At 38.7% G+C, this 72,089-nt stretch overlaps 1 protein-coding gene across 1 annotated transcript; it reads left to right on the forward strand.

The window, feature by feature from the left end:
• Nucleotides 1–8,059: 8,059 nt before the first annotated feature.
• Nucleotides 8,060–27,289, forward strand: zhx2b (zinc fingers and homeoboxes 2b; the record flags this gene model as incomplete). The annotated part of the gene is made up of 3 exons (XM_079259297.1): nt 8,060–11,022; nt 14,437–14,620; nt 27,066–27,289. The coding sequence occupies 2 exons, from the start codon at nt 8,060–8,062 to the stop codon at nt 14,615–14,617; spliced, it is 3,144 nt and encodes a 1,047-aa protein (XP_079115423.1). The 3' UTR covers nt 14,618–14,620; nt 27,066–27,289.
• Between the last annotated feature and the right edge of the window lie 44,800 nt (nt 27,290–72,089).

Here is a 72,089-nt window from a genome sequence, read left to right on the forward strand (position 1 = left end):
TTAACCCCTCCTATTAGCACACTTGGCTCCTTCCAGTCTGACTTTCAGACTCCTAATTTGTCATTTCATTTCCCAAGATATCTCCTCATTACCTTCTTTTTCATCTCTTGAGTTGTTTCATGGCTTCTTCGACACCCTTCCGTGCCCTTTCTTGTTTTGTTTCTAATCTGAAGTCAGATAGATAGATGAATACCGTTTGTGGTTAGACCGATGGGTTTCTTTGCCCTTGGTGGAGGAGAAAATCAGATCTTTTTTGTCTGTAAAACCGTCAGTGAACCCTGATTCACCCCGCCAATCTACTTGAGTTACTTCGGTGTCACTTTCAGTGGAGAGTTTTAGTTCCACATTCCGGTTTAAATTTGGTTGGTTTGCGCTTTAGGAGAAACAAATCTGGCTTTTTTTTTTTTTTTTTTTTAAAGGATTTATTTAACTAATGCTAAACCCGTAGTATCTGCCAGTGAGATATTTTTTTTTACAAAGGTCTTTCAGCTTTTTATCAAATTTTTTCTCAAAAGGAAAATTTGCCGCTTCCCTCAAAAATGACAAATCATTGTTTACGCTGCTGCAGTTTTATTATTTCCTTTTATAATTACTGCGCTCCAAACACACCCTGCACACAAATACTGTACAAGTAATTACAAGGCTGCATGGAGGCGAGCGGAGCCCAACAAAATGGGACGCAGCCAAGCGGCATATGACTCCCCCTCGTCAGAAGTTGGCCAGGAGTCCTCAAGGCCGATCCAGTGATGCAGCAAAACATGACACTGTTGTGTTTTTTTTTCTTTTTTTCCCCTTTCTCTCCTTTTTTTTGTGGAGCTGGCAGCCGCAGCGCTCTTTCTCAGGAAGCGAGGTCGCCATCGCTGCTTGAATTAAACGCTTCAGCCTGCAGCTCCGTCTGCTTCTACACTTTTGCGGCCCCCACCCCCCCAGTCCCATCCAATCTTTTAGTTTTCACTTTTCTGATTTTGTCTTTTCTTCCAGTCTCCTCCTCTGACCTTCTCTCTCCTTTAATCTCCCATTTCTTGTCCCTCCTCCCACACTCTTGCGTCCTCTTTCCTTGAAATCTTTACAGTTGGTCCTCTGTACTTTTTTTTTGCTACTTCTTTGGCTCCTACACACAAACATATCTTCCTCCACCTCTTCCTATACATATGCTCTCTGCTCTCCTCTCTTCATCCTCCTACGTTCTTTTGGTTTTCCTGTTGTTTTATCTCTTTTCCCATCTGCCTCCCTGTCTACTCCCACTTTACCTCAACCAACAGCTGGGTTTCTGGCAAAGTATTTAAAGCACACAGAGATGCACAGAAGGACAATGTATGACTAGAGATGGAAATACAGTATTTGCAAGAGTTTTACAGATTAGGACGAGGCGATGATTTAGCTTCAGTCCTTGAAGTCCATCTTTGCACCTTTTCCTTTAACTTTTTTTAAAATCTTTAGCTTGATTTTTCTGACTGATTTTGAGGCTTTAGGTCTTTCCTAACTCATTTGCTAGCTGTTGGAGCTGTTATATCAGGTTGTGCAGAGGTAAACTCATTTATCTTCCTTTTTTGTAATTGAACCCGATCTGAAAGTATTTTTTCTGAAAAAATTACCAAATTAATTTCCAATGAAGCTGCCGTTTCGACCTCAGTCTGCTCCCATCCCATTGGCATTTGTCGCTTGCAAACGGCGTGATTTTGATTGACATTTGTAGGACCACTCCTACTGGATAAATCAAGAACCTAAAACAAGGATGATTGGCCTAAAATGCAGAGAGCTGCAGCCCAGGGAGGACCATCAATGAAAGAGCAGCCTCAGGTCATGTATTTTTTCAAAGATTTTAAGGCCTTATTACACTCATTTTGCCAGCACCCCTCACCTATGAAACATATATATTTATACAGGTTATTAACCAAAAACAACCAATTTTCAATAATTACATGTATGAATAATTGGTTTTAATATATTTTATTCATTCATTCATTCATTTTCTGAACCGCTAATCCAATTCAGGGTCGCGGGGAAGCTGGAGCCCATCACAGCTGGCTTTGGGCAACAGACAGGGTACACCCCGGACAGCTCGCCAGTCCATCGCAGTCCATTGCATAATATGATTATTCATTCATTAGTTTCCTTATTCGAGTTCCAGGAAGTAGGAGACAATCTCAGCAATTAGCAACATACGCCCTGAACAGGTCAGCAGTCCGCTGCAGGGTCAGCACCATTCATGCTCACATTCAGTCCTAGAGAGAATTAAGAGTGATAAATCACCCTAACATACATGTGTTTGGACGTTGGGACATACATGGGAATACATGCAAAGTCCACTCCCAAATGTCGCCGTTTACCCCCCAAGGTACCCCCGCCCAAAGTCAAAGCAGTGATCTTCTTGCTATGAGGCTGCTAAGCACCTGGCTTCTGTCCAGCTTTCATTATCTAAATACTTTCTGCTTTGGTAAGATATCTTGTTGACTGCAGTGTGATCAAAAGTTAAACATGAAAGTTTGAATTTTGATCTCCACTGTCTGTGGAAAGAATGACCTTTTTCATTTTAATTCCATATGTCTATCTATTGACTTTAAAGACATGCATGGAACAAGTTATTTCATATTTTTTAGATGGATCAGGACTACAAGTTGATTGTGTACAAAGTGAATTTACATATTTTACACCAACTTGTATACACTTAGTACTAAATAAAAGATGCAGTAATAAGTTATCCTTCAACACATTGCCGGCGCATCTTGTGCCCGGTTTTTGCAAGCGCTCGACAGCTGCCGGCACATGAATGCGCCAAAATACAGTAACACAGTTCACTATTCGTGAACTGGCAGGGCCACATTTAGAAGACAACGAAGTGTCTGAAGGGGAACTGTTTGAGCTATTCTTCAATGAAGACATCATGGCTCTGTTCATCTGCGAAATTAATCGGTATGCGGACCAAGTAAAAGACGCAAGGGCGACAGAGCAGGACAATCGAGTTGTGTTGTTCACTTTGAATTTCAAGGTAGAAAGCACCCCTGATCTTCACCAGTAAAAAGTTCCAACGAAAAACTGCAAATAAATGTTTGCCTGTCTGTGAGTGTGTTTTTTTCAAGAAATATATAAAAAAAGACAATGAAAAAGACACTATGAACATATTTTTTCATTCTTTATTACAACAAACAAGAACGATATGTGCTTTTGAAACAGGTAGGCATGATTTTTTTTTCCTGTTGGTGAAAAAGAATGCAGTTTTATTAGGAAGAAATGTAATTTTTTATGCAGTGTGATAAAGGTTAAAGTTTAATATCTAATTTCCTGCTCCCTTTAGCATCAGTGCTAAACTGCTCTAAGTCTTGATTGTGAGTAAATGAAGCCCTGCGAGCAACTTCAGGCAAGCAACTCGAGTTGGTGTGTGCTGTGTCCCATGTGATCTGCCTCAAACATTTCATGCTACATATCAACTATATCCATGCACTCTGGGTGGTCTATCCACCCTGCACATTTCCTCCCTTTCTCTTTGCCCTGTGCTTGCTACCATTACTTTTGCTTCTCATATCGTAGTGCTGCAGGATTTTGGACAATATTTACTTAAAAGCTGTAAAAATAAAAATTAAATAAAAACCTGATTCCCATTATTATCCTAAATCAACATACCCTGGTGTTTTCAGTTTTCTTATTTAAAAAAAAGAAAGAAACTTCTGACGTCTCAAACAGCTTTCCATCAGTCAGTCAAAGATCTAATTGTTCACCTCTAGTCAGAACCACTTGTATTTTTTATGATTGTCTTATGAGGAAATCTTATTAGTTGAAGTAGGAAGTAAGCAGCAATGTAAATGCATGAGATTTATAATAAGATGGGATTAGTTCAGTCTCATTGCACAATGCGGCAATTCAGACTAAGCTCTGGACACTTTGCAGCTATAAAATATCCCTCCGGAGCAGACGATGAGAAGCTGATCAAGACTGCAAAAGCATGAAACATGTCCAACATTAAGTGACACGTGGGATAAATAACAGCTTGCCCGCTCCTAATTAAGCATTGAAATACCCAGTTTTCTTTTTTTTTTTTTTCCTGGCAAATGGGTGTTCACACCCCCCCCCCACCCCCTCGCCAACCCCTGCTGATTAGGGCACCTTATCAAAGCCTGAACTTTACTGACAGAAAACACACCAAAAACTTGGTTTCATCTGCTATAAATGCCTCCTGTCTTCTGTCTCTTACTCGTTCTATATATCCGAGTCTCTTTCCCTTTTTATGTTTTATCCACTTCCTTATTCTCACCCGTTTTCTGTTCCTTTCTTTCCCAGTGTTCTGTCTCATACTGTTTGCCAGGCCATGGCCTAGTTAAAACCTCATCTGCTTTGCGCCTGTTCTCTTTTATTAACTCCGGAACTTTTTAGACTCTTCCGTCTTTCTTTCCACATACCCCTCTGCTCCCTCGCCATGATCTCTCATGCTGTTTTTTCATCGCTTTCTTGTCTCTTCCTCTGTCTTTCCATGTTTTCCAGGTTTTGCTATTTGTCCATCTATATTTACTCCATACCCCCCAGCATCCCTCCCATTTTTATTCATACCTATTGCTCCCTTCTCTCCGTTCCCTCCCAATCTGTTTTTACCTCCCTCACTCTGTTCCATTGTGTGGATGATAGCTGTCAGGAGATCTCATCACCGAGTCTCTCTTATTACATGATTACAGGGTAATTATCCTGTGAAGTTGTCTTTGCTCGGATCTATGAAAGACACCTAATGTCTTTTTAATGGGGTTTGGAGTTTGGAGACTTTTGTCTTTTGTACTTTCTGTGGACTCTTAAAATTTATTACATTTACATGTGATTTCCCTGGAACAGAGTGTCCTGATTAAGTGGGGCCGTCATTCTTTGTATTTTATTTATTTTTAAAGAATAGCTTCTTCCCCTCGGTTGTCACTTGGACTGGCTTCATTTTTAACTCCTGGTTTCCTGGCTTTGTCATATGCCATTATCTGATTACGCTGAACCTAATGAAGCTTCTACAACATATAAACGAACACAGACACTAAACTATGCTTCAGACCATGGAGGAAAGGGAGAGTCGTGTTGCTAATCAGCGCTGAAACCTCCCATATTTAAGGAGCTGTTACAAATGAATTAGCTCTGCCTCAGATGGTGCAGTCATGTTTAATGGACGGCAACTTTAGCAACCGCATATTTTTCTGACTTTCTCTCCAAGACATTTGTCTGAAATGCTTCCCATTTAGCTTCGCAGGCACTTCACTGCAGCTAGTTTTGAATGTTGCTTCTCGGCTTTTAATGGTACTAAAAAAAAAAGAGCATATAACTTCACTTCAATTGCTTCTTCTGGTTAGTTTGGATTGATTTTAAAATCCTTTTCTTTGTTTTTCAATCTCTTTGTGGCCTCGTCCACAAAGTCTGCTACAGCTTTTACACCCCCTACTATTTTCTTAAGTTGGCTGATGCATTGTTAGTTGTCCCTAGGACCAAGAGGGAGCTTGGAGGGGGGCATGCCCCAAAACTCTGGAATGATTTACCATTGTATATTAGGCAGGCACAAGCGGCAACCTCAAGTGGTTAAATGTGAAGCCTACGCAAAAGTGCCAAAATCTGCAGTTCTCCCCTCATCCACTAGGGACTCCAAAACAGAAAAAGTCCCCCATATACTCCCATGTTTAAAAAGCCATCTTCACAGTGGAAATAAACATTTTCATACCCTGGTACAAAAACATTTTATGTTTAATAGGTCAGGTTTAACTTCATGATCAATGTGGGGAAAGTGAATTTTTTAAAACTCCTCCGTTTAGAAGTAATTTCATCTAGAAAATTTGGCTTAATTGGCGGCATGTCCTTTTGACTGAGAGGTACTCGATATGTAGTACAACTCGAGGGTAACACAACCGCGGTTTTTAGCCAGTTAACAGTTGTATTTAGCATTAGCTCATGTTAGCCTGTCCTGTTAGCTCTGGGTTAGCTCTTAGCCACAGGCAGATCAGAGTTTGATAGATGTCGATCATCCACTCCCATACTCACGCCCCCCCTCTCAACTTTACCTTTCTGCCATTTTTATATTTTTTTGAGAGTGACGGTATGCGTGACGCCGCCAAGATGGCGATGGTAGTAACCTCCCAATGAGTTTCAGTTCAGCTCTTCAGAAACCTGTAGGTGACATCACGGAGGCTAAATCCATCTTTTATAAACAATCCACTTCACTTCCTGTTTTTCTCTTTTCTTAAAACGTATTATAACCCTTTGATTTTTAATTCAGTCTGAGATCTGGCTTCTGTTGCGACTGAATGTTTTTACTGTTTTATTTTGGAGTTATGAGTTATGGTTACATGTTTTAACAGTGTTGTGTGCAGCACTTGAGTTAACAGTGCTGTTTTTAAAGTGCTGTGCAAATAAATTTGGATTGGATTTGATTATTTGTTTATGCATCTTTCTGCCTTAAGTTTTGTTGACAAGAAGTGGAACAAAGCTCAGTCAGGTTGACATCGGATGAGTGGCTGCAAAATATTTGCTTTTGCTGTGTGACTTGGGTCATTTTCTATCTGTCTTGTGTCTGTAAAATTTGCTGCTACAGTCTGAATCTGTTGAACTGACAACAAAATACACAAAGCACAGCTGAGACATGTTAATGATAAGCTTTTATTCATTTCATCTATTACATCTGAACCCTTTAAAAAAAAAAAAAAAAAAGACCTGTTCATATATTTTATCATCCATTTTGGATCAAAATACTCTCGAATCTGTATTTTTGAGCCACAATAATAGAATCACCAGATTCTCTCTATTTTAATAGCCAGCTTAAAAAAAAATTATACACACCTTATTGAATCTGTGCAGGTTAACACCATGGACTGACAGACAATACATGCTGGCAAATAGGTTCAGGTTTAATAAACTGGGGCCCAAAGTCGTTGTCTTTTAAGCATTAAAGTTGCCTGCTACTAACCAAAATTCCAGAAACTATTCCATTTTATCTTTATTTGTTGTTGTTTACTGCCATAAAAACTGATACTGGTTTTTGTCTAAAATAGGAAGCATCAATCAGGTCATGTTTCAATTTCATTTTTCAATTTTGGTTGAGTTATCAGGTCATGACCAGACAGTCTCACTGTGTAAAAGGTTCCTTATCGTATTAAACCTTCGCAGCTTCTCCAGGTGTTTAAGTTTGGGTGGAAATAGCTTATTTGCTTTCTGAGACATAATTAAACTGCTATGCAGCTCTGATGAAGCAGATTAACTGTTTTATGTTTTTTTTTAGAGAAATCTGGTTTGGTTATGTTCTTTTTATGTTTATTGTCACAAGACTTTAATTTTTATCATGGGGCTCCTTCAACATGGAAATAACTTCACAGTAGCTTCAAATAAAAGAAGACTATTGGAAGTCATTTTAAATATTTGCAGATCTTTTTTATTTTCACTGAATTTTGATATTTTTAAGTTTGATTTTATTCACTCTTTAATTTAATATAAACCTGCCAAGTGTTTGATAAATGTCTGTGTATGTTGTATGTTACAACTCTGCTGAGATTTTTGATCTCATTTACGCTTATTTTTGCTCAAACAGAACCAATTAAAAATACAGTGATAATGTTAGAAACTATGTTTTGCCTTAGCTTACACTTTTTGGAACTGTATTTGTGATGTCTTTTGATATCTTCGAAACAGTTTGTCTAGAAGTATAGCTCTTTTTGAATTGGCAACAGCCTCAATGTTAGCTGGAATAACAAGTAATCTTTTCTATGTTTCTCTGCAGCTTGAGCGCCGCTGCTGTCTGTGATGCCCTCCCATGACGCCCTGGTCGGTAGCTGACAGTGCCAGTGAGCGGGAGACGCCACTGCCCAGCCGGTCCTGGGCCTGCGCCGTCAGCCGGTTCTCGCCCTCCCTCTTACACGCTGGAGACTCCACCTCCATTCACCTACCAGTATCCACAGCCATCTGCTACAATCCACCCCAGTAAGGTTTGCTTGAAAACCGACACGCTGACGTCCTCGGCCACCAGCAGCAGCAGCAACAGCCAAAAACCACAATATTGTCTACTCACACAGCAACACCAGCACCACCATTATCACCACCGCCACCAGCAGCAACCATCATGTCCAGTCGTAGGAAGTCCTCCAACCCTCGCATGGTCCAGGTTGTCACCGACCTGCCTGAAGAGCAAGATGACCCAGAGGAGGTGATGGACATAGAAACACTGGGTGGCAACATTGTGACAGAAAAAGAAGAATCAAGTTCATCTGAACCCATAGAAAAGACTTTGCAGGAGATTTCAGTAAATGCAGACCCAGAGACTTTCCTAACACAAGTGGAAAAACAAAACTCTGAGCCATTAGAACAAGAAGAGCAGACCAGTAAAGGGGATCAAGCCCAGACTATTGCAGATGTTGTAGCAGGAGAGTTGAAAGAAAAGGAAGGAATCAAATCTGACCAGGTCTCCCAGAAAAAGCAGTCGAGAGGCTACGAGTGCAAATACTGCCCGTTTTTGACGCAGAACCTGAATGACTTTAAGGAACATGTGGATTCCAGCCACCCTAATGTCATTCTGAATCCGCAGTATCTCTGTGCTGTGTGTAACTTCAACACCAAGAAGTTTGACTCTCTCACAGAGCACAATGATAGCCAGCACCCAGGTGAGACAAACTTCAAGTTTAAGAGAATAAAAATGAACAATCAGACTATCTTAGAGCAGACAATCGAAGGCAAAGACAATTCAGCTCAATGCGAAATGACAAATGAACAAAGAGAATGTGACAGCAGTTCTGTGTTTTCACCTTGCATATCTACCACAGTAAAAACTCCAGGTCATGTACAGACACTCTGTGGAGGGACTGAACCGAAAAACCAGCTGAACGGCTTGATCCAGAAGGATCAAATCACAGCAGTAAACATCAATGGAACAGTCATTTTCCCTGACCCTACCATCCTGCAAGGGCTCTCCCACGTCACCCCAATGCTCCAACGGCCACCCAACTTTAACTCTGTACCAAAAATAGCCATTCCCTTGAACACCACCAAATATAACCCATCTTTAGATGACAACCTGACACTAATCACTTCATTTAATAAGTTTCCTTACCCAACACATGCTGAGCTTTCGTGGCTTACAGCTGCTTCGAAGCACCCTGAGGAACAAATCAAAGTCTGGTTCACCACCCAGCGACTGAAGCAAGGCATCACCTGGTCCCCAGAGGAGGTGGAGGAAGCCAGGAAGAAAATGTTCAACGGTTCTATTCCTCCTGCCCATCACACCTTCACCATCTTGCCTACAACCCCCATCTCTCAGTCATCTGCCAAAGCCTCAAAGCAGCCCATTGTCCACACAACAGTCGAGCATCCAGGTCGCGTGCAGATGAGTGCATCCAATGGGTTACATGTTGTCACCTCAAACTCTCCTGCTGGAGTCTCTTCTGGATCCAGTCACTCCCTGAAACGATCCATGTCAACACACCTAACGTCAGTGTTCAGTCCAGAATCAAAACGACCCATCATGGCTGTTGCGCCCCATTCTGGAGACCCTAAAGACAAGGTCTTAATGGCTCCTCCTCCACCACCTCCCCCTCAAAAAGACCGCCTTCCAATGCCTCCACCTCCTGTTCCTTTGGAGATGAAGAGAACTGTAGCAGCTCCTCTGGTCAGTGCAGAGATGAAGAGGCCATCAGTTGCTGTGCCTTTAATGCCACCACCACTACCACCATCGTCATCATCACCATCTTTGTCATCTAAAGGGAAAAATATCTCTACGATAGGAAATCATAAAACAAAACCGTTGGTGTCTCTGCCCTCCATGGTGTTTCCTGAGTCCTTAACAAGGCCAATGATAGCTCCTCCACCTATCTTTGCACCGCCATTTAAAAACTCTTTACTTATTCCTCGTACTACTCACATCTTTTCCAAAGAAAAGCAAGCTAATACCCACACTTTGCCAACTGCTGATTCAAATCTGCCAAACTCCCCTCCACTCGTTAACTCCCAAATACGGAGGCCAACTATTATTCAGTCCATTCGCACTCCAGCTAAGGCTCCATCGCAGATTCAGGGCTTCCCCAAGGAACAGCAAGGAATGGAGCTGAAAATCAGTTACCCTAAAGGAGACAAGGTCGTCAGTCCTCTTACAGAGGCTAATGGTAAATGGTCTCAGGATCATACTTCGTCTACCCACAATAATGGTATTATAGATCTTGATGGTGGGGAAGCACCAGCAGCACGAAAACCAGATTTACACCACAAGTCTTCTGTGCTGACTCAGTTCCCCTTGCTAGAAAGAATGAAAGGAAAAACAGCAAAACAACTAAAGATCTTAGAGGAGAATTTTGTGCGAAACAGCTTCCCCACACATAGCGATGTGGACAATCTGATTGCCACTACTGGCCTGTCTCATCAGGAAATCAGCAGCTGGTTTGTGGAGCGCCGTGCACTGCGTGACAACCTGGAACAAGCCCTACTCAACTCCATGGGCACAAAGAGGACGGGCATCGGTGGTATTGCTGGCATTACTGAGAAATCATTACAACAGCAGCAACAGCAGCTTCAGAGTATACAACTGAATGGGATTCACAAAACAACCACCAGTATGGGCAATCTAAAAAGCCCACCTCCACCTTTGCACAGCCTCTCCCTTATTGCCCCAAACCTTGTTGCACCCTCCATCCCCAACCTGAATTCCTGCTCAGTGCCTCCAGACAGCCGATGCATGGCACTCCTCAAGGACGATTTTGCTCAAACACGGTGGCCTTCCCCTGAGGAGTTCAGCCAACCAGAGGGTCGGACGGGAATGGCGCGCTCTGAACTTGCCCGCTGGTTCACAGACACAAGGCTGCAGAGCGGCAGCATGGAGCTGACGGAACTTTTTCATAACAACAGAATGAATGGAGGGCAGGGGCACCCTGTGTGCTCGCCTGAAAGTACTCCATCCAGCATCATCCAGCGCTGCCAGGAAGGAGCTGTAAAAAACAACAGTAAAGTGCTGGATGTTGAACTTGGCTGGCTGATGGACCAGCGTTCGAACAGTCTCAACAGTCAACAGCATGCTGAGCTTCAAGAACGGTTTGCTGGCAGGTATTTGAGTCAAAGTTTTTTACTTTTTTCATGTTTTTTGTTCAACTTTTTATTGATAGGCCTCTGTCACATTTGATGATTTTTACATTTGTCCTTGTGTGGGGGTTTTTTCTTCATTACACATAGTCTGTTACACCTGGATTCCTCATAGTTATCTCTTTTCATAGAATTACATAGAGTAGCAACACCCAGGTGAGAAACATTGCGATAAACTGCCCATATATATATATATATATATATATATATATATATATATATATATATATATACACATACATATATACATACATATATGTATATATGTATGTGTATATATATATATATATATATATATATATATATATATATATATATATATATATATATATATATATATATATATGTGTGTGTATATACATATATGTATATATGTATGTATATGTTCACTGTGCTTTATAACACAAAAATGTCCAGTTCTTTTTGAAACAATCCATTGTCACCCTCCTAAAATAATTGCCAAATTATTTTTAAACTTTTTCTAAAAACACAAAAGAAATACACCCAAATATTAAAACCTTTATTTTTTTATTTAGAAAAACTTAAAATCCTTTAGGCCCTATTTTAAGAAGGTGAGGACATCTCTTCATAAAACCTGTAAAAGTAAGGAGGAGCCTGGAAAAGCCTTTTTTTTTTTTTTACGGGTCATAAAAAAGATCCCTCTAATTATTACCAACATCTAACTGGGTGCAAAGTGAAAGCATTTAAACAAGTCCCTTGTCAAATGACTTTGCAGCAGATGTAGGCTTTAATCAGCCCCAGCTCAGCATCAATGGGAACATAACTCCTGTGTGTATAAACTAATTGTAGCTGATAATGCTTTTGCCAGGGAAACCTAATTTCGTAAGAGAAAAGTCAAACCCCATAAAGTAATCTGATTATTTCAGAGTTGTGTCCATTGCAATTACAGCGTGTAGAATATATGTTTTCTTCTATGAATTTTAAATTTTGTGAACTAGGATGTTGCCACCTGATAATAAATTTGCTGAGCAGAAGTTTAAAAACCTGCCTTTAACACACTGTGTTTAGCATAAAAAATAATTTACCTGGCGTCAGTCTCTGCCATGACCAAAGTTTCTGTAGTTACTAACGTATTAGACGTTCAGACAAAGTATGGCAGAGAGAGATAGCAGGACTCGTATAGCCTTTTTTAAACTGATGTATTTGTACTTACATTTAAATTACATGAATTATTTAATATAGACAGCAGAGAATCAGCTAATTACCCCCATTAAATTGATATGCGGTGTCAGTATTGCTGCATTACAAGCATCAATATGAACCCTGTTTTTTTTTTTACTATTTAAATGAAAGTTTATATAAATAATATTCACAGTATAGATTGCCAAGGGTAAATGACATTTTAATTCTGCTGCCCATACTGAGAAACTTTACCGGCCCACATCCTTTAGTTTCAGTTTCACTTCTTCCTCATGTTTTGTGCAGTCAGTGTTTATTTAAGTGCTCTCCTGGTGGTTCAGCAAAATTTTCTACCCACTGACACTTTTTCTGGTGACCCAAAATACATTTCCCTTTCTCCTCCTTATGGGTTCAAACTGCTATGTTGTTGCTACCACACTGACATTGTTTTCAAGACGTTAACCTAAGAATATACAGGACTTTATTTAGTCTCCCTTTCAGTCAAGCGGCTTGGGACATGTTTGGCCAGATAATACAGCCATTAGCTTGAAAAGCAATATCCACACAACAATTTGGGGAAGCGTTTTATTCTTCCCACGAGTCAGCTCCGAGTTCAGACTCCGTACAAAACACCACGGCATGAATCTGCACTGACAGCACAATGAAATCAGTCTGGCTGCTGCTGATTTTACAAACTCAACAACAAAAATAGAAAAAAAACAAAAACAAAACTCAACTCTGCTTATTGCAGAATACTCTTAAAGAAAACTAAACAGATTAGAACGAGAGATTAATGAACTGTTTAAAATTTATAATGAAAAATGCTCCAGTTCTTTTCCAAAGTGACAGGCACTTGCTATAAAAGTAGGAAAGCAAGCAAAAATATGAAAAAATGTATTTATTTATTTATAAAATAATAAAATATACCCAAAAGTTTTACTGGATCTAATGTCAGTCCCACTCTGAAACCTCTGAAAACTCCCTAAATTTCTGACTGAATGTCAGCCAGAACGGTCAGATTCATGTTTATCAGAGCACAAGCGGTCACAGTCTTGTTGAGGAGAGGGATTTTTTTCTTCTGCACAAGCGTCATTCAGGTCAGTAGCATTCTATTTCAAATCTCAGGTGTACCACCTCACCTGTTTACCCAGCATCCTGTTTAACTAGCTGACATTACATCTTCATGAATGAAGGGACCTATACTGCTGCACACAAAAAGACCAAACTGTCCTTTATATGAAAATCCTGGTCAGTCCATACCACATGACCTGGAAAGTTTCTGCACAAGTCCATTGTCATATCTGATGCCTCTAGGCCAGGAAACAAAAGATGGTTAATTTCCTTTATGGTCCTGCTGCTGCAGCTGAGTACACAAGTCAGTGTAGAGTTAAAAAGAAATGAAGAAGATGGAATTTTAAAAGAAACAGCGGTCACTGCTGAACTGCTGTAAACAAAGTGCTTTTTTTTCCCCTAAAATGATGACTCAATCCCAGAGTTGTGTTGTGACCGATGCACATCCTTTATATCAGGTAATACAAAACTAAACATCAAATCATAAAACAAAGAAATGAGCAATCAATGACATTTTTTTCTAAAAACTTTTTACATTAGGACATTTATTTGCTAAATAGTAATATTATTTAATAATTTAAACCCATCTGAAAACTGACTGCAGTTTGCAAGTAGCTTAGGAAGAAGATCTGCTGAATGTATGAATGAATGTATGTATGAATTAATTTCATAATCGGACTAAAACATAATTGGGAGTCTTTCATCTGTTTGAACATATTTCGTAGATTTAAAAACAAAAACATTTACCTGAGCATCAGGATATGACTAAACACGGTAAGCAGCGTTTGTTGATTTACCTGTCAGTGGTTTTTATTAATATTATTATGGATGATCACTGTGAACACTGCTGTAATAGTGACGACTGTTGATGTATGGACTTAAAATTCCCCAGATACCACATATGTATATTTAAACTTCACCACCATTTACATTCTTCTTTAAAAGAGTTTATTTTTACAAGCTTCCTCATCTGTTTCCAAGCAGAAGAGGATGTCCAGATAAAGCAGGGAACCATTAATCAATGTCTCCTCCTCATCGCCACTGATGGCGCGTAAACACATAAACATTCATCATGCGGGGCTCATCGGAGGTGTCCTGCAGTGATTCAGTAGCTTGATGTGAGTCAGTGATGTGACGGTAACTGTGCTGTTAAAACTGCTCAAACAGACTGAGGCAGCAGAGCGTGGCGGAGCTGAAGAACGGGGGACAGAACGGGCGAGTCATGGGAGGAGCACAGGAGGTGTTCGGGAGCTGGCTGGAGGACGGACATCTGAGGAGAGGACGAGACCTGCTTCTGGACAGAGAGAGGAAGATGGCGGAGGACACATCCGGAAGGCTGACTGGATAAATGGTGAGAGTTTGCCGGATGTCCTCCTGCATCTGATTTGTGTTGAGGTGACAAAACTCACATCTACTCACCTGGTTCTGTCTTTCTGGGGTTCTGGGAGAAATGTGAAAAGTGATCAGTTGCCTGTGTTGGAAACAAGCTGTGAACTAAGCAAATAACACGTTTCTGAGCACACTGAAGAAAAAAAATAATAATAGGTCTCAGTTTAACTCCAGTTGCCACCGGAGTTCTTGCTGCCTTACCGATGACTGGTCTAAATTTAATCACTTTAGCACCAAATGAAATGTCCTCTCTACAAACTGCTCCCTGACATCCATTCACAAAAATGTTTCTCTCTTCGGATATTTCCTTCCCTGAACTCTCGCAGTGAATTGTTAAAACGATTGTATCTGTCCAAGTCTGAGGTGCAGATTTTGTTGTTTTGGATTTGTATTTTGGTCGCGGCCTTACATAGTGAGAAGGTCCAAACATGACGTCCTGGTTCGGAAAGACAGCGATTCCCCGAGGACCCTAAGGCTGACTTTCAAAGAGCACAGGGGCCTTAACTGCTCGTAACTTGTTAAAATGAAGGCCTTGTCTGCAAGCAGACGAGTCGAACTGTGTCCACTTCACTTTTATAACTTTTTGTTTGGGTATTTTTCACATGGAACCAGCATATTTAGAAGCGTGAGACCAGCTTCCAAAATGAAATATTTGGAGCCATCATAGTAGGCTTTTAAAAATGGATTGAAAAACCTTCATTTTTAGAAAAACTTTTTCTAAAAAAATTTCTGTATTTTATTGGTGCTTTTTCTTATTTCTTTTCATTCTGCTTTTTACTCTGCAGCACTTTGAAGTTTGGTATTAAATATAAAATGTGTTATAAATAAAAGTAAACATTATTATTATTATTATTATTATTATTATTATTATTATTATTATTATTATTATTATTATTATTATTATTATTATACTATTCAGAAATATTTTAAAATGACATAAAAGACTAAGTTTGCCATGCCGTGAACATCCAATCAATCGTTCTATGTGGTTTCACGAAATCAGCGGTTGAGTGTAGCGATGTACATCATGTTTATCCTCGTAACCTTTTCTTTCACCATTTCATTAATAAAACAGTGAAGAAGATTTCACATTAAAAACACAGAAAACAAAGAAAGTAAGGCTTTGTATCAGTAGTTACCTTTATCTTTGGGCTTATTAAAGAACCAGAATGCATCATTTATTGTGTTACGACTAGTTAATAAAAGCACAAAGTTAAACATTGTTTCAGCATGGGGCAAAGGGGTGTCCATGTTTTCTTGCTAGTTGGCTCCTCAAGCGAAATATGTGAGGAAGCACATCTCACAGTGCCGTTCCATCTGTACTGCCCCAAACAGCAGCGGAGTAATACCTCCAGATCAATGTAACAGTGAATCAAACATGAAGGGTGTGTTTTTAAAGTCAAACAAGCAAAAAGTAGTTTTTGAAACTCTTAGAAGTGAATCTGGTATCAAGAGATCTGTATTATGAACTTTACACTGACAAAGAAAAAGCAAACATAACACACTCTGAAGTAACAGAACAGGCATGTTTTAGATTATCAGTGTTGTTGTTGCAACATTTCAGCAGGAACTATTAGCTTAATATCATAATGTTTTAGCCGGTATTGTCATTCGCCATTCTATAGTTACTAGCATCTGAGATTGATGGGATGGCAGGACATGTATAGCATTTTTACATTGTTGTATGTACTTTCATTTAAATGACATGAATTACTTGATATAGCTAGCAAATAATCAGCTAACTATCCACCAAAACTTGATATATGGTGTCATGATTAAAGTATCATTAAAATTCACACAATGTAGCTTGCACTGAACTGTGACAGCTGAAGCTGCACAGTGGACAGGATTCTGTGGAAATCTGTTGAAAGACTTTCAGGAACAGATTCTTCAGAGGTTTCAACATTTGTAAACCAGATCATCAAAAACCTTGTTCATAAAAAAAATTTAAAAAAAAAAATCTCCTGCTTTCTGCCATAAAAAGGTCACATCAGTAGAATATCAGCACTAATGTGACAAACCTGTCAGAAATCAGAAGTTATGGAGCAAACTGATTAAAAATGATGTTTTTTTTTGGTTTTTTTTTTACATGTTTTTCTTTTTCTAAGAAATACCTGGGGAAATATTTGGTTTTTTTTTTTATTTGCTGACTGCACCAGCATGAATCCAACCGTACCTGTTTTCTGGATGCTGCTCAACAAAAAGCCTTCAATGGCCTTTTTTTTTTTTTTTTTTTTTTTAATCTTTGTTTGTAGTTTGTAATCTGAAAACAGCTGCATTCTGTAGCCAAAGCAAGCCGAAACTTTCTATAAAGCTCTGAACGACTGCTGGGAGCTACAGGTTGGGTCGACATTTCACTGTGAGGTCATCCCTAGCAGACACACCTTTCACTCCATCACACTGTTTTCATGCTGGTAGTTGAAGAAAAAAAGCGACGCTCTTTGTATCTGCAGATTTTACTACATAACTGAATGTGTAGCTGCAGGTTTTTCCACCCAGAACTGATTTGACTCACCGAGGCCCTGTTTGGTCCCCAGTGTCCCTCTTCCACTCCCCACTCTGTTAAGAGTCGAAGCCAACATCTCGATCCCAGGCAACAAACAAATGTACTCCAGCCAGTCGCTGTCTGTGTGTGAAGCTGATTGAGTTTTGGCTGCAGCTCCTCAGTCACAAACACTAAGTTCAGGAAAAATTAAAGGGGGGAAAAAAAATCCTTTTTGGAGGCCAAAAATAGCAGCAGACCCCCTGGTGTGGCAAAGTTTACTAGATAAAAGGCTCCGCCTAGGGCAAAGAGTGGTGACAGTCTGCTTCTTGTAGCATCTCCTGTCTGTTCTGACAGAAGATTGAACGTCTTAACGTCTCTATCTGCCTTTTACTTATCAAAAATATAATCAGTTCAAATGGTTTCCGCCGCCGCAGAATGCAGGTGAAAGCACAACTTCTTACATCGTCAGTTTTGGACGTTTGTCACGACTTTAAAGCTTTCAAAATCAGCACTTGACAGCTAAAATCAATAATCAATATGCAGTGCTCCGAGTAACAAAAAGAAAGAATTTTATTTTTGCAAATGACACACTTGCTGTCAGCTGTATTTTAGAAGGATTTCTGCTTCTTTCGCCTTTCTCAGATGGATTCAAAATAACTTCATCTGTCCCACAGGGGACAACTTTGAGGAGGTTGGATGGCTTGTATATGTGGAAAAAAAACAGGCAAAAAAGCCAGGACAAATGCATGCTCCCAGCAATTTTACATTAATTTAAAAGTTCATGTAGAGATGGCAAATTCATGTGAAAAAGTCAAAGTTTAGGACAGCACAAAGGATGCACAATATTGCATTTTACATAAATCTATATGCTGATATTCAGAGCCAAGTATGACTGACTGCCATCGGCAGTACATTTATATGGTCATTCTGTATTGTCAATAAAGAATCTGACATACTGGAAAATTTGGAAATACAATTACCCAAATTTACTTATGAAAGAACACTACATTTCAAACATATTATATATTTAGATGTAACACTTTGAGGGAAAATATTTAGACATTTATTCCCTTTGACAAGCTGGGATGATCCTTCCCCGGTAATAATCTCAAAACTAGTTACAACCAAGCCAAATCTGATTTAATCAGCTAACTTACCTGTTATTAAGAGCTGAGCTTTATCTGATTCTGATTCACTTTAAAGCTTTGATCAACTGAAACTGATGAAAAGCTGATGTTATTTCTTATGTGATAAGAAAATGGGTATACTGTGAAGCACTTAAATCAGCTCTTGTTCATCTAGTTACCTTCAGAAGCCTCAATTACTTGAATAAAAGTCACGTGTATGCAATCCAAATGTCACATGTCTTTAAGTAAATTTACATCTGGTGTAGTATAAAATGGTATTGAAGGCTGAGGGTCTCTCTGAACAGGACAGGGACAAAGCCCTGAAAATCCCACAGAGTACCATCGACTTGATCATCACAAAATAGAAAGAATGTAGCCCCACAACAAACCTGCCTGGAGAGGTTCACCCACCCAAACCCGCAGACCGGACAGGGAAGACGTTAATCTGAGAAGCAAAAGAAAGTCTAACAGAGCTGGAAGTCTCCACATTGAAGACTTGTTCTTACAACCACTGCAAACAACTGAGCTTTATGAGAAAGTAGCTATAATTGAAAGGAAAAAGGTATTGCTTACAGGCAAAAATGTTTAAAGTTTGCCAAAATGCAGAAAAGAGGCCACCAGTCACATCAGACTAAAATTAGACTTTTTAGCCATCAGGGAAAATCAGTGTTTCTGCGCCAAACCCAACAGCTCTGCTTTCCCCAAGTACATTGTCATGGAAAAGCATAGTGGTGGCGGCATCATGCTGTGATGTTTCGCATCAGCAGAGCCTAGAGACTTGTCAGAACTGAGGGAGTGATGGATGGATGATTCTGAATACAAGTTAACTCTTTAGGAAAACTTGCCCAGACAAAACAAAGACTCATCTTCCAGCAGCCAATAACGCTGAACATCCTGTTAAAAACAAAGAAATCAGTAGATAAATGTGCTGGGATGACCTATTAAAAGCCCGGACTAGTGCTTAAAGACTCCAGCAGACACTAGCAGAACCCATCCAGCTTGAAAGAACTGCTGCAGCTTTGCTTTGAGAAAAAGGCCAAAAATCCCAGAGATTAAAGGTACCAAGCCCAAATAGTACTGCAAAAGGAAGCCCTACAAAGCACTGGCTTTATCATTTCTTGCTCGCTTGATGACATCAAGCCATTTGCATCTTCAAGGTTGCTTGCATGTTGGGTAAACTGAATGCTGAAAGCATCCCAAATATTAATTTTAATTTCTGGTTAGAAGGCAACAATTTAGGAAAAATGCCAAGAGTTGTGAACGCTCTTACAAGCCACTGTATGGTTTGTTTACACACTTCAAATCAGGGGTCTAGTTTTTGTTTGCATTTTCAGGTTATTAATGCTGGAATGAGTAAAAATATTTCCTCTTTTGAAAAAAAAATTGACTGCAGGCTGCCGACTGCAAGTCGTCTTTTTCTCTAAACAAACCGAAATGCCATTAAACATGAGTTAGGTCACAGCAGTCTAGTTATAATTTATAAAGATGGATTTCAGTCCCATTCATTCTTAATTCTTCACTCAAAACCTGAAACAAGAAAAAGAAAACCTTGGTAATGGGGTTTTGAGAGGCAGAGCTTTCGGAGCTTTGTTGGATAAAAAAAAAATCCTGTTTGACCGTCCTTTATGCATTAATAATTAAAATAAATTGAAGCCTACGTTACTCACAATGCAGCCCTAATATTTAACACCAGATTTTAATTTCTGTTTTTGTTCTGATAAAAGTACAGCTAAAATCAGAGTGAAAATTAGAACTACAGACCTAAACCATGGTGACTAGATGTACATATTTACTTATAAATGTACATTTAGTCCTAAATGCAATGTCTAGTGACATGCCAGCATTACTATAATTATAAAAATGTTTTAACAAGTACAGCGTACTTTATAGTGCACATGTTAACAGTGGTTAATGAGCTGCAAGAGCCTAGATGTATTCCATCAACACAGAGATGTTACACTACTTGTTGTGCATGCTGTAAATGTGAGGATGAGGTGATGCAAGGAGTCTCTGAGGGGCCAAATTGTGGTGACAGCAAAACATAACAGTCAACCTTATTTGTTTGAGACTAAAGAAAAGTCAAGAATTAGGGTTGTATTGTCGCCAACTAATTTTATTTCATTTGCTGGGAAAGTACAGTTTGTTTAGGCTGGTGTAAATGCACAGTTTAAGTCATAAAGACCCAACCCATTAAAAAACTTATCAGATAAGTCCAATTGTTTTTAATATGGGGTCTTTATTAGTCCCTTTAACAAAATATCAAATAAAAAGTACCAAAAATTTTTAGGGACTTTAACAAAATCTAAAAAAATTAACAATGAATTTTTACCATTTATTACAATGTAATTGCTCAATGTTGTTATTGTGTAATCTTCTGCTTTCTGGTGTCCATTAAGGAGCAAAAGACAAAAATCAGATTGTGTTTAATAGGAATTTAAGCAAAGGTTTGTTCCATAAAGTGATGCCAAATGCCTCAGAAAATGTATATATCATGTATGTCACGCTGGGCTCTTATGGGTTAACTCTGATGCTCATCAAAGAAAGAAACTTTGGTCGACCTAAAAACATAGATTAAAGTAAACCCAATGCAGTAATATGGCTGGAACTTGCGTGGCAGGAGATGTCCCTCAGTAATTAGATGATTTTTCTTTTTCCTCTATCTTTCTTTTTCATGCCAAAAGTAGCATTTCCTCTAGTGAGAATTCAAAGTATTGTTCAAAAGTTTAAGTTAATTTAACAGTGTGTTGTGAAAGAAAAACACTTAAAACCATTCCAACACCATAATTCATAGATTCCTCAATCATTTTGTAACTATAAGCCTTGAACATCATTTTTCTTAGTGAGGGGCCCCCTAACGATGGCTTATTCTGCATCCATCTTGCATCCTACCTGTACTCTGAGTTCTGCCCAGTCAGTAAAAGTCAGTCTGACGTTTACTCTTGTTTTATCTCTTGCTCTGACCCTCTCTCCCTGTATTTTCTTGTCTTCCTCCAGTCTTTGAGGAATCAGGCATAGTGCATGTTTAGAATGGTCATTGTGTTGATATCCAGTTGCTGGCTATGATATGGTGAATAAAGCAAAACTCAGCTGTAACACGAACCAGAGTCCTGGCTCAGTGTACCATCAAAATGAGTCGAAAATTCCTATTTTTAAGGTCAGAAAGTTACACAGAGCTACTTTTTCTGATACTCCACACTTGCTGTTCGGTACATTCAATAGACAAAAACTGTCTGTGTTTGCCTCAGACTTTTATTCAGGTCGTCCTGGTCTGAAAAGAGAATTGAGTGAACCACAGGTCCACTTAAACTCTCCATCTTTTTATAAACAGCACCAGAAGGAAGTCTATGTTTGAGTTTGTTACTATAATTAATGCCAGAAACCCAAAAGCTGTTTAAAGTGTACAGTTAGTCTCTGTCATTTGTTATTGAACAGACCTTTATCAACACATCTGGTAAAACCACAAAATTCCTGGTCTTTTAATTATTTATGGATTAAATCTAATTCCTGTTCTCATGACTGAGTGGACTTCTGATGACGTCATCAGACATATGTTACTGACATTATATAAAAATGGATTCTGTTAGTTTGTTACTGCAATTTTCAGCCAAAACTGTTCTGGGTTTTGTATCCAAAAAATGTAAAAGATGAGTCTGAGTGATACCCTGAGGATGCAATGTGCATCTGTTTGGTGACTCACTTGTTCTTCAAGTGACCCTGCCTATAATGGTGCATAATTTTAAGTCTTATTCGGGCAGATGAGTAGTTTAACATTCTACATAACAGCAGGACAAATGCATTTCCTCACGCTGCCCTCGTAAACTCCTCCACCTCTCTGCACAACCGCGTCAGAGCTACACAACAGCACACACACCTTTGTCATAGATTCACAGAAAGAAATTATAGGATAAAACTTTTAGTGTTTGGTGTGTTCAGTCCAACTGTGAGATATCAGAATGAAGCATTCATAAAAAGCTTCATGTTAGAGGATCATTGTCAGAGGAGCTGGGGATGTCGTGGCAGTCGGGATTCAGTTTTGTGAGCAGGATGATAAATGAACAAGAGCTGCAATCAAAACTCAAACAGTTGGACTGTGGCAGCACAGTTCAGGTGCCAGCTTTTATTTGAGGCTGAAGTCCACTTTCTGAATCAGTTTGGCTTCCAGAAAACCAGCTGTGACAGGTGGTTTTTAGGAATCCACCAAACACTGCTGATGGGAAGATTTGCCCCAGATAGAACTCTGACATTTGTCCATGTGCTCCTCGCCACCAAAAGTAAAAATGTCCTTTCCATTAGAAAGAAGAATCTTAATTAAACATTATTAATACTGAGGGTAGTTTTAGATACATTTATTCAGACTGATAAATTACAGGTGAAATTTTTAATTCTTTGCATATTTTATATTCTAAATCATTAATTTTCTGAACCTCTATGATTGCCTAATAATTGCAAGAACTCCTGTTTTTACTTTCATCTTTAGTCTTAGCATTAATTTCTTGTCAGTGGATCCCTGTGTATGTTTTAGGAAGTAATTCTGTCTTTGAAACTTTTAAAGCCTGACATAAGAAAGAATAAACAAAAGTTTATTTCGCCCTTCAAGAAAATCTGGAAAAAAATAAAAAATAAACCAATGAATTTGTTTTTTGTATTTTTAACATTTATTATGATGTGATAGGTCAGACTTATTGTAGTGTACTCTTCTGCTTTCTGGTGTCCACCAGCGGGATGGAGACCAGTATCATATGGTGTGCAGCAGGGTTTTGAACAATGTTTCTACCATAAAATGATGCAAACTGTCTGAAAAACTGAATGCATCAAATATGATACGTTTGGCTTTGGGGAGTTATGCAACTTTCATTTTCAGGATAACTTCTTTATTTGTAATATCTTGATTTCATGTACTGTATGCGAAACACTATGGTTGCTTTTGGAAGAAATCAGCGGCTTTTGTTGCTTGATATTTGCCTCTTCGGTTACTGGATCTTCCTTTTTTACTTTGTTTGAAGAACACTTTAAAGATGGCGAAACAAATTAATATTTAAAAGAAATCATTTTTGCAAACACAAAAACTTAAAGAATCAAAGTACATAAACTGTGCACAATGTAAGCATATATATATACCTATTGTACCAAAGGTAGGAGCTGGTTTCACTTAATTAAGGGAATCTGCCTACGTTTAAATCTAAATAAAAGTGAAGTGGTAAAAAACCAAAACGTCATCTAGGACTTTTGTATCTGCAACAAGCCTGTAAGTTCAGAAACATTAGATGGGTAAAGTCAGGAATCATCAGCGTATAAGCGAACATGTACGTTGTATATTTTATTTACCTCTCATGAAGAATTGTTTTATTTTTTTGTTGAACTGAACCCAGCAGCTTGTCATAGTTATCAAAGAGGCCCTCCTTTGCTGAGGAGAGCAAAGTTTACTAGACAGAACACCAAAACAATTTGCAACCATATTCACTTCCCTTGCCCCACTCCATCTTTTTATTCATTCATTCATTTAATTAATTATTTTATTATATTTTATTTTAATTCTTTTTTTTTTTTCCCGTTATTGCTTTATCTACATAAGCTAATTAGCCTAGCCAGCAGATCCTCAATGATTCAGCAAATGAAGTAAATAAATAGAAAAAGGGGGGGAAAAAAATAAATTAATTTAAAAAAAAAAATATATATATATATATATATATTTTTTTTTTTTTTTTTTTTTTTTTTTAACTGTATTGTTATTAATTGTATGAAAACAACACATCGTGCTGTGTGTGAATTTTGTCATTTTGTCTTAATTTTTCTTTGTAAACATCAAATGAGAGGTTAGAGGTCACAGCTGTAAGATGACCCAAAGAAGAAGTGATGAAGAATGATTATTTTAGAGAGTCATAACAATTTATGGAGAATGTTCCTTCAGTGAAAATTAATGTGGTACGATGTCCCGGCTTTATCACGCTGAGTATGTGTGTGTGAGTGTGTGCGTGAGTGCACCATCCATTGTCCTGTCTCACTAATCACAGCAGCTCGGGGCTTCATTTAATCAGCAGAGCACAGAGCAGCGTCCCATAATAACTTATCAACAGCATAGCTTATAGATGAAGGCTTAATTGCCAAAATGCTGCAGTGTTTCTCCTCCCTGTTATCATTATAAAGTGAAACACAGAGGCAGCAGACTCCAAAATTACCTGTTTCCAAGTAGATTAAGATTAAAATTCATTGTTTTCTAATAGATTTGTGCCATCAGTTTTAATAGAAAAGGAATTTTTCTACATGTTCTTTCCAGTAATATTAGATTTGAAGACAGATTCAAATTATGGGGGCCTTATCACCTGAAACAGCAAGAGGCCCGATGTTAATCAAATGTGTATTATTTTCAACTGTGCTCTGAACTGTATTGTCAAAGTAGTGCATTCATATGGCAGAAAGATAATCAGTTTATAAAAGTAGAAAGTGTTGCAACAGCCTCTACAAAGCATGCACACTCCTTGAAATTAGAATTTGATACATTTTAATAAAAAAGGTGTTACAGATTTTTTTTTTCTTATTATCTGCGGTTCTGTATCAGAAAGCACAATGATCAGCACATCGCAGATGATTTTCTATTAAAATCAGCAAACTTTTTCAGGAGAAAATAGTCCATTGTCAGAGCTGCTGCTGCATGAATCTGAACATGTGGGTAATTTTATTTTATTTACTATGATTGGGGTTTGACGAATTCAGCTTTAAAATAAACGAAAAAGAAAATAACTTTCATGGTTTAAGAAAACATTATTGAGCTCTCTAAAAAAAAAAAAGCTTCTTTTAGATAGTTAGGGTTTTTTTTGTTTGTTTGTTTTTTTTTTGTTTGTAACATGAATTTGAAAGCTTTTCAGTTTGTTGAACCTAAGCGCAAATTTCACAAAACACCAACAAGATCGTTAGTTTATTCAAAGTTGAGCTATTTGACTCAAAGTTTTACTATTATTTGTGTTTTCTGTGTGTCCTGTTACTCATATTCCTCTTTCCTGCTGATTTTTATCTCTTTTAAAGTACTGAGTTTGTCCTTAAGCTTGCGTTCCACGTTTTGCACCTCTTTGTTGACAAGTCCCTTCGAGTGACCTGCAGCCGAAGCTAAACTGCCCACTCGTCCTTTTGATCGTTTGGTTGGCTCTGTTGGTTGGTGTACCGGGTGATCCAGTCAGGATTTAGACCTCCAAAATGCAACTCAATCTGCTGTTTATGTATGTGTGGCTGATGAAGCAAAGCCTCCATCAGACGTGTTGGATTATCAGCTGCTGGTTAGCCATAGCGACCAGTTGCTTGGCTGAATGAACTCAGTTTGTAGCTGAATAGAATAGAAGTTGTTTAATCTTTTTGCTCATGTTAAAAATCAGTGGCTTTAGAAACATTACTAATCTCAGGAGAGGATTTAGGGAATGTTTACCAAAGTGGAAACATTATCTAATGTCAAGAAAAGGGTTTTATATATATATATATATATATATATATATATATATATATATATATATATATATATATATATATATATATATATATATATATAAAAGTTTATTGATCAGAAATCAATTTTGAAAGTATATAACAGGGGTGTCCAGCTCCAGTCCTCGATGGCTGCTGTCCTGCAGGTTTTTAATGTCTTCCTGCTTCAACAAATCTGAAATTAAATGGATCTAAAAGCCTGTGAACTTCAGCACAACAACTCTTTCATTTGAGTCAGGTGTGTTGGAGCACACCTCGAGGACTGACTTTGGTATAAAAAATTGTTCTTTGTAATGTTACCATAAAAATGTAGATCATGGCTACTTTAAATGAGCTCTGATGATATCAACAGTAAAAAAAAAAAAAAATAGTAAAAGGACTTTAGAAGGTATCAGATCTCACATTTCTTTCTTCCTTTTACAGACAAATTTAGATAAAAGTGGTCATATGCAGATGGAATAAAAGACCTCCTGCATATTTGGCGATTTTCCCTTTTATTTCCTTTTGTGTGCCGTTAGTTTTGGTGAAACTAAACGTTGTTGCTCCTAAAATGATTTTTCCAATGCAGACATTTTATTTCTGTCACATATGAACATGTTTAATTTCTGCATTTTGGATGGAATTTCTTTAGAACCTAAAATTAAAAGTACCTTTCTTAGAGCCATAGCTGACCAATCAGAGCACACGGGTGTTTTGTCATTTTTTAATAAAGACAGGAGCTAAAGCAAATAGTTTGAGTCAAAAAATATGGAAAAACAATTCTCAGTCAGAAGCTTTAGAAATGTTTTATTAAGTAAAATAACATTTTATAAATTCTCTTATAATCACACATCACCCTTCGTATTATCCTAATATATGCAAGGTGAATATTAATACACTGAATATTTTGTATTTTGTTTCAACAACAACCACCCATCTGTGTTTTTTGGAGTGTTTTTCTCTAATCTCAGTGACTCTAAGTCTTGTTAAATAACTTCCGCACACAATGCAATTTTAAATACACGTCCCCTCTTACATGGATTAGGAGAAAGTGTGCCGGCTGGTCAGATCTGCCATTATTTCACAACATGTCCCAGTTAAGAACGGCACCAGATCATCGGCTCCCGGCACAACAATTGCTTTTTAATCCTCTCCATCCTGATTTTTGTTACTGTTTGTTTGCTCGGTTTTGCTTTGTTTTCCTTGTTTTTTTAGTAGAAATGATCAGAGTTCATGTCAGTCTGACATGTCTGTGATGTTGAAAAATGCATAACAGTTTTAAGTCCATTTTCCTCTCCAAATCCCCCCCTCCTTGTCTCTGTCTCTCTCCCATCTGTCGATTTCAGGTGCGAGGAGGATTTGCCGCCATCATCATCACTGCTGCTGGAAACATACAGGAGGAAAGAAAATGAAGAATGGAGCAACAACAAAATAAAAAGAGTTTGTTTTTTTTTAATTAACAGATATTGTATTTTTTTTTTTTTTAACCAATTTTTATCTATTGATTGTCGCATCCAAGGTCATGCACAGCATCCTCCTTCGTCACGTCGTTGGTTCGCTCGTCAGCGTTCTCGACATGAAGTGCCCCCGGCGATTGCAACATAACAGTGAGTTTAAATAAGATGAGGCCTCTGAGGTGGCAGATTTTATTTGAGAGATGAGCAAACACGCACTGAAATTGAAATCTTAGCGCAAGCAAAAATTCAGGGTCACGATCCCTGAAGATAATTACACTCTCCCTCCCTTCAGCTGTCGGTTCACACGGCAATGTGAACATTATAAAACTAAACAGGAGCAAGGCCACACCCTGGAGATGCCGGGGCGAGGCTTTGTGCACAAACGCCACAAACAGATGCAGCTTTTAAATGTGAGGCTGATTTGGAAGTTGCTTTAAACAATCGTAGTAATCAGAGATGTGACAGATAATTCATGTGCTGACGTTTCTTTCTGAGGCATTCATTGTTAAACTTTGTCAAGTTAAATTTCATATTTTCCCTTTGGAGAAGTTTAAACTGTACAATGATGTTCCTTTAACATCCAGCCGGGTGGGAACAGTTAATGATTTCATCATGGCACCACTTTTGCAAATTAATCTTTTTTTTTTTTAAATATTTGATGTATTTTCTGATACAAAAAGTATGGAAAAATATTCGACGTATTTGTCGTTGTCACCGCCTCCGACGTTGATCTTTTTAGTCTAAATTCAACACTAAATCTGTGAAAGTTTACTTTATTGTTTTTACAACTCCTTACACATTTATGGGTCAAATTACCATATTTAATTACTTCACTGGGCATGTGAAATACCTCTACATGCCAGTCCATGAAATCATAGAAGCACACTGAGTTCTTCACACTGGTAATCAAACATCAGACTACATCTCAGCTACTTTTACTAAGATCCTCTTTCAGTATAAAATTGGAAAAAACTGTTCGTACTGACATATACTGCTGTGTAACTTGGGGGTATTTTAGAAAAAAGTAGCTTTTAAAGTCTTGAAAGAACATCTAATATTTTAAAAACACTGTCTTCTATTGATGAAAATATTAATTTCCAAGTATTTCCAATGAGTTCCTGGTGATGTGGTAAATAGAGCGTTGACATCAGGATAGTCTGCTGGACGTGGTCCGATTTGGGACTCGGTGGCAAGGCTTTATCATTCCGGACTATGATTGTGTTGAAGCTGCACTTTCTAAGCAAATTGCACCTTTCAAAATACATGTTGTACGCTCCACCAGAGGCGAAAAAATAAATGGAGTTGCTTCAGGTCTTAGCGGCCTGGTTGGTCAGTTTTCTATCAGAACGTTGATCAAATTCTTCCACGTCTTCCCTGCGAGTTATTTCTCCCATCCAGAGCTGTCTAACAGCCCACGTGTATAAGTTTAGCTTGTATTTATCTGTGGTGTGGGTAACAATTGTGTACCAAACCCACAATGCATTTTGCCTTGTAGTCCACTTCCTGTATTTTGTCCGCTTGAAACGGACCGAGTCCGCTTCTTTGATCCGAATCAGAATTTGTTTTGCACATTCATATTTCCCAAATGAAGCCGACTTTCTGAGCAAACGCACTTGGATTTCAATAAAAAAAGGCTGATGTGAACACGCTCAAAGTTAATGTTTACATAGTTCATTCATCAAACTGAGACTAAAACTAAATATTTATCCTTGTTTACTTTAATCCTGTTTTAGTTGATGACTGTCTTTGAACGTTACACTTCTTTACTTGCATGTAAAAATGTCCTTTTTGTTCAATTTCTGGAACAAATCTTCATGACATTTCTTCTCCTTTATCAGATCAAAGCTCCAAAGTTGACACCTGTTGTCATGTTGAGATGATTCATATGAGGTCTTTCACCATGGCAACAGTGGTTTGAGTACAAACAAGATTCTTATCTCCTAATTATGACTTTTTCTAACATCAAATTTTAACCTAAGTAAAACTGACTCATCTCAAAATGTTAATTTAGATCTATCATGGGGGTTGTGTTAATTTATATTTTCCCCACATTTCACAAATGACATTCCATACAGACAGCGTCATTAATTATCAAAAAATATCAAAGTTCTCAACTTCTCTTCAGGCAGAAGCTCTATCAGTATCCTAACATGCATTTTTATGAGCATTGTGGTGCCAAAGGAGAGCTGCGTAGCACATATCTGTCAGTCGTTTTAAATTATAAATGAATACGGTGCATTTACATTCCCTACTTGTATGCCCATTTGCTTTTTGCACATGAAAACGTCGATCAGCAATTCAGAAACTTCACCTTTATCTCTACAAACCAGTTCACTAAATTCACTTAACTGCAGTTCAGGTGATATTGAACTCTTGAACTACACTTGAAAGAAAATGTTTGATACGTATGTTAAGGCTTCCCGTTTGATTGTGTAGCATTATTTATTTTTCCTATAAGAGATCAAACATTCCCTTTAAATGGAAGTTTTGCTAATTGACAGATTTAGATCTTTCTTACCGTCCTTCTACAGAAAGCTTGGCTTTGTATTGTTTTTTTTTTCCTAAATAGTAATATAGTTTTTTATTCTATACTTTGCCTTTATAGCCAAACTAACTGATGATTTGCACTTTACAATATGGCCCTTAAAAGCCCCTTAAACCCCAAAACTTTGCCTTGAAGTCAGCCTGGAGGAATCAGAACCAGGGGGGATTAGCAGGTCGTGAACTCGATGGATGGATGGACCACCAAACGTGACTGAGGTGATGTTGTGCATGACCTGTGTTGCCATGGAGATGTGAGAGGATGAGGAGGAAGGTGAACCTGAGTACTGAATGTGTGCCTGCAGCAGCAGTGTGACTGTACACACCGACCGATCAACAGACAGGGTGGATTTAAAACAAACAAACAAACAAACAAGAAAAAAACTAAAAAAAAAAACTAAAAAAAAACAAACAAAAACGCCGAGTGCCAAAGCTGGGATCTGCTGCATTCTCACTACACTTTTGGAAAAAAGAAAAAAAAAAGGGTTCTTCTTCTTCTTGTAAATAGGATATATATGTTTGTTTGTTTTGTGTTCCTGTATTGATACAGATTTGTAAAATTTTGCGGAAAAATCTTGTTACATTTTGTAAAATGGGAGCAATTCGTCCCCCCAGAACCCTCCTCTTTTTTGTTTTTTTAAACCCCTCTCTCGGCTCTTTTACCATTTTTTTTTTGTTTGTTTGTTGTTGTTTTTTATTGTTGTTGTTGTTGTTGTTGATGGACTTTTAAACAAACACGGTGCCAGCATCAGTATGCATGTGTGCGTGCAACATGCAGCATTTTTTTTTTTTTTTGTCTCCATCGTTCCTTCTCGTCTTTTTGTACTGAAGCTGAGTGGAGCCACTACAGAAAAGAAAAAGACAGACCAGTTGGCAGAACTTCAGTCACTTCTTCTTCGTCTAACCAGCACTTAACTTCCGCCCGCCACTTCCCTGGTGAGAGGAGAGGAGAGGTGGGAGGACGGGGAGGAGGAGAAGGAGAAGGAAAAAGGGGGGACTTCGCTTCACATCAAATCAGATCTGAAAGAACAAAACACAAAAAAGCACCTTTTGGTTTTTTTGTTGTTTTTTTTTAAACCGTGCTTAAGTGAAGTCAAGTGCTATTATTATTATCATTATTATTATATTATTGTAGCCACTCTGTCTGGAACCCTTTTTTTGAAGAAAAGCAAATGAAAAACAAAAAAAAGAAAAGAAAAAAAAAAGTAACTTAAGCCAATCTGCACTTCTTGTTCCAACGAACATGCTCGTATGACCAAGTGACTGTCATGGATCTTTGTTGAAAACCGAGAAGGAACAACATGAGAAAAACAACAACAACAAAAAAAGCAGTGAAGAAACTGTCCAAATGGTGACAAATGCAGAGGTATTTAATGGTAACGATCACACAACACACAAACTCGACAGCAAAAACCCACAATCCAGAATCATGCTGCCTGAATCACACTTTAATCTCTTTCCTTGTGTTCTTTCTTGTTCTTTCACTTTGTCTTACTTTTCACCTTTCTTTGTCCCTATCTCGTCTTGTTCTTGTTCTTCCTTTCCTTTTTCTGTTTCCACCTTTTGTTTTGTTTTTTCTCTCTTTTTGTCGTCCTGCACACCATCATAGACACCTGTAATAAAAGTAAACAAGAAAAGATAAATAGCCTTTTATTCGATACATAACTACATGTTGGCTTGGTAGGCTTAGTTGAAACTAGTTCCATTCCGACAAAAAAGAGTAATAGTAAAAAAACAACAACAAAAAAAAAAAAAAAGAATATGAGCTTCTTTATGTATTGCTTCTGCCGCTGTAGTGTCCTGGTCAGATTTAAAGATTCTAAGACTACATATATCTGAAATACTGTATTTACAAATGCAAACCAGGGCTGGCCTCAACAACTTGTTGGGGGGGTTTCAACTCCGTCCACTTGGCCATTGCTCAGCAGCCGTCTGAGGCTTCATGCACGGCTCCGGCTGCTGTTATGAGTCATTAAAAGTGCTTTTCTTTAGCTGATTAAAGTGTTCGTAGTTTTATAAACTTCAGCCTCGCCAAGAGCTCTCCTTCGCCGCACTGTGGCACATCCTTGTGCAAAAACCTGAACAAAACGGCAGCGCTGCAGAGAGAGCCTCCTGGTGGACGCTCAGCCTTAGAAAGCATTCAAAGAGAGTTTTATTTTTGCAAGTGCATAATTTAGATTGAATATTTTTCTGATGAATGATTGAATGTATTTGCTTTGAGGAGTTACACAATGTCGTGGATTTGAATGTGAAAAGAGGAAAGAATCGAGCACACCAAAAACAGGACAGGAAATTGTGCCTTTTAAAAAAAAAAAAGTAAAAGAAAAGAAATAAATAAGGACATTTGATTTACTGGAATTACATCACTGTTCAGCAGGTTAAATGTGCATTTGCTTGAATAGAAGCAATGAATTATCTTTAACGTTTAGATTAGCTCCAATACTCCATTGGAAGCTAACAAGCTACAAAGCTAACAGTGATGCACCTTTAGCTTATTTTTACATCTTCTTTCGGAAGTAAGGACTTCTGCAAGTGATGAGTCAAAACTTTAAGCATAAAATGTATCTCTGAAGCTTCTGTAGCAGTCTTGCTAATGGAGAGTTTAAAAGTGAGCAATGCTGAAGAACTCTTGTGACTGGTACTTGGTACATTAGCTTTGTTGCTAACATGCTAGCAAGCAGTCACAAATCTGGTTGCTGGCAAGCATTTCTTTTTATAACATGCTAACAACTAGTTAAAATCTGGCTTGTCATTCAGACATGGAAAACACTCATGATTTATTCACACTTAAAGAAAACATATTAAGGTTAGCCTGTGTGCTCAAGTCCTTCCTCTATTTAATTTAAACTTGCTCTATTTGTTCACGCTGAAATTTATATATGTCAGCACCTGGTTTCCTCCAAAAGATTTTATGCAATTAAGGTATTGAAAGTTTGGGTTTTTACAATCTAAGTGATGGCATAAACCATTTCACATCACCTAAAGTTTGCTTTGATCGCTCACATTAGCTCATGTTTCTCATAACCTGATAAAAAAGACTTTTTCCAAATCCAATCATTAGAGAACATAGCATCTTTACAGTTTGTTATTAATCAAGCCCCTGAAATGTCAGCATGACAAATAAGCATTGATGGTCTCAATCCATCCAAAGTCTGAAGTTGTATTCAGTTGTAAAATCACACTTTAGCACTTTCTTTCAAATTGTCTGGCATGTCACAATAAACCAATGGATAAAAGCTTCAATCATCTTCCCTTTACTACATTTAAAATCACTTTGCACTTGATGTTTTAAGAATTGAGACAATCAAATCTTGCACAAAACTTTTATTATAAAAAAAGTGAAAAAGCACTCCCACCCAAAGTGTTTTGGCTTTTAAGCCATTCATGCCTGATTGATTTTTTTTCTTTCATGCAAATGAAGAAGCTGTGCATTTAGCCAAATTACCATGATCCCACAAAAACTTTCCAGTGAGTTTCAAATGATTCATTGTCTTGGGAAGAAAACAAAAGTGTCCTTGTACTTTAAGAATAACTATTTAAAAAGCAATCAACATTTTCACATGGTGAAAGTGAATTTTCCCCTTGGGCAAAAGAGGTAAAGATCGCATCAAAGTTCATTTGTTGAATTCTGGAAGGAAACCTATTCCTTTTTGGGGAAACCAGGTGCTCTAAATGTCTATAAAGGGAGTTGAGGCCAGCCCTGCTTCATAACTGAGGTTCTGCTTCTTCTACTACTGCTACTATCAAACAACCAGCCCTGGGCACAAAAACCGGCCTGAATGCTCTTTCAGATACTTAAACTTTGCATACTGTACCAGCATTTTGCAATGAAAACCCAAATTGATGTTGAGCACCAGCTTGTTTTTGTTTCGTTCACAACACTTCAGTTAATCAGCTTGCGGCCCAAAATGAGGTGGAGTTGACTCAGTTTGGGTTGAAAGTGTCTTTGAAGTTTGCGGAGTTAAAATAATGAAATAATAGCCATGAATACTTCTTTTTACATAGTTTGGAAAGTATTCAAGCCGCGTTTCTGTTGCCCAGGTCAGCAAAACAACCTGTTGATGTCTGCTGTATTTCAATAAAACACAGCCTTTTTCAAAGGGTACAACTTGTGCTCCTCACTGTGTTTTTGTATCATGTCATTATGCATCTAAACCAAACACGCACATACAATATGCATGCTCACACTTGTTACATATAAACCCAACATTGATTTCCCACCACGATCTTTAAGCTCGTTCTGTCACACAGTATTTTGGACAATGCTTGGTTATTCATTGATCATTGTCTTGTGAAAGAAATGTTTTAAACCTCCTGACACAAAAAGTTTAAACCTTTAAACTCTAGTGTGTTGTGGTCTCATGTACCTTGCAAAATTTATATGCTGGCATAAATGCTTGAGTATTAAACTGGATTAAAGTGTTTTTTTTAGGACATTAATATTTACATTTTCAGTCACTTATTGTTTTGTCTTTCAGCTTTATTCCATTTGGTTAGGATTAGCTTAAAGGCATGGTTAAGTTTAGGAAATATTTTCTTCCTTTTTCTTGCACATGTCATGCTGTTTACAGATTGGTGGATTATAAAAGGTCAGATTTGCAACAGGAGTTCAAGGACAACCTTCCTGTAATCTGGCTCCTAGCAGATAGAGGTAATAAAAGAGGCAGATCCGACCTGCCTTTTGTGTGCTTTCTCACATTTAGCCAGCCGCAGTATAATTCTTATTTTAACAACAAGTAGGTTTATGGGGTAACCTGTGGGGAGTTCCTCCCCATTTATGCATTACAACAGATTTGAGACTCTTGCTAGGAGTAAGTGTGAGTCTGGCTGAATGTCTGTCTCTCTGTTGTTTCTGTAATAGACTAGGAACAGCACCATCCCCCCGCAACCCTGTGTTTTAATAATCCGTTATCTTGAGAAAATAAAGTTTGTTTTCTTGAAACAATAATAAACCATCCTGTTATCATATGAAAACAAGCAACATGCAAACACTGTCACACTCCACAGAATCATGCAAACTGCAACACAACATTCAACATTTTTATTGTCCAGTTTGATCTATTAGACACACCGACACTGCCAAGTTAACATCACCCCCGGTTGTGCAGCACCATAAGGAGTTGTAAAATGACACACCGACATGGAATTAGGCCAGCTTGTTTAGTCTACATGTGAATGAACAAATTAGATTTAGAAAAGGGACCCAGGGAGGAGCTATTGGAGTTATTGACCACAGTGGTAGAACTAAACTTTAATACAGGGGGCGGCCAGAGGGAGAGGAAGACTTTATCATACACTAAGAAAGGAAATAATTATGTTCATCTCTCTGACACACATAGAGAGTATGTGTGTCAGAGATATTCTGTAATAATTGTCAATAGAGACAAGAAAAAAATCTTTATATTAATCTGGAATCATCAAGTACAAATATTTACAACACTTTCACAAAGGCCCATTGAAAGGTAAGTTGCTTGTATTAGGATTGGATGCATGCTTGACATGGTGGTAGGGGGGTCATTTACATTTCCCCTGTTGCAGTTTTGGTTTACTGCTAGGGGTGAAGCTATTGTTAGTGGTGGAAGACTGGATCCTTGTGTCTCACTACAACGATTTGTGTGGCTAGCTCCATATTGGGAGCTGTTGGGGCTGCTGAAACTGGGATTAGGGCCTGTTTTGGTTTGATCTGTGTCCTTTCTTTTCACCAAAAAAAAAAAAAGAAATTCTCCATGTCTTTTCAGTCTTTTATCTTCTTCAAAATAAGATTGTTTACTGATTATATTTCTCTAAATATTCATACCACAGCTTACTTTGAAATCAACAACTAGCCTTACTAGTCACCTGTTTAATACAAACTGGATCATCACAAAGTCGCTGGGATTCTAAGGTATTCTTTGTACATGTTTTTAGTTTATTTTCAGCTTTAAAGGTCACATGATGTGCATGTTTTCAACAATTTCATATGGGTGTCAGAGGTGCAATGATATTGCTTTCAAAGTTTCACCCCACACTCAGCCTTGATCCTAAATTTTAGTGTGTTGCATCATTAACATGTATGTCTCCCTGGCCGGGAGTAGCAGTTCCTGTTGTCTTTCTGTCCTCCCCCCCCCCCCCCCACACAGCAGAGGCAGATGGCTGCCTGTCCTGAGCTGGGTTCTGCCGGAGGTTTCCTTCCTGTTAAAAGGGCGTTTTTTCCTTCCCACTGTTACCAGTGTGCTTGCTCAGGATGGGAGATTGAGTTGGACCCTCCAACTCAATCTGTTGGTTTCCTTATATAGGCTATCCTGAATTGGCCTTCATTATGTTTTTATTTTCTGTCTGTAAAGCGTCTTGAGATGGCATTGCTGTGATTTGACGGTAGATAAATAAAATTGAAAGTTGAATTGAAGTCAGCAGCTAGATGGGGATAAATGAGCCAGCTACAAGAAGGCATTATGTCTTGACAACGCAGCCCTTTCCCTGAAAAACAGCCAACAAGAACGAGACAACGAAGCAAAGGACAATAATGTTTGAGATCAGCAATCAGTGATCTTTTTTCTCAGCGTGTGATCCTAAACAACAAAAATTCTTAGTATATTTAAACATGGTGCTGTTACCGGTTTGTTCTCAGCGTGAAGTAGCATGGGAAATAATGATTGTTTCAACCAACTAATCGTTGTGTTCTGCAGGTTTTTAAAGTATACCTGCTCCAACACCTATACAGTTCTGTCTAGTGACTCTGTATGAATCAGGTGTGTTGGAACAGAAACACATTAAAAACCACCAGGACTATGGCCTCCATTGCACTAGAGTAGTCCTGGTGTATAAGGTAAATTCTCCACCAGTCAGGTAGAACTAAAGACGTTTTTCTAGTTGGAGGAGGGATGTCGTCACAAACTAAGACAGGAAGTACAGTTGCTTTCCACTTGTGATTGTCATGAAACTGTTTAAATGCACAAAATCCAATTAACCTCACTTCTGGTATTATCTGATCATTCAAGGGATGAAGCAGACGGCACAATTCATGGGTTATTAACAGGCTTTTATAGAGCTTGATATCAAACTGTCTTAATCCAGTTACTTTGAATCAAAAGTGTTGCAGCAGGGAAACATCTAAAGCCTGCAGACTTACTTTGTTGAGTAATGGCAGCTATCTGCTGATGAGAAATTGTATTAACACATCTAGATTTCTCCCCAATAACCAGTTCCTACATCTGCTTACAACAAACCGTTGACCTTTATATGTCTGCATATGTGCAAAAAGCTGTCGCTTCTGCCTTTTCAGCAGAATCTGTTAACAAAAAAGAAGCTGTTATTATGTAAAATATTAACATGTAGTTTTGCACCTTATTGGCTGCTAATACTAAAACCAATGGGCATGTTTCAAAAGGACTGGATGTTTTGAAAATAATTGGAAGTTGCATCACTACGTATAAAAATCTGAAAATGGGTGGAGAAACGTTGGCCATGCTTTTGTAAATATCACATTTCCAGAATTGCATGTAGAAGATCAGATTACCATTTTGCTGATTACTCAAAGTTATTGGATTTTGTTCGTGATGTAACCTGAATGAATTCACATCAGTTTTTTCGACCTTAATTGGTTTCATTTCAGATTTTGTTGCCACTCTTCTGGAAAACCAGAATAATCTGCTTTCATTGGGAAACGTGTTTGTAAAGATGGATCCAGCACACAGCCTCTAAAAGCCAGCCGCAACTTCAGATGCAGCTGACTTAAGTCTAATCCAGTGGACGATATTTGTACTCTGTGCTACTGACTCAGCTGATGTCCAGCTGTGTAAGTGGCTAATCCAGTGCATTTTAGGTCAGACTATGAGCTGCCAGGTAGGTTGAACAATTAGTCCTCTACATGTTCCCAACTCTGGTTTAGTGGCCAGATTATACCTGGTTTGGCAAAAATTCACCTCCACCAGATTCTCAACAGTTTTCATTTAGTCCCTTTTAGCTTTAACCTTTGTTACTTAGTAATAAACATGATGTACTTTTTTTTTTTTTTTTTTTTTTAAAGTCATGTTGTTTGACCATTTTTCTGCAAATCCAATTTGGTTTGAAACTTTTTGGTTGGTGGAAAGGTGTGTATTTTTCTACTTGCAGGGTGTCTCACCTCCTGCTCTGCCTGTCTGTCTGTGTCTGTGTCTGTCAGTTTGTCTGTCTATCTAGCTATCTGGTACAAAATTTCAAAACCTAACCTGGAGTCCAAAAAAATCCTGCATAATTTCCAAGAGGAATGTAATTTTCCCTTTGTTGAAACAGAACAGGACCATTTATTGAGGCGAAGAAAACAGATTTTTTTTTTCTGATTTAAGAATAAAAACTCTGCTGTGAACACACTCACTGTGAGGCCGCTGGCCCCCAGAAAAGAACTTTGTATGACAAGAAATGACTAAAAAACGACTGACAGTCTCTTTTTTTGTTATTTGACATCCTTCTGAAGGTGGTGTGTTTTAGGATTGGGTTTTTATGTCTTAGGAGTCTTTTAATAAAAGGTATTTTAGGTCATTTCTATGTATCCAGGAGTATTTTGATTCTGTTGATATAAATATGTATTTGCAGTCATTTTTACTATTAAAATATCCACCAAGGAGATGGTGGAGGTTATGTTTTTGCTGATGTTTATCTGTCTGTCAGTCTGTCTTTTGGCAACTTGATGCAAAAACCACTGGAAGGATTTACAGCATTTGTTTTTGCTGAGAAAGTGTCTTGGTCTGACTTAGATTCCATGAAATTTTATATGTGATCTGGATCACCATCTAGATCCAGGAATCTTTTGAAGGATTCTTTATCATTGCAAGATAGAACCATTTTCAGTATTTATGCATATAACTCCGTAATAAATTGTCAGGATGCTTGGCCAAAATACACAAAAAAAAAAAGAAAAAAAAAGAGTTAGTTAAACAGGTTTTAAGGATCTCAAAGATAGATCTGGATTCCAGCAAAATTCTGGAATTATTCCAGAATGGAGAAATCTTTTCTTTTTTTTTTTTTTATCTTTGAATTTTCACCCCTGCAAAAGAACAAATCAAAATATAAACATACAAAAAAAAAAACAAAAAAAAAAACACCACAATGTAGGCAAGACACTGTGGATTCATTATCAGTGTATCTAGGAAAATGAATGTAGTATGACAACATATGATGGAAATTATTATATGGATGCAAAAGTTGCCAGGCAGCAGTCTGGGCTCCCAAAGTGCCTTTTGTAGTCTATTGAGTTGTTTGTCTCCTTTTAACATTTAATATTCATCTCTTTGGGTTTTTTCGCATTTCTGGAATGGTTAAGTTGATGTATGTTTGTTTAAAACCTTCATTTCTCTGCTCATTTACTGCCTCTTGCAACTCATTAAGTTTATGTGGAAATAACTTTTCCTATCTTTGATTCGATGGGTTTTTTTGTGGGAGAGTTTATATTCAAGATACAATTGGGCAATTTTGGATCTGTTGTGTTTTATTTCTGTGCTCATGTTTGTCTTTAAAGTAATTTCAAATGAATAGTCCTCATATTTTATCAGGGGAATATTTGAAGCTACGTGTGGCAGTTTTTAGATCTCTCAAAAGGAATTTATTTTAATACCATTGTGAGTTTTTTGAGGGTACTGTTACCTCTACCAAGGTGGAGGTCATGCATTCAGCAGCGTTGGTCTGTCTGTCTGTCTGTTTGGACAAATTTATAGTATTTTAAAATTTAAGGAATCTCAGAAATGGATTGGATTTTGGGGGTGATCCAAGGATTCTTTACTTTGGGGAGATTGGGAGAATTTTTCCATGAGAGGTTCTAATTAAACAATCATTGGCAAAATTTTGAAAAAAATTAAATACTCACTCTGAGGGCTTCTATAATTGTTCATTTTCCTTCCCTCTTTCAGTCTTACTGATTTGTGTTTGAAAATCTTTTTTTTTTTTTAAACAATTACACCACATATTCTTTTTTAAAAAAAAAAACAAAATAAAAGAGGCATATATCTTTATTTCTTTTGTCAAAGAACCATACAAGACACATAATATAGCTGAATATGTTATTAAGCTTCTGTAATCAGCAGTTACTAATCACAAAATAAAAACCATCCTGACGTTATGCGTTCTGACCGTTTCCTCTTTCAACCCACAGATCAGGTCAGCGAACACTCGTGGCCTTGACTTACTTCACCCACTGAAGTCTTGAAAAGAGGATGACAACGATAATTGAGATGAGAGATGAAAACAGTTAAGAGCCTAAATCACAACTTGTGCGATTATGGAAGTGTTTATGCCTGATCCAGCTGTTAAAAATGAGGGAGGCAGCTCCTGCCTGTGTTTAGCATTTCTATCCTGCTCACTCTGAATGTTCTTCACGTCGCCGAGCCCATCCCAGGCAAGCTGTAATATCTGGTCGGTATTCTCAGAGGATATCATGGTGCTGGTGTTAATTTAAGTTAAGCTCTGCCTTTGGAATCACAATGAGAATAAAGGGGGCTGTAAAAAAAATTTAAAACTGAATAAGAATAAAGGTGAGAAATAACATTTCAGCCTGATAGCAGCACAGGGTGGATTGAAAGCCGTTGTGTCCTCCGAGTGTTCACAGTGCTTGTGTGTGTGTGTGTGTAAGTCTCTAATGATGTGGGCAGTTTCTGTGTGTATCTAAATATTCAATTGGCGCGTTTGGGTTTGGGTTCGTGTCTCAGCCGATGAATCGACCAGTGAAAGATGAATGCTTCTTCTGAAAAAAAAAAAAACCTTTTGAGTCTGATGCTGCGTTTGGGCCCCCTGGGAAATCAGGTAAATATGAGTTCTCCACTTGAAGTACTGTTTTGTATTTCAGCTTCGCAGCGTTAAATGCTGTTTGGAATTCAAACCTTGATAAAAGTTGCATTGCTTCTTGTAAGGAAATTTATTTTATTATGTATTTCTTGTATTTCCTAGGTGGAGATGCATGGAGGATTTTGTGTATGTGAATGTTAAAATGTTGTGGTCAGCCAGATCAGAGGTGGTAATGTACAAAATCACACGCTCTCTGGTTTGTGCAGAAAGAAAAAAATCAAGTTGAGGCTTTTTAGCTTTTTGTGTTGGTGTACATGGATGAAAAATGAAAAATGAGAAGCTGGAAGAAAATGTTAGAAATAACCGGAGACACTTCTAAAGCTGGAATTCAAGTCAAATTTATTCTGTCGATGAAAAATTGGAAATCTACTTTTCATCTTTACTCCCCAAAGACTGATGCTGTTTGTACTGATGCATTATTATACCAACCTGTTGACATCACTCATTAGGTTTTCTGTTTTGTTCTGTTATTTTTCTTTAGATGTATTGATAGCCTAAAATGCAATGTTTCACATGAAGTGATGAAGGTGTATTTATTTATTAACCTATGCCAGCACATTTTTAAAAGTTTTTTTTTTTTCAGGTCTTGGGGGCATGCCCCCAAACAAAAGCTGCGTTTCCATTACATTTTTTTGCTAAATAAAAAGCGATATTTGTAAGTTTTGACAAACAACAGTTGAGATTTTCAGGTATTTCCATTGAACAGTGTTTAGCACATAAGCCTCAAGTCTTGTAAAATCTCGATTAACTTGCAAGATTTTACAAAAATTGCGGTTTATGCAAGGAAGCCACATCGCGTTATTTTGGGGTTTTCTACTTACGGAGAATTTGCTTTGGCTTGTCGAAGCTTTTCTCCCTCATTTTCTTTTCCGAAACTCTGAAATTCACAGTTGTTTGTTCCACACCGCGCCATCTTTATTGTAAAATTAACTACTCATGACCCCCAACGTCACGTCCAAGGACACATAAATGCAAAAAAAGTGTTTACATTACACTTTTGCAATATTTTTGCGACTTTTTTTTTTTTTTCCCAAAAACTAGGTATTTCCATTAGCGTTTTTATTGCAATATTTAGTTTTTTTTTTAGAATGCTAGGTGTATTGGCTTATTCACAACTCATCTTATATCCTACTTCTACTCTGAGCTCTGTCCAGCCAGTGAAAGTCAGCTTGATGTCAACTCAACCAGCAACAGTGCTGTGGTTTGATATCCAGTTACTAGCATTTGATATGGTGCATAAAACAAAACTCAGCTGTAAGATTTTGCAGCATCTAGTTGGAGGAAGTTGTGAAAAGCAGTTTTTCAGTCACTGGACAGAGTATAAGTAGTTTTTTGGGGGATTGGCATTATTAGCATTAACTATTGTTTGGTCATTTCTGCCTCTTGCGCCACCAAATCTCTGCTCCATTTACAAGCAGAAATAAACACTCTGAAAACTCATTCCCATCACACGGCACTTGTTTAAAAGTTTCTGCTTAAAGTTTCAAGATTAAAAATTCTCCGCAGTTAAATTGTCTCCTTTTTACTTGAAGGTTTTAAGTTTTAACGAGTCACTATAAAGTTTGTTTGATTTCTCTACTTCTCTAATATATTAATGTATAAATATATGCCAATATTGCCGTCTCTAACTTATTTCTCCTTTTTTCTGCAGGTCTTCCTGAATAAGTGCAGTTGTACATGTTGATCTGTCTTTCCTGTCCTCTCCACCCCAACCAGTCGAGGCAGATGGCTGCCCTCCCTGAGCCGGGTTCTGCCGGAGGTTTTCTTCCTGTTAAAGGGGAGTTTTTTCCTTCCCACTGTCTCCACGTGCAGCTCAGGATGGGGGATTGGATCGAAGTCATGACTCGATGCAATCAGTTGGTTTCTATTATAGGATATGTATGAATTGGCTCGAAATGATGTGTATGTTGATTTGTGTATATAAAGTGCCCTGTGACAACATTGTTGTGAAGTGGCGATATACAAATAAAGCTGAACTATAAATAGGCTTTGTCACACAATTTAGAGGTGCAGAGATTCAAATCTTACTTTTCTTACAGCAGGGAAACACCTGATGGCAGAAATTCACTTGCAGATATTATCTCTGTTAAGAAAAGGGCAGGCTCATATGGAGCTGACTTGTTACTTATTAAGAGAAAAATCCTAAAATTTCATTCAAACTTTGCTAAATAACTTGTTTTGAGTACATTAATATTTACAAAAAATATTTTAAGTGCTTCTGCATAAAAGGAATACTGCTGGTAAAATGCATTTTATTTGTTTAAAATGTAAGTTAAGCAAAAGTTACTTCACTTCTCTTCATGCAGCAGCACTTTTAAAGAAAACTACATTACACTTCTTGTGAATTTATTAGATTTTGTTCATGACAATGCAATTCATCATAATTGTTCACAGAAAATCATGTTATTTGTGATTTGAAATATTTAATTAATCAATACACTGAGTTTATAAAAAAAGAAATCTAAAATTTCAAAGGTTCATACTGCAATAAAATACAAGTCACTCCAACCTGTGAGTGAGACCTGGTCATCCCATCAGCTGTAGACATTCATGCTCTGTACTTGACAGATGATTAAAACTTAATGTAAAGATGTTTTGAAAGATATTACATTTTCTAGATGGATTAATTTAATTTGGAAGAAATCACACCACTTTAAATATTTTCTCAGACTTACCTGTTAATTTTTAAACTGCAAATATTGAGCTAATAAATTGAAACTGTATAGCGATGCTCCAACAATTAAAATTAATGTTCCTGCATATTATATTTGGATTCCAGAGACAAAGTCAGACCAGACATGAATGTTTTGTGCTCGCCAACTTGCAAGAGAAAAGACAGATGCAGATTTTATTTTGTCCTGATCAGTGAGCATTGTGGATTGTTGACTTCTTCTGGCCCCATCCTTCCAAAGAATTTAAACAACAGATTGTGTAAAAGTGGTGCCGCTCAGGGTTATTTGAAAACTCCTCAGAGAATTTTATTGTTCTTCCTTGTAGTAAAACATCTGCTTGTAGCAAAACTTTTGAACTTTTCACCTGGTTTTTTAAAAACTTTTTTATTCATATTTTGCCCTGAAACCTTAAAAAAAAAGGGGGGTAAACAAAACAAAATAATGTAAAATCTTTTCATCTCCACCACAACAACGTGGTGAGCTGAAGGTTTTCTGAATGAATGAAATGACCTGGAAGTGGCAGCCATTAAGAGAACCGGTCAAACTTTTCCAACAGAAGAGGAGCTCTTGGATCCTCTTTGCAGCTTGATTATCGTTTCAATTCACACAAATTCAAACTCCTTCCCTCTGAGGAAGCAGAATGAGGTTTAGGAAAATACATAGGGTGTAATTTTATTTGACTACTCAACCGTGCCAACAGACTCCAAGCGAGGCCTCTGCTCCTCCGGCTTCCCCCGAGAGGCGTTCTCAGCAGCCGGCTGCAGTTGTACTCTGAAGCTCCCAGGTGTGAATGAGTGTAACTGTGTGAATGTAAATCAGGATGTTGTTGTGAAACAGAACAAATGCTCAGAAAAAGCTTCTGGAAATAAGAAAAGAAGCTAACGTGGGGGGAAAAAAAAATCACAAGTGAGGAATCCCGCGAGAACATCTGTGTAAGTTTTTCCATCTGAACTCCAGGGACTTAAACCAGCTCCTGTATCTCCTGAAAATGCTCAACACAAACACCCAGCTGGATGTGCAGCCAGTATTTGAGTCGTACAAATCCTGCACTTCATATGAAGGGAGAGTAGACTCGCCACTGGTCAAATTAGCAAACAGAAGGCGACTCACAGGGACTGCATCTGCTGCTGTATGGCATAAACACCATTACATAACATGTCTGTGTCTTAATTGGTGAGAGAGACAGAGTCGCCATTTTCTTTGCATGTTGGAGCACGTGCACAGCGTATCAGCAGGACCTGGCCAGAAATTCTCAGTAAAGCTTATGCAATTCCTCATTGTGTAATTGTCTCTTTTAACGCTGTTCAGCCAGAGTTTAGTGCTGCTTTTCTTCTGAGTAGCTATGAATTGTCACATCACCTCGGTGGTGCGGTAGCTACGTGCAAGTCCTGCCCCATGATCCAAAAACTACAATGCATATTCATTTCTACAAAGGCGTGGTGTTTTTAACAGCTGCAAAATGATACTCGGCTGCAGCAGGTCTGCAGTAACAAGGTATTTTGTTCTCTGCTGAGTTTGAACTTTGATCTAAAGGGAACATATGAATCAACATGAAACATGGCAGCTTAATTTGATGGTTTTACTCCTTTTAAATAATTAAAAGATCCATAATTTTCTCATGAAAAACACATCACATCACAAAATTCTGCAAAAACATTGCTGCGAGTGTACCTATGGTGTTTAGAGATGTGAAGTGCATGTAAAGTAGGAATTCAGTCAAAATCCATTTTCACACTTGAACAGTATAGATTCATAGAAGAACGTGGCAACAGTTTAATGAGGACCTCCAGTTTTTGTTTTGACATACTCATCAACGTGAGATTTTTTTGGGGGAGATATTCTCACTGGGCTGCTTTGGAAAAACAGTATGCACACTAGTTTGCTGTAAATTCTCAGCAGCTACATTAACACATCATCTCACGCGCTGATCTTGCGGGGATTTCAGCAGGGTGTGGGCTGGAAAATCTCTGCAACAAGTCAGGAGTGAACATTATGGACTTCTGCGCTCTTGCACCACAACTTTGGAATATCTCTGGATCATTTCTGGTGCATGTGTGAGAAACAGCTAAAGGTGGGGGTTATTTTAGGTGGTATTCGGAGTGCACTCAGGTTGGAGATCAGGAATGAATCCCTTGCAAGGAAGCTAGGGTTAGATCTATTCAAATCAAGACTTGATGAGAAAATCGTTTAGCATCTTAAACATCTGAAACCTCCAAACTTTCAGCAGATGCCAGCGCACAGACTTTATGCTACACTTTTGCTTTAGTTATTTATTTGTTCCTGTGTTTGCATCAATGCAGATACCATTAATGCAATACAATAACTTTGACTGTGTCACAGCCAGTCACTTTAATGGCTTTCTGCTAATGATGTGACCCCATTTGGTTCAACTCTAACTGGAGCAATCCACACCGGAGTGGGAAGCAGCTGAGGATCAGCACCTCCAAATTCAAGCCTGTGGTTTTATACTGGAAAATTATGAAGAGTTTACTCCATGTCAGGAATGAGATCTTTTGCCAAGAGGACACTTCAATCATTTCAGAGTTGTATTCACAGGAAGTATGAAGTGATAGATTGACAGGCAGATCAGTGCAGCACCACAGTTGTGCAGGTCGTCTATTGGTTTGTTGTGAGTGTGCAAAGCTGCAAGGCAAGACTTTCTATTCATCTGTCAATCTAGATTCATACCCTCACCCATGTTCATGGGCTGTGGTTTCCGAGAAAAGGAGCAAGATCACGGACACAAGCAAGTATAATATAGGTTCAGGCTCAGAAAACTTCTGTGTTGTGTTAAAAACCAAGGAGAGCTCTTAGATATAAAGATTCGGGTCAACCAGTCCAGACCAGAGTCCGGACTAAACATGGTGAAGCAGCATTTAGCTGTTATGCTGCAAACAAGTGGAACAAACTGCCAGTAGAAACTTTCCCCAAATGTAGATGCTTTAAAATCCAAGTTTGAAACATTTCTTTTCTCACCTGCACCTCTATATGTAATCTCCACGGTAACATTTAACTGATCTAGCTTTTAACTATTTTAATTTAATTTATGATTTAATTGCTATTTTTTCCTACATATTGCTGCCTTCAACTGCTTTATTAATGCTTTCTTTGCACCATCTGCACAGTTTTTAGCGTTAGATGTAAACCACATTGAATGGTCTTGTGCATGAAATGTGCTTTATAAATAAACTTGCCTTGCCTAAAATAACTTTCCACTGCAGGGTGTCTGGATTCTCCCTTAAGGCCAGTTATAAGTGTGCAGCATCTGCATCAGGTCGGTTATGCCATGATCGTTGTTTGGTCTGTGTAGGTCAGCTGAAAGTACACTGTAATCCTGGATTAGTTGAGTTTACCAGAAAAATCAGTTTAAAGTATCATGTTAGACAGGAAACACACACTAACGCCACTCACTTTAGTTTGTACACTTGCTGAAAGTGAACAGGTTGAGCTGCGTCATCATTGGTAATCCTTATTTTTGCAAAACTAAAGTTTTTAATTCACTTAACTCATTTTCTTATTCCCCTAAGTTATTTGAATGAACTCTCTTGAATCTGATTTACTGAAATAGTTCATTTCTTTCAAAGAGAGAATCGGAATAGTCTGAGTCATTGTCATGGAAAGTCCACATAAAATTATTCAATTTGTTTCAGACTGAATCTTTGATTAGGTAACCTACTAGCATTGAACATAGCAATACATCTTTTAGGTAACATGTTAATGGTGCCTTTTTGTGTTGTTTTAGCCGCAGACTAGATATGTAAATCTGTAACTTGGGAAACTGACATGAAATGACATAAGAAAATGACAGTAACCTGCATCATTTGTTGTTCTAATGCTCTAGTTTATTATTATAGTGTATCTATGTATGACAGTTTGGGCATCATTAACTTCTATTTCTCCTCTTCTCTCTCAGCAGGTATGCTAGCTAAAAGGTCTGATGCTTGTTGGTCTCTCTTTCCTGTCTTCTTCACCTCAACGGTTGAGGCAGAGGATTTATGCTGGATGCCCTTCCTGATGCCACCCCTGCTTTTATCTGGGCTCAGGATCAGCCCTCAGAGAACATTGGCTGGTGGCCCCCTCGTATGGAGCTCGAAACACCAACCTTCAGGTTAGTGGACACAACATCCTCCAACTAAGTCTAGATATAAACAATACAGGAAGTAACTCAAATTTAGAGCAAAGCAATCGCAAATGTTCAATTCCTGCTAAAAATCCATTTCCCATCAGCCTTTGTGGTCACGAAATGTTTTAAAAACCAGTCCCACCTTCTCCAACAGAAATGGCATGTCCATTTATTTTTGCTAATCATTATTCTTGGACTGGCTAATTTTAATTAAAAAATAACTGATTTGGTTCCATAATTAAACACCTAATACAAAACCTAAAATACGATTAACCACTACTTAAAAAGTTTTCATTTAACCAAAATCTAACTTTACAGAGTAGAGTTACTGTTTCTGCACATAGAGAGGAAGTGGATCCTGCATCTGGTTTGGATGCATCCTGGACATCAGAAACATTTCTCGCCTGGGCTGGCAATGACTCAGGATCACCCAAAATGAACTGATATAGACTTGGCTGCTTAAGCTGAAACTTTAATATAAATTTTCCACAGATTTACAGTCTGTGCAGAATGGAGACTTTTTATTTATTTATGTAGAAAAATTATTTCAGCATTTCCCCCACACAAGTCAGAGGTCAGAATTAGCAGTCACAGCTGGCAAAGATCCTGGCAGGACTCTTAATTCAGGATGGGATCTTCAAGAAAAACAAATGAAAGAACTGCTTTTACACAACATATGTGTACTTTAGATGATCAAAGTTGTAGGTTTTTGTTTTTTTTTTGGCTCTTAACAAAACAGGAACTGATAAAAACAAGTAAAACGTTTTTTAATGAAAGCTGAAAGCTTTAAATTGACTTTTTTTCATCCATGTAGATCTATATTAGCCAAAGACAGGTCCTGTATTAAGGAATTAGTTACATTTAACACAAACTGTGATCAGCTTTCTTTAAAAAGCACATTTAAGTATGATACCGTTCATCCCAAATTAATATGCTTTAATAACAGCATCAGGAGCAGCTGATTCTTTGATTAATAGTCTGTTTAAAGGCATCGTGGGATGCAGTTCCCCCTGAGTTTCCAGTTTTCAGTCTCATTGAGCTGTCTGAAGATGTACTGGGAGCTTGAAGAACGTTTGTGCCCCAAGTACTTCTTTACAAAAGAAAAAAAAAAGAAGAAGAAAAGATAGCTTTTTTTCCCCCCCAGTATGAGACTGGTTCTCAGTCTGCCTTTGAGCTTCTTCCTGCTGTTCAGCTGCAGATCACAATTTGTTCGAAATGATGAAATGTGCATTACAGAAGAACAGAGTTATCATCTAATATAAAAGGAAATAAAAGAAGTCGTAAAATATATGCAGGAGCTAACAGAAAAACTTGTTTTGTTTTAATGAAACTTTTCAAGTTTACATGAAGAAAGCGGTTCATATACCCATCTCACATCCAGGCGATGCAGATGTTCGTTTAGGATTCATCTTTTTTTTTCCTTTAATCTGAAGCACTTTAGTTTTTTCAATAGCTTTTTTTTTCCTTTTTTTGTACAGATAATCGTAGAGATGTGATATGAGAAATTTAATCAAAAGCTGAGCAGACATATGAATGAAGCTCTAATGGGCAGCTGCTTGACAACAGAGAAGCCGTTCCGCAATCAAACGAGATATTGGGCCTCACTAAGAAACCCACAGTGAGCCATCCTCCCCAACTTCATTATTTTTCAACCTTTATGCACAGCAGGTTGGTGAGCCACTGCTGCCCGGCTCTCATTCACACTGCTGCACTCTTGGAGTCTGCCATTATAACCACAGCTCCACACTGTGAGCCTCCATTATAACCACAGCTGAAAGCGGGTCAACACAGAGCAGATCTACTGAAGCAGCAACCAACACCTGAGGAGAAATCCCTGCTCCGAGTTTGACCCATTATAAATATTCAGGTGAAAGTGTTACTTAGAGCTGAGGCTCGCTGTTGGCTTATTACCAGTTATTACTGGTAACCAACTCAAAGAACAATATTCTGGTCATTTTCAGGGAACTAACTGAAATTCCTCAGTTTTTTTCTGCAGTGGGGGTGGGGGATAAGTTGTTCACCATGTAAGACTGAGCTAATTGATCCTGATGTCTTTTTGTGTGAGTCTGTATGGGTATGTTTTGATTTGATTAACTGATGAAATGAAATAGCAAGCTGCCCAGGGGGTGAGCAGCCCAGGCTGACCAAGCAGAGGTTGAGCAGGTGGGGGCAAGCTACTGCAGATATGGTAAAGATAAAGCCAATGCAGGTTTAGATAATCACTTTCAGGATCCTTCATGGAATTTTATGGCAAGGATGTTCTTTTTTTTTCTGTTTGTTTTCATAGAAAAACTAACAAAAAAAAAAAACCCAAAACATTTTGATTTGTGCAAATTAACTTGTTAGTGGCTGTTAACAGCTGGAATCTGACTTGCAACTATAGGCCTACTCATAGCTAAGCTAGCTGGTGAAAAGCACCCAGCAATAAATAAAAAAAATAATAAATTAAAAAAAAAAAAAAAAAAAAAAGCACCCAGCAAGAAGCGCAGTAACAGAATCTCACCTGTAGATGGCGTGTATTCATTATCCTAACCGCTTAGTCCAATGAAGGGCTTCCTTTACCGCCCAATTCAGGGTCGCGGGGAAGCTGGAGCCTATCCCAGCAGTCTTTTGGGCGAAAGACAGGGTACATCCTGGACACCTCGCCAGTCCATCGCAGGGCCGCACAGAGACAAACAACCACCCACGCTTACTCTCCTTCCTATGGGCAATTTAGATTAACCAATTAGCCTAACATGCACGGTGGGAGGAAACCGGAGTACCCAGTGAGAACCCACACATACACGTGGAGAACATGCAAACTCCACACAGAAAGGCCACTGAACAAACCTTGCCCCAGCCAAGGATCAAACCAGCGACCTTCTTGATGTGAGGCCACGGTGGTAACCACTATGCCATTGTGCAGCCATACATTCATTAATAAATATACGCCATCTACAGACCAGACGCTGTTACTACACTTGTTGCAATTGGGTGCTTTTCACGGATAGGGGTTCTTTTTTCAGCACAACACCATCTCCCTTTTCCTCCATCCCTTCCTTTCCTGCAGTTTTAGATACATTAGTAAAATTCTAACAGACACTACTCCAAAAGCCCAAAATAGTGTATTTAGAGTGTTTTTAACATCAGTCCCAACAATGTTTTTCTACATACTGATTTAGGGGGGTTCTAACCTCAAACATGCTCTATAAGTATAAAAACTTGCATACCTGTATACAACAGATTCATGCACCGAGGCCTTGTTCCTCACCAGGAACTTCATGATGGGAGATTGTACCGCATCTCTTCAGCAGCTGGTAAAACTCCAGGTCCAATAGGACCATTTAATTTCCGAGATATGTATTGATGGCACAGCTGATTTTTTTTGGCACAATACAATCTCTTTTTAAGTTAGAGGACAAAACTTACAGCACCTCAGTGATTCTTGATCATGTTTGTCAAGTTTTCAGACATTAGATTGATGAAAACTCTTAATGTCATTCCACAAATTACTTGTGCAGCTGGAATATTTCATTTTTACATGGTTTTCCTCAGCTGGTGTTTGCTGAAACTTGCAACATGTCACTCATTGACTGCCGAAGTGCGAGTGTTTGTCAGATTTATCAAAAGACCGTTTTCACCCATAAACCATGTTCCACAAAACACACACACACGCCACTCTGACATGTGTCAGCGCCCGTATGCGAGTGTTACTGCATCTGCGTTGTTGCAAACACACATCAACCGCCTGCAAACACACACGCCACATACACGACCTTCAGTGAAGCGACTCACAGGAAAGACTCCAACTCGGTGAGGGGGAAAAACACACATACACACACACTCTGCATGAATATGGAGCTAAAAGGCAGAACGATAACACTCGTACAGTGGAAGCACTTAGTCAAACACACAAACACATACTCGCACACACATACACACACACGTGCGTGGCTTTCAGGGGCACGGCAGCTTTTATTCATGACTGCAGCTCCATATCTCACGGTAACGTGATTTCACACTGAACTTTTCAACCCGTTCTTTCAGCAGAGGAAGAAAGACGGAGGAAGAGTACGAGCAAAAAAAAAAACCCAAACACATCAGTATTTTTGGCAGCTGGTGAGTGAGGTGATGCTTCGACGTGGATACCCACACCCACCTCCACTCTGCCCCCCCCCCAACATAACCACAGCCTGAACTGTTTTTAGACTTTACGCAGCATATCAAAGTGTTAAACTGTGAGATTTTATGAGTAAATATTCCTTTTACCCAAAAGCTACTCTCTGTCATTTTGGAAAAAACATTTGCATGCTGCTGGCAATTGTTGCAGAATTTTGTTGCTTTATGAAAATGCTGTTTTTTGGTTTTTTTATTTTTCTTCTTCAAATATTGACATGCACTCATAACAAAGTAACCTATATGACACTAAATTTCATTCATTTCCTCTTAAGTAGCTTTAGCCTTGGAATAAAAACATTGAATAATGCACCCTTGAATCAGGTTTAAATACTTGACATTATGTTGACGTCTGTTTTTCATACAATTCCTTTTCTCCCGCATATTATAGTTTAATAAAATTAAAATATATATTTATGTTGAGTTCAAATCTTATTCAAGCTGATGGCAGGCTGAAACACGAAAATGAGGTTAATTATTGAACAAAATAAAAAGAAAACATTTATTAAATAAATCAACCCAGACATCATGTATTTTAGCTTTAAAAGGGAGAAATAACCAAACAAAGAGAAATGTATTTATTTCATCACGGCATTAATAAACAGCAGTTTTTATCCTGCTTGAATTCACACACAGCAGCTGCAAAGCAGACTGGTCAGGGACATGCAGACGAAGTTTTAAATTTACCGTAAATAAAGTTTACTGTTGTTTCTTTCTCATACAAACAGCCAAAATATTGTTTTGTTTAATCAGTGTTGTACTTATTCATTTAATTTTAACTTCCACTTTGGAATTACAATCAATGTCTACAAAGTTTAGTTGTTCCTTCTTTCCAACTTTTAGTTTAATCAACGATTAAACTTGACCTTACTGCACTGTTATTGTAGCGTTTTTACAACTGAGTGAATTAAACACTAGAAACTCAAAAAAAACCTTCATTTTTAGGAAAAGCAGAAATGTCATTTTAGTCCCATCATAACATAATTAGCTTCAGGCCTTTTCATAGTTTTAGATGTCTGAGCTTCTTCATTTTTTATTATATACTTGAGGACCTTTTCTTTACCTCAGACAATCTTTTGTTGAAAGTGTGCAGAATCTGGAGACAGCTGTGTACTATGTTCCTCAAATGTTTCAGGAAACTTTCTTTTAAAATAACCAAACAGTTACACCATTAAATGCCTACCTTTATCACTAATACTGATCCTCCTGCTGCTACTTTTTACATTTTTATTTATCTTTTTTTAACAGTACTGCTGGATTTTGGGTGATTTTTGCACATTATAAAGGCTGGTCTCTTCTCTGAGCTCTATCCAGCCAGTCAAAGTCAGTCTGATGATAAATATTGTCTTACCTCTTGCTCTATTGCCTCTCTCTATTGCTTATTCCAAGAATTTCTTGTTACATTTCTTTGCTTGATGCCATGTTGAATGTTCAAAGTAGCCTATATGCTCATTGCAACTTGCTGTTGTGTGAGGTGATGCTGTGAAGAAAGTTTATTTCTACAGCACATTTCCTCTATAGTAGAACAGTAAAGGTTTTTTTTTTTTCCATGTACAACACAAAGTGCTTTACATAAAAACATTAAAAGCATTAGAGCAGGGTCTGAGCTGGAGGGAAAAGGATTTGTGTTGATAGCTTTTTAACTCTCAGGATCCTGCAAGGAAATCATATATATAAGTATCAATGTGCCATCAATACTAGTCAGAATGCATGGAGTTTTAAGGTTGACATTTTGTGTAGTTTTGTTTTAAATAAGCTTCAAAGCCACCATAAACCTGATTAAGTAGTAAAGAAAAATAGTCCAGGTATGAGGCTTCTTTGGCTTCACAGAGGTTATTAGCAGGAGGAGTATGGTGTTGGGGGTTTGCATGGAGCAACCATGTTGCAACTTCAGCAATCGGTTCTTAAAATTGTTTCACCTCTAAACTAAAAGGCTTCTTCAGTTTTAACCGGTTAGTGGGGAGTTTTGGCTCATATACATTAAAGAAAATGTGGAAGAAAAACATTTTTTTTCCCCCACAAAGTCCAATGTGCGATTGGATGTAAAATCTCCTGGGGGCAAGAGTCAAGGTTACATTGTAGGTGCATGGAAGGAGATAACAGAGACCACTTCCTCTGAGATGCTTTTTCTCGTTTAATATGCAGGGGGTGGCTTCCTTGACGCCTCTCTTGAACCATCTGCTTTCTCTGTCTCTCTGTACATTACTGTGTCTAAATGAGTGTCCTTTAACCTGGAGCTGCAAATGGACCACTGTAGAGCTACTCACCTGTGTTTTGCCACGTACTTATGAGGTGATCATTTGGTCTCTTCTATAGAAAGGTCTGAACTCTCTTCACTGCACCACATGGGCAACCCCACTCAGCTTGTGGGGGTAGTGTTTTGTCCTTTGGATGAACCTGCCTCTGTCTGAAGGTGTTAATTGGTTTGAAATGTACTGGGATGCTATGTTTGGAGAAGATCCCTCTAAGTTTCTCAGAGATCCCTTCTCCATAAAGAATCATTCGTACTTTTACCTCTATTGAGGAGGTGGCGGATGTTATGTTCTTGCCGGCGTGTATCTCTGTTTGTTTGTTTGTTGTAACTATATGCAAAAACTACTTGGGGTGTTCTTGGTCTAACTTAGATTACAATTTCTGGGAGTGATCTGGATCACTATCTGGATCCAGGAATCTTTTTTGAAGGATTCTTTATCATTGTGCAATATGGCCATTTCCATATATCTGCATATTACTTCACAAGAAATGGTCAAAGTGTTTGGCCAAAAAGTCCAAGAGAGACTCCTAACAGGTTTTATAAGATATATAAGTTAGATCTGGATCCCTGCAAAATTCTGAATACTATGATCCAGAACTAGAAAAATGGAATTTTGATCATTGCAAGAGAAGTAATTATGATTACAAACATGCAACAAACAACAAAATATGGCAGATACGTTCTATTCATTATCAATTAATCTAGGAACGTAATAGTGTTTGATGAGGACCCATTGGAGTATCCACAAGTTTGAAGTGCGTCTTTTAGGACAGGAATGAACACAATTTGGACAGAGAAGATGGATTATTTGAAAGTAATCTTTGTAAAAGTGGCAAAACCCAACCATTCATATTCTTCACCGTTTAGTCCAATTAAGGGTCATGGGACCCTTTTCCAGCAATCACTCGGCAAGAGGCAGGTACACCCTGAACAGGTCACCGGTCCTTCACAGGGCCAACAGAGAAGGACAAACAACCATTCAAATTCCAGACAGAAAGGCCACGTTTGAACGTCCCCCAGCAGAGGCTATGATCAGCAACCTTCTTGCTGTGAGGCCACAGTGTTAACCACTACACCACCGTGCAGCAGTAAAAGCCATTAACCCTTAACATGTAAATGCTCCTTTAACGCTTATCAGCCAAAAGTCCCCAATGACTGGTAAGGACTGGATAAGCCTTTTGGATCAGAGGTGAAATGTCTTCAAGAAAACAAGACATAGAAGTCTAGTTGCCTTTATTTAAGCTTTAATGATTTTAATGATCATGGCCTGTTTAAATGAGAATCTGTGCGAGAGACTCATAACATGCTGGAAAGATATATTCCTTTTGCCTTTGGATTGCCCCCATGAGGAACTGGACAGTGTCACTGGGAGAGAGCGGTTTCTGGGTCTCCCACTTGAACCTGTTGCCAGATGAGAAAAATAGACTTTAAAACTCATGAATAGTTCTACTGATTTCCTTAAGATAACAAATGAAGAAATGCAAAAACACCATTTATTGAAAGGCATATTAAGAAAAACACAGACATGGACCATTTTTTTAAACCATCAACATTTCTGAGTGTTTTTTTTTTATTTGTAATTTGTGATTGTCTCCCAGCATTGCACACCATCTGGCTCCAACCAAACTTTTTGGTTTCCAGTTGACAGTGTGGGTGTGTTTGGGAAGAAATGATGATTTTCATAAATGAGATGAATTTATGTTTCTAATGCCACATATGAGAGTTTAGTGTGTGTGCGTGTGTGTTTCCTTTCTTCTTTTGTTTTTTTGGTTGCCATTGAGTTTGGTTCTTCCACTGGGAGAAAAACGAAGAAACAACAGCTGGGAGAGAGCACAGAGGACAAACACACACATTCACATGAACTATCTTCTTCATGTTTACACATTTTTCCTTCTTATCAAACACACACACACACACTCACAGTCACACTTCGCTCTCCTTTCACACACATATATTCACACATTTGTCATTTTCACATGCTCCTTTTTGCCCACACACACACACACACGCACAGATTTACTCCCATTTTTCTCAATCTCTCAACAAGAACGCACACTTACTCATTTACTCCGCTTCTCACTTTCTCCACTCTCTCCCTTTGCCTCTGACACACACAAACACACTCGTTCGCAGTCTCTTGTCAGATGCCGCGGTGTCCCAGGGGGAGGAGGGTTGTGGTTGCATTGGAGATGCGAATGCCTCTCTCATATTTTCCCTGATACTGGACACAAGTCAGCAGTGTGTATGTGTGGACATGTTATTTACCACCATTGTGTCAAAATGACTGGTGTCTCAGTGATATGCACAATGAGCCAGAAGTGTACTCATAAAAACCATGTGCACGGCCTGTGGCGAGGATGGGTACACTGTGCATTCACATTCATTTAAAACAAATCAAGGCTGCCACAGAAAATGTGAAGAATTCGGAGAAAATTTTGGAGATTTGTCCTTAAACGTGGTAGAAAGTACAAGCCGGAAGCATAAAAGAGGCTGAAACAGCGCTGTATGAAATGCAACAGTCGAACGGTTTTTCATCATGTTTATATTCATGTTTTTGATCAAATAAAAAGTCTTGACACGACTGAAGTTGTATTTAAGACAACACCACCTCTGGCACTATGGTGCTGTTAATAACTGATTCATTAGTATTAATTGCAAACAAGGCCATCATGCTATCTTTCTCTTATCTTTCTAATGATTTTCCCTTCCACATGCAAATGCATCTTCCCTGAATGCCACAATTTGCAGAATAACTCGAGCCTTTTTGTTCTTTAATTTAGTAGAAATCACAAGATAAAAGAGAAGTAACATTATTTACGAGACATGTTGATTTACGGTATCTCATATATTCTGCAACACAACCAGATTTGGATGCAGGACTAAAAGCCCAAGTTAACTACTTGTTAGCAAGTTCCATGCCAATGGTAGTATTTTTGAGAATAAAAAGTGTGCCACAATCAACTTGCTTTTCTTCATGCACTACCTGTATGTTGTACCAAGTGTTTATAAATCCCTATGTTGGGATCACTTAAAATTAATCTGTTCATGTTTCATTAGAGCTGGGCTGAGATCAGCCAATCAGCACCTTTGGTGGACACAATGGGAGAAAATGCTGTTTTTGGAGGGTTTTTCTTCCCATATAATTTGGGCATATCAGTATGTTCAAATGGGTTATTGCAAGCAATAGATAGGTTCTGAGATTACACTTAATTTAGTCCTCCTTTACCTAGCGATACATCAATGTTAAAATGTTGTGACTACCCGCACGCGTCATGTGTCCTTTATATTTGCTTACTGTCATTTCCAGGTTACTGAGCGACCTGAAAATAAGCCAAACCAGAATATAAGCTGCGCCTTCACCGAGCATGCAGCAGCTGGATCACCTTTAACTTGGAGGCTGCATCATAAGTATTTCTTCTATGATGAGGGTGTGTATGACGGGCAAAATGCCACAGGATTCAAATCATTTAAACAATTACTGTAGTTTTTGTTTCAATACATCTACTAAAGAGTGGTGCCATTTAAAGTTCACTTCTAAGTTTTCATGTTATTTCCAGACAACAAATATGACAATGGAGGAAGAGATCATCATATGGTACATTTTGAGAAAGAACTGTAAAAACAGGCAGTGCTGTAGGTCAAGGTGTTCTAAGCCGATGTTGCAGTTTCTTCTTCTTTGTTCCTTTTGGTGGTTGCAATGTGAGCAATTCTGTACAACACTACCCCCTTGGTTTACAGTGGTGCTACGATGTTGTTACATCTGGGTGTGCGTTCTCAAGCTGTCTGAAAGTCAACTAAAATAACCGCAGAAAGGATGCAGAAAACACACTCTGCCCGCTTTGTGTCTAATATAGAGCATAAATGAGATGTGTGTTTGTGTGTGTCTTATGTAAATAGGTTTTAATGTTAGAGCAGTGGGGACAAGCTCCAGGCCTCGATGGCCACAGTCCTGCAGGTTTTCAATGTGTCCCTGCTCCAACAAACTTGACTCAAATTAATGATTTTGCAGAACTTTACAGGTGGATGGATCCATTTAGTTTGAGTCTGGTGTGTTGAAGCAGGGACACACTGAAAACCTGCAGAACAGCACCTGCTGGGGACCGACTGTTTGAGCCACCGCAATACAGGTGGGGATTGTGTTTGTCTTAGTAGCCTGGTGTGTTCTTGACAGCACTTTCATTTTTCTTCAAAAGGAAGAAAAGGGTTCATCAGTGAACCTCGATAGTAAAGCGCACACCGTACCTCTCAAGTCAAATTATTTATAAGACTTTAAATGGATCGATTGAGTACCTTGGACATAAAAAAAGACCCTTTTCATGCCTCGACCTGAGTAGGAAGGAGACAGGTGGAGAGTTGGGTTCACCAAGACAACAGACAACTAGGACAAAACTGCCACTTAACATTGTTTTGAGGGGCAGGCTGGGGTTGAGTCATGGGACTGAAACCCCACACCCAGGAGGCAAACCACATACACCAAACAACTTAGTCACTAAAGATCTGATGTCAGCTCTTCATATTTGTTTTTATTTAGCATTTAGTTCACATTTCAAGCTGTCAAGTCATCAAAAATTAACTTTTCTTTTTAAATAACCAACTCAAAAGTTGAATTTTTCATCTATTATTTAGAAGGTATTTACATTTTATTGACATTAGCTGTAAAGTTAGATTTCGGGGAATTCTGTTGGTCAACGACAGTGCTGTTGTTTTCTGTCTGTGTGTGGTTATATCCAATCCAATCCAATCCAGTTTATTTATAAAGCACCGTTAAAAACAACAAAGTTGACCAAAGTGCTGTACAGAAGAAACAATAAAACATACATATTTACATCATAATGGGGCATCAGCACATTGTTAATAGTAAAACAACCCTTTAAATTAGTCAAACGCCAAAGAGAAAAAATGAGTCTTCAGACAAGACTTAAAAACAAGAAGCGATTCAGCCTGTCTAATGTACAGGGGCAGCTTATTCCACAACTTGGGACCAATAACAGAAAAAGCTCGGTCACCTCTCAGTTTACGCTTTGTCTTAGGAACCACAAGCAGAAGTTGATCTGTGGACCTCAGAGAGCGTGTAGGGGAATACCTCACCAGCAGGTCTGACAGGTAGCGAGGGGCCAGACCGTTCAGGCATTTAAAAACAAATAAAAGAATCTTAAAATCAATTCTGTAACGGACAGGGAGCCAGTGAAGGGAAGACAAAATTTGTGAAACATGGTCAGACTTTCGAGATCCAGTTAAAAGACGCGCTGCAGCGTTCTGCACCAGCTGCAGCCGTGCGAGAGAGGACTGACTGATCCCACAGTACAGGGCGTTACAATAGTCAAGCCGTGTAGCTACAAAAGCATGGATCAAAATTTCAAAATCATGTCTTGAGAGTGAGGACCTTATTTTTGCAAGCTGTCTCAGGTGGAAAAAACTTGCTTTCACCACAGCCCTAATTTGTTTGTCCAATTTAAGTTCCTGATCCATTTTCACACCAAGATTGCAGACAGTAGGCTTAACAAACTGTGACAAGGATCCAAGGTTAACTGAGACAGCATCACCAACACTGCTAGGTCCAAGAAGAAGAACCTCTGTTTTTTTATCATTAAAATGCAAAAAATTTATTGACATCCAAATTTTAATTTCATCAATGCACTTTAAGAGTTCAGTGACACTGAAGCTTTCTTGACGTTTGAGGGGAATGTAAATTTGGCTATCATCAGCATAAAGATGAAAAGACACACCAAGCCTTCGGAGAATAGACCCCAGCGGCAACAGATACAATGAAAAAAGGAGCGGACCAAGGATTGATCCTTGCGGCACGCCACAATTCAAGGGGGCCGAGGATGAAGCAAAGTCACCCAATCTCACACAAAAACTCCTATCTGCTAAGTAGGAACGGAACCACTCCAAGGCAGCCCCGTGAATGCTCACTGTGTTCTCAAGTCGGCACAGTAGGATTTCATGATCCACTGTGTCGAATGCAGCGGTCAGATCTAACAAAACCAGAAAAGGCATCCAGAAATGCCTTCAACTGACAAAATACAATTTTTTCCAGAATTTTGGACAGGAATGGAAGCTTAGAAATTGGACGAAAGTTTGAAGGATCATTGTCATCAAGGCCAGACTTCTTTATTAATGGCTGAACAACAGCGTGCTTAAAGCATTTTGGCACCACTCCTTTTACCAAGCTTCCATTCACAAGATGTACAACAAAGGGTGCTATGGTTGGAAACACCTCTTTAAAGAGGCGCGGAAGAATGGAATCATCAGGTGAGCCCGCAGGCTTCATTCCACTAACAACCTTCTCCAAAATAGAAAGAGTCACAGGCTCCAACTGAGAGAATAAGGCAGTGCATGTGACAGAGTCAGACAGACAGACAGATTGAGGGGAAATAAGAGCCCTTGTGGTTACAACCTTATTCACAAAAAAGTTCAAAAAGTTCTCACACACTTTATGTGAGGCTTCAAGGCTGTCAGATTGGGGGACATTAAGAGAAGCATTCACCAAATTAAAGAGAGCACGTGGGTTGTGCCTGTTAGCAGTAACCATATCAGAAAAATATTTTGACTTGGCTAATTTTACACATTTCTGATATCTGTGCAGACTGGCCTTTAACATTTGAAAAGAAATTTGCAACTTATCCTTTTTCCACCTGCACTCAGCTCTCCTGCACTCACGTCTCGCAGCTCGAGTGGACTCATTTAACCAAGGCTCAGATTTAGGCTTTGCCCGCCTAGCTTTTAGCGGAGCCACACTGTCCAAAAGAGACACACAGAGCGAATCAAGACGAATTGCAAACTCATCAACGTCACAATCAGAGCTCAAAAAATCACTAGATAAAGTCGACTGGTTAAAGGCAGCGGAGAACTGAGCCGCAGTGGACGAGTTAACGACACGACAGAGGTGCACAGGAGCGCACGGTTTACCTGCGTTGCACAAGAAAGGCACATTAAATAAAATCGGCATATGATCTGAAAACACAGCATCACAAACTTCCAGGTCACATATTGAAAGGCCGTACGACAATACATATCTAATGTGTGTCCGTGTTCCTGCGTAGGTCCGGAGACAGACTGCACAAGGTTAAAAGTCTCGATAAGGTCCAAAAAACACATATTATATTTCTTCTCCTTTCTGGTGGCTTGTGCATTTTGCAGTTGCCCTATACCTGTTTAAAACCATTTTGCATATGCTGTAAGTCTCTCGAATTTATTTCCTTCCTTTTCTAATTTAACCTACTCTAGCATAGACTAAAAAAAACATTGCAGAGGATTTTATATTTTACTGACTGACTTTTCTTTTTTTTTTTTACTCAAATAAGATTTTTGTCTTTTGATTTACAATCCAAACAACTTTCTCTTCATTGTGACTCATGTAACCCATGTTCAGTGTTGTGATTGGCTCCTACAATCAGCGCCGCAGCTGCATGTTAATAGGACGACAATGACAGAGCGGAGCTAGTTTTTAGTCTGTGTGTGAAACATAAATTTGGTACCATGCACGAGTATTTGTGTAAGTGTGTGCAAATAGTGGAGTTAAAGCTGGATACCCTACCAGGACTCCATGCCTACACAAACACACACAAAAACGTTTGTGCTTCTACTCTACAAAGGACACACCTGAACCCAAAAACAAAGTCTGAACCCTCAAACGGTTCTTTGAGGCTGTAAAAACTGGGCTCATGATGTCCTCAGGTTCATGGTTATTTGAAATGAAAATTGTACACAGCAATGCAAAAGACACACACAGACAGACCTGTCCTTGCCCTCATTAGCCTTACTCACAGACAGAAACATCAAACAAAATTATATTCCCTCTTTATCAAGGTCATCCAACAGCTCTTCACAGGAGAACGTGCTAACAAGCTCCCGTATCAACAACCAGCCTCGATGCCCTCCAGCTGGACACTGGACCCCTGCGAGTTCCCAGCATGTGACCCCTGACCTCATGAGTTTTCATCGTTATTCTGGATAACCAAATGCCTTCATAGATAGCGACATTGCAATCAGCTTGCCACACAGAAGAACAGATTCTTTTTAAAGTCACATTTGAGGTGTTTTCCCACCGCAGGAAAATTCCCCGGGGAAATGGGAACCTTTAAGGAAGTCAGTGCCTCTATCTGCATTTCTTCTGGAAGAACCGCGGCCTAAATTAAGCCTTTGGGAGTTAGTTAGAAACCACTGTAACCCACATCTGAACAGGAAACTAAGCTAAAGGTAAATTAATCGACCGCCTTGCCCTGAGAACCCCTGGACCCTTCATGTTTTAGGTGTTTTTCTTGCTTCAAGACACCTAATTAAATTAATGGCTTATTAGCAAGGTTTGCAGAGAAATTGTTGACAATTAAGAGTGTTGGCGAAACATCTACAACCAGGACACTGGCCCGTAAGGACCACAATTTGGCATCCCTAATCCAAGGCAGGACTACTCATTGTGAGGTCTATCCATCAGCCTTTATAACCAACTGATCCTGGTGTTTCTACAGAATGGGGTTTTAGACCTGCTGTGTGATCATCTTACTTTGATTTTATATGGATTTTTACTGGTTTTGCTATTTTTGTAAACTGGATCAAAGCAAACTGATGAGAACATCTGGAGACTGATTTTTGTGACAAACCCATAGTGTGCAATTGGCGCAAAAGAACAAATTCAGGGTTTATTTGATCCCAGATGGGTGAGCAGGGAGGAGGCCGATGGCAGGCACAACAGACACAAGCGGAGCAGATGCCGGTTGGGACGACAAGTTGGAGTTTTTCCGACACCAAAGAAACCGACACAGGCCGACACAGCGAGATCACAACGAGAGACCGGACCAACATGAGAGGATGAGTCAGGAAGGCTTGGTCCTGCACCTGTGGAACAATAAGTAGAGGAAAGTAAACCAATCCTTGGCCTACTGAGTATGAGGCCTGAAAGTAGCAAAAGAGGCACAGTATATAACTACAGAGCAGGGATGAGTATTAGTAGAGGGTGGAAACTTTGCCCAGACCTGAAACATAGCAAAGTCAGCCTTGCAGAGGAAGTGATGTGAAGGTGGGTGAGTATGATTAAAATTATGCAATAAAGGTGCTTTTACTGGTCTAAATTGATTATAAGATGTGTTGACTCAGTCACCCAAATGCAAGTTTGTAGAAAAGAGTGTTTCATACATCATTACTGAGTGATGGAAACTTCTCTACACTTGAGGTGATATATTTAACTATCATAAAAGCCCTGCGATAGACTGGCGAGCTGTTCAGGGTGTACCCCGTCTCTCACCCAGTGATTGGTTGGATTGGCTCTAGCTTTCTGTGACCCTTAATTTAACGAAGTGGTTAAAAAATATAAATAAAACCTATTGTAAGACTTTAACACTGAGGATATCCAAAAACTCTTAAATCACCCATCTTTGCTTTTTTTTTTTTTTCTGAAAACTGAACAAGAATTGTTTTGTATCCTGATACTGAAACAACAGCAGAAGCAAATAGGAACACAAAGCAAGATGTTGGAGTGGTGATAAAGAGGGTTTGTTTTAAAATACTTATTTTCGATAATTACTGCTGAAAGATAAAATGAAACAATAAGCCACAAGGGGAAATCTGGTGACGGAAACACAAACAGAGAGAAAAGAGAAGTCAGGTGACATTTTCTTTTCTTCTACCTGAAACGGCGGCAGAAGAGACAAGAAAACAAAGATGTGCTCAGTCCTCAGACGTATGCTTTGTCATTAAACACAGCTTTTTATAAACTCTGAATTTAATACTGCTGTCAGAACAGAGGAGACGAGGGCCGCTGCGTCTCTGAACAACTACACTCCTACAAACAACAAACTGAGTGACAAAAGTGCACAGAGACACAATTTCCCTGTTTTTAATATCAGGAGTCAGTCGCTGTGTTGTTCCCACAAGGCTCTTCGGTTCCTTCAGCACATTTTCCTAAAGTACCTTTGACTCTGTTTTTTACTCTTCTTCCTCTAAACTTAATTAAATCAAACCAAAACTAAATTAATAGTGAAACCAAAATTAGACGGCAGGGTAAGAAGTTTGATAAAAGTCACTTTGCTTCTGTTTCTGTCCCACTGAGGACATCTCCGGCTTGAAGAATCAAACTGTTTTTTTAACATCATGTATTTAATGTGCTGTGTGTGATGGTGAGAAAACAATACAATTCCAGCAATAAGACATTACAAACAACCTGAAATTTGTTGAGAAAAAAAAGTTTCAACAATATTTTGACACAGCTACATTTTAGTGAGTTTTTATATATTTTATTTTATTAAAATTTTTAGTTTTTATATATTTTTTAAAAACTACATATATATTTTATTACTGCGATCGAGTGGCGAGCTGTCCAAGGTGTACCATGCCTTTCGCCCAAAGACTGCTGGGATAGGCTCCGGCTTGCCCACGACCCTTCATTGGATTAAGCGGTTTGGATAATGAATGAATGAATGAATGAATGAATGAATATATTTTATCATGCAGTATATAAAATACATGCCATCCATCCATTCATCCATCCATTTATTTTCCTCCACTGGCAGCTGCCTGAGCTGGGAAGACAACTTTTCTCTCCCATCCCACTTGTTCCAAGGGAGTCCAGGGAGATATAGTCCCTCCAGTGTGTCGTGGGTCTTTCCTGGAGTCCCCTCCCACAGGGATGTGACTGGGACAGGAGGAAAACGTAAGCAGATGCTCGAGCTACCTTATATGGCTGATATTTATGCAGAGGAGCAATGGCAATCTCCTTCTTTTGGTCACTACCCACAGCTCATGCCAATAGAAGTAGGTAGAAACATAAACCAATAAACCAGCTGGTATACTGAGAGCTTCGCCATGTGGCTCAATTCTTTTGTCCTAATGAAGGACCGCCACAGCATCTGCATCAGAGCCGATGCCGCACCAATCCGCCTGTTTGTCTCACACGTCATCCCAACTTCATTCTTGAACAACACCCTACGATAAGAACTCCTCCACTTATGAAAGACCTCATTTCCAACCTGGAGAGGACACTGCACCCTTTTCCTATGAAACCCATGGCCTTGGATTTAGACGTGGTTGCTCTCATCTCAGCTGCTTTACACTTAGCTGCAAATCACTCCAGTGAGAGATGGACATCACAGCCTGATGGAGCCAACAGAACAATACCAGTCATACAGGAATGCCTGTACAAGGGGGTCCACTATTTCATACTTCTTGATCTGCCCCCATTGGACACACATAGAGGACACAGTCAAATGCCTTTTCCAAGTTCACAATCATACTCGCCTTTGCAAGTGGACCAAACTGGCTGGACAATGTGACACAGATAAAGCCTTGTTTCAGGTAGTATAGCCTGAAACAACCAATACAGGGAGAAAAAAGCAAGAAGAAGAAAACCCACTTCGCTGACTGGCCAGGACTGAAAATGGAAATCCTTCCCCTTCGCTTACCGCAAGTAAACAATAGAGCAACATCAGATGTATGATGATGGCATGTTTGTTTTTACTTTGGTGTTCAAATCAAATACTCAGAAGCTGTCTAGAGTGAGCAGCAAGGGAGTGAAATATCTGACATATTACACACGAGAGGCATGGACGAGTGCCAAAGAAGAAGGCAAATGACAGTGTGACTATGTCATGCTCCCAGTTTATGCAGTTGGACATGTCGCTTTCTCTGTTTGGTTCACTAATTGGTCTGTTTGTATTCACACTGCAAGCATCAGAGTTCACTTGCAAGTGAACCGAGACCCAAAAAGATTTTAAGCAGACCAAAGTTAGCTATTTTGGTCCTCAACATAGTGCAAATGAACATTAACACTACTCCAAACAGACCAAACTGTCCATGAACGTGCACCAGTGTGTCTCTATGAAATTTGATTGGTTATGATATTGGAGGAAATTATGACATTTTTACTGCAGTATGTGTCAGATAAAGCACAAAGAATGACAAGTTGGGAGATTTTGCACAAACTGACAGAAATCTTTCTGTTAATTCTACTTTAAATCAGAAAAAAAACCAACTCTTTAGTTATTCTATTTTAAAAACTATGAAACATCAGGTTAATGTCATCATTTGATGTCAAATCTCAAGATCAGTCCAGAAAAATATATGTTTAACTTGAACAGTCAATAAAAACCTTGTCTGGTTGGCTGTAGAGCCACACAACAAAGACAAAAGTTGAACATTTTTCAACTTTCTAGTGTGCACGGCTACATGAATGACGGCAAAATTTCACATGCAGGAATGTGGCGGGTCGCCTGGCTGTAGGATGGCAGCAATTTTCACCTTATTGCCCAATCTCCTGTGTATCGAGCCCACAATACTTTCATGACTCAAATTTAGGAAGATATTTTCAGAGTAGATTTTAAAAGAGAAGTGCTAGTACTCTCATTGCTTCCTGAGATCTTCCAACACACATAAGCACACATAAACCAGCACACATACACTTAAACACACACACACTTCAAAACTTCTAACTTGCTTCTTCCTGCTTTGACATCTTACATTTCACTGTCAACACTGATCTTATTATAATACACATTTTTTTAATGATTATCTTAATTTTTAATTCAACATTGTTTAGTCTCTTTTCCATTCTAGACTAACCAGGGACTGGGGATGCAAATTAGCTCCAGCTAGATACCTGTATGCGTGACATTTGAGTTGTGATTTTATGAAGAAATGTTTTATGTATTTTTTTTCTGTTAAATGAATATGTAAATATATAAATAAATAACAAAGCAGAGGGAGAGGGGGGAAGGAAAGGCTGGTTGGAAACACTGACATGTTTCCAATTCCATAACTAACAGGTGTATTTGCAGAAATTCAGCCAACTGTTTGCTTGCTTGTCTGCCATTCTTTTCTTTTTGATCCCCAAGTCAGAATTACAAGTCTGTCAGTTTTTCAGGCTCACTCTCTGTAATTACTGTCTAAACAATATGATGTGGACACAGTAGTCACTTAAACCTAATTACACACAGGATGCAGGATGTGAGGCCCGCTCTCGGTGTCACACTCGGCTTCTCAGCAATATCTGTGCAGAATAAAAGGCACTTTCTCCACTTTAGTCACTGTAAATAATTCATGTAGCAGTTATGCTTCTTCTAAAATAGATTTGTCAAAAGAAATTACGATTCTCTCACACTTTTAAATCCCTGCTTAGTGTTCTGTTCTGGATTACACATATAATAATTTATTTAGCCACTTTGATGGATTTTCTGTGAGCTTTTTAGGTGTTTTTCTTTTAAATCTCTTGGATGTAATTGCGCATCGATAGTAATTTTTATTCATTTTTGCCCAGTTTTTAATTCCGACAGTAAGCTCTATTTTGATTTTTCCTGTGTTTCATCTGAATCGTACACGCGTTGGAACTCTTTGTAATTGCAAATCTTTGAGTGTAATTAGTGAAATTTTATTTTAGAGCAAACCGATTTGTGTGTAGCTTTTGATCACATATTCTGCATCCTGATATCATTATTCATGAGAGAACCTGACAAAGCTTGCGCAGGTGAAATAACATGTTTGCTCCTGTAAAACTAAGTGCTGGAATAAATTGACATGTAAGCGTGGAAACGAGTTTTAACATGAAGCAAAGCTGGGGTTTTTTTTTTTTTTTTTTGGTTTTTTTTTTTATCCTTACTGCTGAGAATGAAGCATGTGCCATTAAACTGCATTTTAGCCCCCTCAATACTTTTACTTGGGCTGTTTTTCAATGGGCTGCACGAGGTCTCTGGACTCAAAACCATTGCAAGACAACTATACAGAAAGTTCGTTGTCATAGTGCATATAGCGATACAGCGGCTTGTTACCTTGTCTGCAATAGCCAAAGAAGTATTCAATAGTTTTCAGAGGTGAAAAGAATTGAGCTACATACAAATTCTCTATTGAGCAAAAATGATTATCAGAAAAATTTGGGTAATGTATGTGATAAAAGACTGCAGAAAAAAATGTTCTGTAAGTGTTCAATGTGTTTTGAAGTTGCTTTTATTGCAGCACAAGCTGATGTTTGATGTAGTTGTTCAAGGTTAAGAGGATTTAAAGTTTTTAACTTTTGTCCATTCTGCAGGCTGAAACAATGTTTTACAATCTAATGATGTTGTCAAACACTGTCATGAATTATAATCAAGATTTGTGATCTGGAATGTGACTCTTTTCTTTTTTTGGCAAATGAATATGAACTAGTTTACCAAGCAGAGGTAAGGACAGGGATAAGATGTACACAGAAACAAAGAAATGAACTGAAAGCACTAACCTTTCTGTTGTAATGTTGCTACAGTTACTGCCTTTTCCGCCTATAGTGACGCTTCTGGCATGTAGTTTTGTGGAAGCCTTGATTCGTGTGATTGAAAACGTGAAGGCCATTGAGTGCAATAGTCGAAATTTAAGACCAAGTCACATGCAAGTGCTAAAATGAAAAGAAAATCAGAATTCAATGGGTAATTGTGTATGTTTTTAATGACTGACATTCCTCTGACATTCTGAGATGATGGTAATGGGAGGTTTGCTTTGTGTTGTGCTGAAGAACGTCTGTATACTGCTGCTTTCTATGGCTAACTCATGGTTTAGGATCTTACCCCCTCCCCTTTTTTTTTTATTATTAATTGGTGGTTTCAGGTCTGTCAGTGAGACATTCACCTGATTTCTTCTTCAACACAGCTAGAAGAGTTATGATTTCCCCCACTTAGCTTGGCTTCTATTGTTTTTTTTGTCTGTATCTCTCTTCCATTTTCCACAACCAACAGGCCAAGTGCCGCCAAAGCCACTCACTCAGCAAGTTCTCACTCACCCTATCTGAGGTGAGAGAATGGCAGTGGTGTGATAATAAGAAAACACTGCTTTGTTTTTTGGTTTTTATCTATGTAAGGTTCCTCTTTCCCGTGTTGAATACCAGAGTAGACCACCATCATTCACTATGAAGGGCTTGGCAGTTGTGAGGGGGTACAGCCTCAGTGGCAGTGGGATGTATGGCCTTCTCAGGGTTTAAGTGTCATTTATCTGCACAGATACCTGTAATACGGAGGCGTCTTTGTGTGTTGGACTTGCCTTCCACAAAAAACTAGAAACATTGTACATAAACTCTAGATCAGGGGTGTCAAACTCCAGTCCTCGAGGGCCGGTATCCGGCAGGTTTTTGTTGTTTCTCTCCACCAACACAGCTGATTCAAATCAAATGGATCCAGCAGCTTCTCATCAACCTATTTATGAATGTTGGTCAGGTGTGTTGGAGGATGGAGACAACAAAAACCTGCAGGATACCGGCCCTCGAGGACTGGAGTTTGACACCTGTGCTCTAGATGGATCATGTCTGCAGCATAGCTCCAGTGGCAACTGAGATATGTGTTAGCAATGTTCAGATCAATACTGAAATATCGATACCGCAATCAATACCTACTTTTTATGTTCCAGAATCAATTTTCATGTTAGAATATCCATATTTAAGTAATTTGGGGTAAATATGTTGTTGAGCACTAGCTAGAATCCAGTAGGAAGCCACTATATTTTCAGGGTCTTGTCTAAATTCACTTTTTCTTTCATCTGACATCGTTCTCTGTGTAATAATACACAGCAAAGCAGCAGGGCAACACACCTCTCACTCAGTTGCACATGGAGCTGAACAGCAGCGATGCTGTGAAGCAATGATGTGTGAGCATCATCACAAAACTCCTTAAACTTCAGGAGTTAGTAGTAATACAGTATATAATATAATTATGAGGAAGAGGAGGAGAAAAGAAGGTCTGAAAGGCTAAGAGGACTTCTCTCTTGGAGTAATTTCATGCTGCAGACGTGCTAATCCATGATGACGGTATAGAGGGAGAAAATGTGGAGCTGTGTAGCATTGAAGCTGAATTTAGGAAAAAAAATAGTTTTCATCTTGCTGCTCGGTGCAGATTTTTCTGTTGACATTTAAACTGACGTTTCTTAAGAATGAGGCATCCTATGTTGTTATGTTCAGTACTAGATATGGTAATAAAATAAGTAAATGCAACAATAAATACAAGCAAGGGTTTAGTTTGGAGTGATATTTGTCCCTCAGATCAGTTCACATAATTTCAACAGGCCTGGATTTAGAGGGTAACGATGGTTGCAGAGGCTGGAAGTTACTAAATATCCAGTAAAACAGCCACAGTGGGGCTTAAAAAAAAAGTATGGTGGACAAATATTGAATAGATATGACAGATTTCAATGTCAGTAATTCTGCTTTGTTTAGACTGATGGTCCACAGAATATTTTAATATTTAGGTGTTGACAAACACATGCAATTATTGTGTGAACCTGCTTTCATGTGAAGAGCACAGGGTACCAGTGGTGAATTTGTCGATCTTTGTGTTCTCTGGCAAATGACAAATGTCCTGCACTGTGTTGAGCTGTGAGCTCAACCCCCACCTGTGGACGTGGGGCCCTCATACCACCCTCATGAAGTCTGTTTCTGACTGTTTGAGCAGACACATGCACATCTGTGGCCTGCTGGAGCTCATTTTGCAGGGCTCTGACAGTGCTCCTCCTGTTCCTCCTTACACAAAAAAGGAGGTAGTGGTCCTGCTGCTTGGTTGTTGCCTTCCCACGGCCTCCTCCATGTCTCCTGATGTACTGGCTCTGGACACTATGCTGACAGACACAGCAAACCTTGTTGCCACAACTCACATTGATGTTCCATCCTGGATGAGCTGCACTACCGGAGCCACTTGTGTGGGTTGTAGACTCCGTCTCATGCTACCACTAGAGTGAAAGCACCACCAGCATTCAAAAGTGACCAAAACATCAGCCAGAAAGCATCGGAAGTGAGAAGTAGTCTGTGGTCACCATCTGCAGAACCACTCCTTTATTGGGTGTGTCTTGCCAATTGCCTATAATTTCCACCTGTTGTCTGTTCCATTTGCACAACAGCATGTGGAATTCATTGTCAATCAGTGTTGCTTCCAAAGTGGACAGTTTGATTTCACAGAAGTGTGGTTGACTTGGAGTTATATTGTGTTGTTTAGCTGTTCCCTTTATTTTTTGAGGAGTCTATATCTGTTTCAACACACCTTACTCAAATAAAATGGATTTAACAGTCTGTGAACATCACCACAATAACTCATTCATTTGAGTCAGGTGTGTTGGAGCAGGGATACATCAACAACCTTCAGGACAGTTGCCCTCAAGGACTGACTTTGGACACCCCTGATAAAAGGCATTGAAGAAGCACTGCTGAGCTTTGACAGTGTCTCTTCATAGGTGCCCACTAACAACAGCTAATCCTGCTTCAAACAGGAACTCTGAGCTCTTTACAGCTAAAAGTCATGCCAACCTTGACTCTTGCCTTATTTCTTGCTCTAGGACAGTTTCTCTTGATGAATCAGCAATAGTGTGCATCCAAAACACCTTGTGTGCTGATATCCAGATGCTAGCGTGTGATGCAATGCATAAAAAGAAACTAAGTTAGAGTGACACAACGCCTCTGAGGTCAAAGTTTCAAAGTGCAGTTAGTCAGCCTCAGGATGCAGCACTTATCGTGGCCAAGACTCCAGTAAAAACTACATTTTTACTGTGTTTAATACTCATCTGAAAAGAAGCTTGATGTAAAGTTACTAAGCAGATGGGCAGGTTGCAATAAGCCTAAATGCAAAGTTGAAGCAGGACACAAACAGAGTTTTAAAGAGGAAAGGGTAACGAGACTCAGGTGAAAACAATTAGACAAGAGTGGGAGTGGAAAGAGGATTTCTGGAACAGGAAAATATGTCAAGAAACACAGAAACTTGGAGCAGAGAGACAAGGCACAGGAAACATAAGGTAACCAGAAAAGAGACGTAAACAAAGGCTAAAGTAGATGCAGACTAAACCACAGCTGGATCTGTCAATGTTATGAGAACTAAAAACCACTCGGCCTTGTTTTTACTGCAAGTTGTCACAGTTATGCTTAAATAAATGTTTTTCATTTTGCATTTACATAAGGAATGCTTAATTAATTTTTAGACAATGGTTTTAAAAGCTTTTAAATGCAAGGAGTGAAAAGTATTCAAACATAAAGTTCCACGAAACAGAAAGTAGATTTATGGGTTTGTGTATGAACTCAGTAGCTTTCAACCATTTCTGTCATCCGTGGCGTTGACGGATGAAACCATTTGTCAGACACACAACACCAAACTGCAGCAACACCACTCATTTTGTGAGAAGAAGGAATCAAAATCTGACAGAAGAAAAGCGTTTAAAGGCAGTGATTTTATCTGTCTCACAGTTTGGTTTCAACATTTAGTTAATCACTTCCTGCTGGCGAAGCTTGCGGAGGCGCCACACTGAGATTTAATTTGGTGCAGACTCATCTCGTGCTTTTAATGTGTGGAGTTAAGGTATGCTCACAACGACAGCTGACATGTCAAACTGGATCTGAAGACCTTGTCAGATCAACATTTTATTTGTGAAGGGAAATTTTGGCTTTGTTTCTGTGATTCAAA

This window comes from Telmatherina bonti (genome assembly GCF_933228915.1).
Source record: "Telmatherina bonti genome assembly, chromosome: 19".
NCBI classification, from domain to species: Eukaryota; Metazoa; Chordata; class Actinopteri; order Atheriniformes; family Telmatherinidae; genus Telmatherina; species Telmatherina bonti.